Raw genomic sequence first — 72,089 nt, 5'->3', positions numbered from 1 at the left:
TTTGCAATGTTCGGCGATGCAATGAATACATCATTGCTAACACCAGACTCGGTGACATATTTGTCGACATCCTGCCTGATTTCTGAATACAACAATAAACGTTAATTCCGAGTGCTTCCGTCAGTATATTTATGCGTATGAACATGGTACTACTTGACGCGAGTATGGCTATTACACAAATGGAAGCAACATGGTTTGGTATGTTACACTTTATTGTTAAACACGAGTGTTATGTTTGGGACATGATTAGATGACTCTGTTCACATTCCTCATACATAATAACAGTTGGAATGAGTGAGTGAGTGAGTACGGTTTTACGCCGCTTTTAGCAATATTCCAGCAATATCACGGGGAACACAGGAAATGGGTTTCACACATTGTACCCATGAGGGGAATCGAACCCGGGTCTTCGGCTTGACGAGCGAACGCTTTAACCACTTTGCTACCCCATCGCCCAGTTGGAATTGAACTCGTTTCTTTTTTTTTGTAAATTAAAAAATCAACAAGTACATATAAAACAGTATATATGGTCTTTGATGAGGATATGGAAACATTCTCATATCACCGTCTCTGTTTACTGATTGGAGTAAACACAAACTCGACATCACAGATGATGATCACATATCTTTATCACAGGTAGACGTCCAGTTGTATCATCCTTATGCCGGGGTGATACCAAATCCTCCTTCCGTAATGCACTGGAAGCATTAAATACAAATAGTAAATATATAGCGTAAATAAACACATACCAAACTTGACATTCAAATCAAACAAGATCATGTATATACACCGAGCACGGTACTAGCTTTGAGAATACTACTGTGAAAATATTTGAAGTAACGCTAGGATCTGATGCGGCTTTGATCAATACTTGGTATTTCGTCCCCTGGAAACCTGTGATTATTGGTTCGAATCCCGGTTCGATCCGATAATGTTTCAAGGTTTGTCAGCACCATACCCGTTCTCATGGGCAAAAAATTAGTAAACGTTTGAGACTTGAATCACGTCGGGCTTTCCTCCCACATCAAGCGTAAACGCCGAGATATAACTGGAACTGTGTTCAAAATGGCGCTAAATCCAACTCACTCACTCACTCACTCAAACTCTCAGTATTTCCATAATATACGCACATGTACACTATGGTGTAATCAGATCCTGAACATAAACTTTTGTGGTTGAATATTTGTATGTTATTTATGTCGTTAATGATATGACAATACTTTATTGAATGAGTAGTTTGGCGTCCAAGTTATCATTGCTTACCAGAATGAACCACACGATGACCCAGGGGAAGAAGAGAATAGTTATGATGAGATGTAGGAAATGATTCACACGTGGTCTGAAATACGAGCAAAAATGTCATAATTAGATGAGCCTGTCATTCAATGTCAGCGTTATGTGCACCACAAATGGTATCTATTGTAGCCTCCGTGGTCTAGTGGTAGAGCGTCCGCCCGGAGAGCGGAAGGTCCGGGGTTCGATCCCCGGCCTCGTCATACCAAAAGACGTTAAAAGATGGTACTTGTTGTTACCCTGTCTGGCGCTCGGCATGAAGGGGATAAAACAAGGACTAGTCAGTATACTGTGTCTGAGCGGGATATTCATATTAAACTGCGGCATGGTATTTCAGTGTGCCAGCACTATAAAACGGCATCAGTCCGGACTAGTACAATCAGACACACACATACACACACACGCGCGCGCGCGCGCACGCACGTCGCTATATAATTGCAATAATCTTGGACGCTACGTTAAACCCCATTTCACCTCACCTATCTATTGTATAATTATAATCTGGAAAAAACAACATGTAGACCATATTGCACACCTTCTTACCTTTCATGTTTAATGTATTCATCTTCTGTTTAAATGTAACGCCCTCGAGAATGAACGATCAAATTACTTTGATAAATATTATTATGTATGGCCAACTTTATGTAAATATAAACGACGTTTATGTTCACAGAAATTAAATGTGTTGAAAAAATGTCAAAATTGATGCAATTGATATTGAATACTGTAAAGACGAAATAATTCCACAGATTTACTTTTATACCATGTCGTCATAAAAAACAGTCAAGTACTCCTTTCAGCCAGACCCCATCCCCAGCTCGTATTGTGATTATATATGCTTACGCGAAGCGATTATAAGCAGCCGGCCCTTATAAGAGGTTCGACGCTTTATGGAAAACACGTCCTTGGGATATTTTAAGAATTTTTTGGAAGTCCTAAAAGAACATTTTGCCAAACTGCTTGATTACTTGCTGAATGGGGAAGGTTGCGGTTCTGTCATACAACTGTTGATAACAGTTTCTTCTCAAACAATTTTTCTTTGACGAATATCTGATATATCGACGACATGCCTCTGCATTCAATCTTCAGGCATACTTGATTAATATGTAAGTAGTTATATTTAGTAGATTTGATCATCTGACCATGAGCCAAATTATTTGACGAGCTGGAATGGAAGTTTCATATGTACTGCTTTTTATCACTTGATAACGTTGATATATGGCAATATTCCAGCTGTATCAATGCAGTCTGTAAACACCCGAGTGTCGACCTGGCAACCTGTGGCAGCAGCATTAACAACGATCCAAGGCGTCGGAACGCAGCTTGCACCCGGCCAGGTCATACATTGTAACCACCTGATCGTGTTCAGCGTGGGATACTGGTGGCTTATCACGTCCCGGAATCCCCACAGTGCGATCATGTGTAAATGGGTACAACTCCTGGCATATGGCGCCGTGAAGGGCCGGGTGACCTTTGCCAAAATGGTACAAGTTTATTAATGCAGGATTATCCGACTTGACCTTACAGAGTTCTCGTCTTGTTGTCTTGATAACAAACACGCCCCTAATTGGTCGTCAATCATAAAAGATTATTTCATGTTCTAATATTGGTGTATATATGTAGATATATTTCTCTTGTCTTGAGTGACCCACCTCTCTACGACGACCGTCTGGGCAGGGACGGGAGCAGGGGCACTATTGTTGACCACGACAACCGACTGTTGTTGTTGCTGCTGTTGCTGGGGCATCATCTGTGGTTAAAGACAAAGGATTCACTATCAGATTTCCCTTATTTATCCATGGATGAAACGTCATGGTACAAATCATGAGTGAGTGAGTGAGTTGTGTTTAACGCCGCTTTTAACAGTATTCCAGTTATATCACGGCGTGCCAGCTTATTGTGGAAGGAAAGCCTGAAGTGATGCAGGTCTCAGACGTTTACTACTTCGGTGAAACCCACAAGCACGGGTATAGTGCTGACTAACCTAGAAAAATAATCGGGGCGAACCGGGATTCGAACCCACAATCATAGGTTTCTGGCAACTCTGCACAGTGAATCGCGGCGCCTTAGGCGACTGGGCCACCCGTGCCCCCTACAAATCATTAAAAAAGCGATAAAGTACCTTAAGTACGTGTACTTCCATCACGGTACATTGACATGGTGGATAGCGACAATGACGTCTTATGGTATGGTGTGCATTTAAACGGTATGAAATACAATAGTAGATAGTCGACCACCCTTACAAATAAACATAATCGAGATATCGGTACGTTCAAAGTTACCGACCATTCCAGGTCATGAGGTGCAAATTTAGGCAATGAGTCGCTGGCCATACTTCCGGTCGAATGACCTTGAAGATGTGACTGTGTCAAATAAGATCTTAACAAACTGTTTGCTAAGCTGATATTCTAGTTTCCTATGGTAACGATGCCACTCTAAGGATATGTGTATAACGTAAAATGATGATAAACAAAAATTCGCTTACGCGCTTCACATCACAAAGATATTTGCTATTTTCCATGAAATAAATCAGTAGTGAACTCAAGACCGTTGATGGCTGTTCTCGGGCTTTTCAAAATAAAATACATAATTTTTTACAACAACTTGTCTCAAGTGTGAATAATTGCGAGAGTATTGGTGGTATTTGTCATACCTATTTTACTTTACGTATTTAGATACCCCCTTTGTGTACTTCCCTGATTCAAAATAATGATATTAATAATAACCACTCACGTGCATGGGCTGTTGATACATCGGTTGTTGCACATACCCCGGGGGATACTGCTGCTGCTGCTGTGGCTGCAAGAAATGTACAAGTAGGTTTTCATATAACCACAAAGACAGAACATCAGCTATAGTTAACTGATGATCTGTGAACACAAATCATGAAATCAATATATGACTTAAACAGCACTTCGGGCTTTCCTACCACATAAAGCTGACACGCCGTGATATAACTGGAATACGGTTCAAGCAGCGTTGAACTCACTCACTCGGGATGTCTTATTGATTAATGCTGGCAGGATATATATCTCGCATGTGTTTGTGACGAGTATTGGGATACAGATTATTTTCAAAACGATGTATATAAGTTTGAGTTTCCGGTACTAGGCTTCATTTACTTGTGTGGAAGGTGATACGAACAATGGAAATCATATATCAATACAACAGACTGATACAATTCAATAGTTCGTTTAATGTTTATTTTACAGACTAGATCAGTTCAATGACAGGTAAGATCAACATCAGCAAGTTTAACTAAGTTCAATCGTCACCGCTGATTGTGTTGATTCGCGGCTGTTTGAGTACAGCCATTGTCAGTGACACAAATTGACACTGAGATTTCTCATTTCGCTCTACACGTCACTAATTCGCGGTGTTTGGGTTTGTAGGGGATCAGATATCAGTTCGCTGTATACTTTAAGTCGCTGCAAAGAGTTTGTTATGGATGCCCATTTAGGAGATAAATCGGAGATTCTGTAACAGTTCGTTATATCCGTTTTCTCCCTCTGTCTACGTTCGTTCTGTCCGCGTTCTACTGTACATGTGAACACGATTCTATCTTTTGATATGTGCTTATGGTGGAACAGGCATACAAAAACATTCCAAGTTTAAGAAATGAGTGAGTGAGTGAGTGAGTACGGTTTTACGCCGATTTTAGCAATATTCCAGCAATATCACGGCGGGGGACACCAGAAATTGGCTTCACACATTGTACCCATGTCGGGAATCGAACCCGGGTCTATGGCGTGACGAGCTAACGCTTTAACCACTAGGCTACCCGACCGCCCTTTAAGAAATGAACACAAGGCAATGTGTAAATATCCATATTGTGGGGCGATCGGGTAGCCTAGTGGTTAAAGTTTCGCCCGTCACGCCGAAGACCCGGGTTCGATTCTCAACACAGGTACAATGTGTGAAGCCCATTTCTGCTGTCCCCCGCCGTGATATTGCTGAAATATTGCTAAAAGCGGCGTAAAACCATACTCACTCACTATATAGTGGAGGAATCACTTACCGGCATGTACGGGGGCGGTTGCTGCTGCATTGTCTCTATAAATAGACAGTTGGACTAGTGCTTTCAGTATTTCTGAAAAGGACAACAATTATGTCTTACTTAAACATTACATCATCTCTAAAACTTAAATTGCAACTTACAAGCGAGTACTGAGTTGTGTTTACATTATTCACATACATACTTTAAAAAAAATATTGGTTTCGAATGAACTTTATAGGTAGTTCGCCAGTTCGCAATTTCACAACAATCGCACTGGAAACTAAACAAACGTATCAAGTCTTTGAATGGCACTTAGAAGTGATACACATATGGAAAAGAATTAATGGATGTCTTTGTTATGAGGAACACAACGTTTCAGAGTATATACGTATTCCTTCGGGTAATTCACCTGATGAAGGAGTAAGCATATACAGTAAACTACGGTTATAACGAACACGCTTATAACGAACTGACGGATATAACGAACTTCTTTTTTGGTCCCGACTATTTGCTGTAGTTATGCTGTATATATGCTTATAACGATCTACGGTTAAAACGAACTAAAATTAGTAGTCCCTTTGAGTTCGTTATAACCGTACTTTACTGTACTCCGAAACGTTGTGTTCATAAATTCCCTTCCTTATATGCATCACTTCTAAATGCCTTTCAAAGACTTATCACACTCAATGGGTATGCAGAAGCATCTACACGGGTGCCATGTAGAACCACTGAAAAAAACTAAATTACTATCCCCGTGCGATCTCCTTAAAATCAGATCTTAGTTCTCGCTACCGTTAATTCTCTTTTTTGTGTAATTAAATAATAAAAAATGACACTTACGTTCTTCGTTAGTTATATCTCAATTTAAGAAATGGAATTCGTCAGCACTGATCCCAGAGCGTCTGAGTATTCTATGCCGAGGTCAGGACAGGTCTGCACTTTATCAGGACACGGTTGCCAAAACAAGCCCCCAAAACAACCATCCGAGGTAACGGTGAATGTGGACCAACAATTGAGAATTACCCCATCCCTAATACCGCTGGTTAACCACGCGGTAAGCGTTAAACCGATTATGTAATATTTGGTACATCGTAAATAGTGTGTAGGTCCCAATGCTTCAGTGGTGTAATTAGCGTCAATACAAGTTCGGACAAAGGGTTTTCATTGTTGCCTTGATACCTTGTGCCTTACGATCTATACAATGTACAGCCGAACTGTTTCAGCATATACTCAATGTCCATTGACTAAAATGTTTGTTTGTTGCTTAATGCCACACTCAGCAATGTTCCAGCTATATGACGGCGGTCTGTAGATAAGCGAGTCTGGACCAGACAATCCAGTGACTGACATCATGAGTATCAATCCACGAAGTTATGATACCATGACATGCATCAGCCATGTCTGACCACCTGATCCCGTTAGTCGCCGCTTACGACAAGCATGGGTTGTTGAAGGCCAATTGTAACCCGGATGTTCATGGGTCTGGTAAACATGTATGTTTTGTAAGTGGATTATGTGAAAGACTCGCTACAATACTCTGATTTAGTATTGCCCTAATTTAACGCTATATAGTTGCTGTTTTGAGCACATTTTATAACACTATTATCTCTTGGGTGTCCACGACGCCATACAAACATGAAAATCACAAAGGAATATTGATTATTTATTTCTGAAAATTCGTTTGGAATTTCAGTGCGCCATCGTTGTGTTTTGGTATATATTATATGAAATAGAACCTGATTATAAATGGCCAACATTATCGATTCTGGCACTGAAAATGATGTATTATCATCTATGTATAAACAAAGAGACTTAACGAACACGGAATGTTTTCAAAGATACCATAGTGTTATTTTAAGTAGCTCAGTAACTTTGTTGCGTTTGTGGAATACCCGTCAAACTGTAACAAAAAGCAAGGCATTTATTTTGGAATGATGTAATGACACAACAACGCTGGTGTTTTATTAGTATGTATAGAGTCTGTATTCTGGGGAAAAATGTACCTGCCATATCTCATGAAAACTCAAAGGGAGACAACTCTTGCCGTCCTACATAAAAGTGGATATTGCTGGCCCGCTTCACATCAGGGGGTATATGTTTTCTATGTGAGAGAAGTGGATGTTATCAATGCAAACGTTTCTGTGTTCACAATCAGGCAATGGTTTTAACAAAGGAAGTGTTTATTTTTTTATTTTTTTTAAAAACAACATCTTGGGGTCACTTCAACTTTCAATGAATAATAATTCCAATTATACTTGTGAAATAAATATTTCAAATTTTCCCCGTTACTTCGATTATTTTCTTTTGTAATTTCGATTATATCTAAAAATTCGGAATTTCGAGAAAATTTCGTTGTGTTTTAGTATATATTATATGAAATAGAGCCTGATCATAAATGTCCAATATTATCGATTCTGGCACTGAAAATTTCAAATTTTTCCCGTTACTTCGATTATTTTCTTTTGTAATTTCGATTATATCTAAAAATTCGGAATTTCGAGAAAATTTCGAAGTAACGAGAAACACTTGAAATTTCGATTCTTTAAAATGAAATTAGAATAATGAGATATAATTAAAGTAACGAGAGAGAAAAAAGAAATGTCGAGAAAATAATCAAAGCAACGAGACAAAATTCGAAATTTCGATTTAAAAAAACCCATATTGATTTATTTGTAAAAACGAAACAACAATCGAAATAATTGAAGTAACGTGACAAAAATCGAAATTTCGAGAAAAATAGATATAATGATACTATCACCCATCAGACTATGGAGCGTTTATGATTGGGTTTTTCAGGTTCGAACCCCGAGGGTAATTGAAAAACACGAACGTAGTGTGTAAAGATGGAGTAAACGGTGTCTACTCTGCGACATAAAAGTAGAAAGTTCTATTTTCGCTTGGTGGGTTAAATGAAGAAGTAAAAAACGAATTCTGCGGGAATGTTTTATGGTTTATAAACTGTAGTGATACTTATTGCTACTTCCGTATTGCTGTCATCAATGATCAGTCAGTTATGCCCATCGCTTGAGACCTCGGTCCTGGGCCCCGTTCTTCAAAGCGATCTTAGCACTACGATGATCGTAAGCCTATGTTAAAGTATGGGACTTACGATCACCTTAGTGCTAAGATCGCTTTGAGGAACGGGGCCCTGGGCTGCCCTCTCTAGTTGTTTCCAGGTGTGTCCCATCTTCTTGCTGTCTGCCTCGAGGTCCCGTCGCCAGGTGTTTCTTGGACGTCCTCTTTTTCGTTTTCCCTGGGGGTTCCATGACAGCGCCTGTCTGGTGATGTTACTGACTGGCTTCCTCAGGTTGTGCCCAATCCATCCCCATCTTCTGCGCCGGATCTCATCTTCGGTTGGCAGTTGGTTGGTACGCTGCCACAGCGAAGTCATCAATGATACGGTCATGTAAACTTCTAATTGTACGAATAATTGGTTAGAGTTATCATCACTATCACTGAAATGATTCGTGTGTGGCAGCTTTTCAGCTTTAACGCCGTTAGTGAAAGATGACATGTACTCACCCAGTCACAATATAAGCTCTCTTGCCCCACCTCTACAACATGCCAATCTATTGGTCATGGGGTTCTTATAAAATTATTTGTTTATTCTTTTCGAAATTTCGAGTTTTTATTGTGACATGATTAAATTTTGCATTGTTTTCTCGTTTTTCAATTATAATTAAAAATTAAATTCCCGTTACACCGGTTATTTTTTGTGTGGTAATTTTGATTCCATTTAAAAATTCTCAATTTCGAGAAAATAATCGAAGTAACGAGAAACACTTGAAATGTTAGGATTTCGCCGTGAGGGATTTCGTCATTTAGTTAGTGAGTCACTGAGACCTTCCTTCCGTTATAACAATTGTTGATATCATCATCACTCAATTATCTAGGTTTGTCAGCACCATACCCGTGCTTGTGGGTTTCACCGAAGTGGTAAACGTCTGAGACCTGCATCCCTTCGGGCTTTCCTCCCACATGAAGCTGACACGCCGTGATATAACTAGAATACTGTTAAAATCGGAGTTAAACCCAACTCACTCACTCATCACTCAATGTAAACTTCGAGCTTTTCCCGACCTCGACGGTGTACATTTTCAACCACAACCGAGAAGTTGTGTTTCATCATCAACATCAAACTTTTTTGATACAGGCGCTAGTTATTGAGCCGAAATGTCGTACTAAAAGGGAAATAATATTTGAAACAGGATTCCAACCAACTGCCGGTGACAATGAATTCATGCAGGTTTTACGCCGACACGTGATAACCTTCATCTAATATTGTATATTTAAATATTACCATGGTGGTAAATGTTTAGCCCAGTGGTTAAACGTACTGTGTGTGAAGCCCATTTCTGGATTCCTCCGCCGTGATATTGCTGGAACATTGCTAAAAGCGGCGTAAAACCACACTCACTCACTTGTCGAAACAGCCGACGAATGTGGACGAAGATGGTTGCAACGTATAATCTGATGGATTGTATGTCATCGTAGATACACTCTCCCCACCCCCACCCCCACCCCCACCCCCCAGCATTGGGTTTAAAAAAAGTGACAAACATCTAAGACCTGCATTATCATAAGTTGTTTCCCTCCACAAGAACATGACACTGTTCAAAGTAGTATAAGACCCAAATGACTCAATCAAACGTCTTTCACGAAAAGTGAGTGAAGCGGACGTGCAATCTACATCCGGGGTTAGATCCCCGCCAGCGTCAATCCAAAACAGTTACCTGGTTCAGCAGGTTTGTGAAAATTAACTCAAATGTAGCAACGCCGTCGACTAATTTTCTTTTCTAATTTTCTATTTTGGAATTCAGAAATAGAGACTGATCCCCTTCTTGAATGGATTTTAAACAGACTTCAAAACGAACGAGTTATTATTACAGTTTTAATAACAAATAATGTACCTTGTAAAAAAATAACAAATTAAATGGTTCTTTATTTGTTTAAAAGTTATTGAAATTCTTTCCAAACTAGACATTCGGGTACCTATATTTCAGGAATATAAATATACATACCAGCATGGGATTTGTCAACAATGAACATAAAGCACACGTTTGATCTGCTTTTTGCGAATAAAATCGGATCACCATTGAAAAATAAATAATCATGAAGGAAATCCTGCAACGTCTTGTAGCGCCTGTGCAATCCACGTCCCCATCTAACTGTCTGCAATGCACTGAAAATATTATTGTTTTATTGTTATGATAACTATTGCTATTAATGTTAATGAAACGTCAACTTCTTATGATTATTATCATCATTATTATTACGACTACTACTACTACTACTATTACTACTACTACTTTGTTGTTTAACGCCTCACTCAGCAATATTACAGCCATATGACGGCACTACTACTACTAATACTACTACTACTACCGCCGCACTAAGTAATATTCCAGCTATATGACGGCACTACTACTACTACTACTACTACTACTACTACTACTACGACTACTACTACAAAGAACAACACTAAGAATACTACTGAGAAAAGCATGTTTTAAATAGTTTACTAACTTTGTGGTTTTGAAAATGCGCTCATATTTTATAACATGAATATGAATTTCCTGATAAGTGTAAATCTGGAGGAAGTCTCGTGAATTTATATAAATGGAAAACTGTTTCAGCATGACATTTGATGGGTGACTTTAGTGATGTCAAAACACAACAGACAATGCAATTTCAACCCTCTACACCGTGTGCCGTACACTGACTTGGTTGATGCATGTCATCGTATCCCAATTGCTTGGATCGATGCTCATGATGTCAACCACTGGATTTTCTGGTCCAGACTCGAGTATTTACAGCCCTCCGTCACATAGCTGGAATGTTGCTGAGTGTGGCGTTAAACAACAAACAAACAAACCGTTTCGCGACCACGTTTGGTATTAATGCATGGACATCACTCACTATTCCCCATTGCTTACCAGGATAATCCACACAATGACCCACGGGAAAAAGAAAAACGTGATGATGCAGTGCAGGACATGATTCACATGGCTTCTGAAAAGGGATCATCATCATCATCATCATTTCCATCATCATCATCATCATCATCATCATCATCATCATCATCATCATCATTACCACCATCATCATCATTACCATCATCATCATCATCATCATCATCATCGTCATCATCATTTCCATCATCATCATCATCATTACCATCATCATCATCATCATCATCATCATCATCGTCATCGTCAACGTCGTTATCGTCATCTCATAAGACCATATTTCTTATCATCAATATTTGTGTGAAATTACCTTAACTAGATGCACCTGCTTCCGTCGAACCTACATGTATTTCGAGTAACGCTAGTTCGACTCAACCAGAGTATTGATATCAGACGAAAGAACTGATACCGGCACGACAACGTAAAGGGGTAACGGGAGGCCCAGTCGTCTAAGGTGCTGCGGTTCGCTGTGCAGAGTTGCGTTCCTTGGACACACCAGGCACCTATGATCGTGGGTTGGAATCCCTGTTCGCCCCTATTGTTTCTACGTTTGTAAAGCACCATACCTGTGCTCGTGGTTTTAACCGAAGTGGTCAACGTCTGAGAACTCCATGACTTCGGGTTCTCCTCCCACTTTGAGCTGAAACGCCGTGATATAACTAGAATACTATAACAAGCGGCGTTAAACCAAGTCACCCACTCACAGCGTAAAGTCGATTTATGCAATATAGCGAGTAGGCGGCGGTAACGAGGATTCGCTGTACAAACTTTTTGTAGAAAAGATTGAGATAGTGCCAAGGCATAAAGTGTTTCACTTACTCACTCACTCACTCATTCAAACCTAGATACCGACCCAATAACTCACTGGTCATGTGTGTTTCCTACCTCTCTCTGATGACGGTCACTCACTCACTCACTCACTCACTGCTGTGTATCCTACTTCTCTCTGATGACGGTCACTCACTCACTCACTGCTGTGTATCCTACCTCTCTCTGATGACGGTCACTCACTCACTGCTGTGTATCCTACTTCTCTCTGATGACGGTCACTCACTCACTCACTGTTGTGTATCCTACTTCTCTCTGATGACGGTCACTCACTCACTCACTCACTCACTCACTGCTGTGTATCCTACTTCTCTCTGATGACGGTCACTCACTCACTCACTCACTCACTGCTGTGTATCCTACTTCTCTCTGATGACGGTCACTCACTCACTCACTCACTCACTCACTGCTGTGTATCCTACCTCTCTCTGATGACGGTCACTCACTCACTCACTCACTGCTGTGTATCCTACTTCTCTCTGATGACGGTCACTCACTCACTGCTGTGTATCCTACCTCTCTCTGATGACGGTCACGTCACTCACTCACTCACTCACTGCTGTGTATCCTACCTCTCTCTGATGACGGTCACTCACTCACTCACTCACTCACTCACTCACTGCTGTGTATCCTACCTCTCTCTGATGATGGTCGTGGTAGGGGCGGGGGCCCCAGCGTTGACGACAAACACTGACGTCTGTTGTTGTTGTTGCAGCTGCTGCATCTGCAACCATCACATGTAACACGTTGACAGTTGAAGTGAGAAAATCGTCATACATGGAAGAGAAACTTGTTAGTCGTCTCAGTCGAAAACATAATTTCAATGATGTCACTTCCACTTTACTTAATCTTCGCATGCGCGGAAATGGTTACACTCCTTTTCAAACTCCACTGGTCATTTGTTAGTTCCAATGGTTCTAAAACCAAAGTAGCAAAGGCAATGTGGTTTGCTTTTCTCAAAATGAAAACAAATCGTTCATCGTTGTTTTAAAATTAGTTCATATGTCGTTATTGTCTGTGTCGGTTTTCATAAACCAAACGTTTTTTCACAAAAAACAAAAACTTTGTATTTCTTTTTTCAAATGACACTGGGTGTCGTTTTAGACGACGAAGTTCGCTGTGCGTCTCCTAGACGTACCAGAAAAAAACTAAGATCGCGTGTTCAAATCGCAGCATCACACACATGCAACAAATGGACTATTATTATTATTATTATTAAAAATGTTTTATACCCTCAATGCTCAGAGGCTCTGCCGGGTAGCCTAGTGGTTAAAGTGTTCGCTCGTCACGCCGAAAACCCGGGTTCGATTCCCGACATAGGTTCAATATGTGAAGCCCATTTCTGGTGTCCCCGGCCCGCTGTGCTATTGCTGAAATATTGCTAAAAGCGGCGTAAAACCATACTCACTCACTCACTCAATTCTCAGCGCCAGGAAGGGAAACAAGAAGTGCAATCTTTTAACCATTTTCAATATCGCGCGGCCAGGGGAGCGATCAACAGCTCCCTCGATTGTTGATTATATAATTATTATACTCGCCGAAGGTCGATCTCACATGCTACATCGGTTATGATCATTAATGTTCCAAGGTGCACACCTTCCGTATATCCACTATCCGGGTTAAGACAGTGTGCACGCCTGATTTTACGTTTATACTGGTACCTTCATGAACGCAAAGCATAATAAATTTCAATTTTCAAATATACTACTAAAAAGAAGTTAAGAACACCTTATTCTTTCATATCAGGGGCGGTCGGGTAGCCTGGTGGTTAAAGCGTTCGCTCGTCACGCCGAAGACCCGGGTTCGATTCCCGACATGGGTACAATGTGTGAAGCCCATTTCTGGTGTCCCCCGCCGTGATATTGCTGGAATATTGCTAAAAGCGGCGTAAAACCATACTCACTCACCCACTCTTTCATATCAATCCTGCCTTGAAATATTTACAATATTACTATGAAAAAATTCTTTTGAGAAGTATATAAACTAGTGTCCAAAAGAAACAATACCAACTTATTTTCAAAATTGTTTTTTACTAAGTGAATTGTCAAGTATGAAAACATGCCAATTCGTATTGCACATCCCAAACACAGCATAGTCGATAAAAAATACCGGGAACACGTGATCACTTCCGGGAAAAAACGTAAATTTCGTGAAAGTGACATTTCCCTCTCTAGCATGTTCTGCACGTGCAGAAAAAACTGTAGAAAACGGCTGATCAGACACGTTGATATCACAGCAACAAAAAGAACACAAGATATGCCACGTTTGACAGCCATCGAGAGAGAGAGAGCCGTTGGAATGGTCCAACAAGGAGCGTCACACGTCTACGTCGCCAGAAGGTTGGGCCGCGCACGCATCACTATCACCAGGTTGATGCAGCGGTTACGTCAGACAGGTCAGACGTCAGACAGGCCCAGGAGTGGAAGACCACGAGTAACCACGCCCCGTGAAGATCGTTACATCCGGGTATTACACCTGAGGAACCGCACCGTAACAGCGACGTCCACGGCGGCTACAGCACTGGGACACAGGATCAGTCGACAGACCGTCTACAGGAGACTACGGCAGTATGGTATCCGGCCACGTCATCCCTACCGCGGACCGCTCCTGACGCCTCGACACCGGAACAACAGACTGATCTGGGCCAGGCGAGTTCGACGTTGGCAACGGCGGGACTGGGCACGTGTTATGTTCTCTGATGAGAGCAGATTCCTCATCTTCAGAAACGATGGACGGCAGCTTGTATACCGACGATTTGGTGAACGTTTGGCGCCTAACTGTATCCAACAGGTCCGGCCGTTTGGAGGTGGAGGGTTAATGGTTTGGGGTGGCATATGTGGTGACGTCAAAACGATGCTTGTCGTAATTCGTGGAAACCTGAATGCACAGCGTTATCTTGATGACATCCTACGGCCTGTTGTGGTGCCCTTTATTCAGCAACAGCCTCGTGGACTCCTTTTCCAACATGACAATGCAAGGCCACACACAGCAAGATTAACACAGAACTTCCTTGCCAACGCCAACGTACAGGTTTTGCCATGGCCCGCATGTTCACCGGACATGAATCCCATCGAGCACTTATGGGACCACCTCGATCGGCAAATCCGACGTCGCCGTGTGCCTCCAGTCAACGTCCAGGACTTGGAACGATGTCTCCTCGAGGAATGGCAACGCATCACTCCCAACGTCATCAGACGTTTGACGTCATCAGTCCGTAGGCGTGTTCTGGCATGTATTGATGCTCACGGTGGACATACCAGCTACTGACTTGACTTTGAGACGTGTTGTGTGACATTTCCCGTTGTTTCTGTGATCAGTGCTCTAACGAAATGTTCATTTTTCGACCCCACCCATCTTTAAAGGCTTGTCATATTGGTTGTACAGTTTTTATTGAAATGAAATTTTTGTACAGATGTTGTGAAAGGATTTCTCAAAAGCATAACACCAATCCTAAACTTCTGCATTGTTTAGTTTTTCTTTTATGTCGTTGCAAACAGGTGGTATCGTTTCTTTTGGACACTAGTTTATATACTGGTTTACGGTTATAATTGATGACGTCATGCAACTCACCGGTGGTGCATACATCGGATGGGGCTGTACATAACCCGGCGGGTAGTGCTGTGGTAGTGGCGGGTAGGGCTGTGGGGGCGGCATCTGCAAGTATCATCATATTGGGAATATTCCAGATAATGATTTGACTTTGTTAGTCTTTCGCACATAACGTCAAAGCTGTTTCAGTGACATGCCGAAATCAACATACGAGTGTAGTGAATACAGACAAATCTAATTCTGATATATGAAGATGCGTTGTTTTGGAGTAGTAAATTAAAAACGCACTGTGTTGAAAAGTCACAGTAACAAAACGCAATTTACATTGAAATTCATAAAATTCACCGTCCACAAACAACGTTAACAAGTCCTAAAAGAATATATGATGATAATTAGAAAATAGTTAAATAATATTTTAACATAAAATAACCAAAATGAATCAAAATAGAACCAAATAATTTCAGATTGTGAAGTTCCTCTATTCAGACATTTTGAACCCCGTGGAGATTCGGCATTGTTCAGCATTGTCGTAGGCTCCCTCGATGGTTGATTATATAATTATTATACTCGCCGAAGGTCGATCTCACATGCTACATCGGTTATGATCATTAATGTTCCAAGGTGCACACCTTCCGTATATCCACTATCCGGGTTAAGACAGTGTGCACGCCTGATTTTACGTTTATACTGGTACCTTCATGAACGCAAAGCATAATAAATTTCAATTTTCAAATATACTACTAAAAAGAAGTTAAGAACACCTTATTCTTTCATATCAGGGGCGGTCGGGTAGCCTGGTGGTTAAAGCGTTCGCTCGTCACGCCGAAGACCCGGGTTCGATTCCCGACATGGGTACAATGTGTGAAGCCAAATTCTGGTGTCCCCCGCCGTGATATTGCTGGAATATTGCTAAAAGCGGCGTAAAACCATACTCACTCACTCACTCTTTCATATCAATCCTGCCTTGAAATATTTACTATATTACTATGAAAAAATTGGAAGTTCCTCTATTCAGACATTTTGAACCCCGTGGAGATTCGGCATTGTTCAGCATTGTCGTAGGTGTTCAGGATCGCTGACGCATGTTATCGTATCCCAGTTGTGTACATCGATGCTCATGTTAATCACTGGATTGTCTGGTCAAGACTGGATTATTTACAGACCGACGTCATATAGCTGGAATATTGCGGGGTTAAACATAAATATACAGTCAATTAAGCAAATAAACAATCATATTTTTTTTCAAAGAGCGGCTACTTACCGGCTGAGGGTTATAGGCATATGGGGGCGGTTGTTGTTGCATTGTGCCTGAAACATAGACAGGATAATTAATTGTTAATTCATTTCTACAAGTTCATTTCGTTATGTAGTGAGTGAATCAACAGATGTTGTTAACAATCAACACAGCCAAGCCATAGCACGACGGCTTGTAAGTACTCGCGTTTGGGCCATGCAGACCAGTTATTGAAAGCATGGGCCACTGTATACGCCGTCAGGGCACAATACACGCACAGCGCCGTCAGGACACAATACACGCACAGCGCCGTCAGAGCACAATACAAGTACAGCGCCGTCAGGGCACAATACAAGTACAGCGCCGTCAGGGCACAATACAAGTACAGCGCCGTCGGGGCACAATACACGCACAACGCCGTCAGGGCACAATACACGCACAGCGCCGTCGGGGAACAATACACGCACAGCGCCCTCGGGGCACAATACACGTACAGCGCTATCAGGGCACAATACACGCACAGCGCCGTCAGGGCACAATACACGTACAGCGCCCTCAGGGCACAATACACGTACAGCCAGGTTGCACATCGCCTTCACCAGATCGACAGGAGTCGAGGCGTCAGTACGACAAAACATGACTTGATGTAGCCATGTCTGTGCTAATCGACATGTTCTCATATAGACAAGCATTTTTTAATCCAAATTATACCTCTTTACGCAGCCTAAAGTATCACGATGCAAGACTTCTTCAGTTAGTCAGATATTACGTGAACCCCCACAGAGCGAAACTAGCTTTGAGGGCGGAGGAAGACGTTCACATTGCACTCATCTCACATCCTAATTGACCACTACAACTGTGCCTAATGCACTCAATCAAATCGTAAACGACAGCAGTCACAATAAGCACATGATTTGACTATAGATAGAGAATATACTAGGCAATTTCAAAATGTATGTAACCCACAAAAACTTTCAAAAGTCAAAATGTCTTGGCAAACAAACCTATGCTTTTTCAAGTATTTTTATGTACATCTTTAGTAGGTGTTGTTAAAAATATGTTTACGACGACGTGTTCAGCTTGAAAACATATATTTATCAAAGAATTCAATTCCCTGACTTCCATTCCGCTCAAGATATACAGGACTGTGCGAAGGATGGGTTAACCATGGAAACGATTTATTACTGTCAATCGTTTCCCTGCTGAGGCTTTCATTAAACTCACTGACCATTAAGGCGTACTTTGAACATTGTATAATTGCAGCAAACGTTCACGAGATATGGATTTATAAAACAGTTCCGCTCTTGTCTCGGATTAAATCATGGTTAATAAGCTCTTTGATTTACAAACGCAATTCATCTTTGAAAATGACAGAATGTCAAAACTGTTTTTTGCGGACATCTCCTATCGGCTTCACGCTTAATGCATTCACTAATTTCACCGGTATTGGGAATTTCAATCAATGAAACTAGTTTCCGGGCTTTTCAAATTAAATTTCTTTTAGCTGCCAAGACAACTCAAAGATATTCTGCTGATTCTATTGAATTTTGCTGTCAATGTACATTTATACCAGCGGATCTGAGTCATATATATGCACAATGTTCCCCTCTAGAATATGGAATCCTTTACAGGGATATCCCAAGGCTTTTTGACATATGCCTATACAAACAGTTACTGTATAGCATGTTTAAAAAAAATGTGGCGTCGCGTTTTTATTCCTAAATTCTCATTGCCAGACCGAATTTTTCAAAACTGTGTTTTTAACCTTTCTAATATGAGGCAGTCAGATTGACGCCACTTAGAACAATAATTCAGCAATATCAAGCCTGTCAGCCTAATGTTGGAGAGAGGAACAACGGTTACGAGCTTGTATATATACAGCCGACTGTGGTGTCATTCTAAGGATCATGATCGTGGGATCGAACTCACGACCAGCGGCATCTTAGACCACTCGGCCAACTATGCATTAATCAATCTCGTTTAATGTCTGATGTGATTAGTGTTCTATTGAGTACAATAAAACAGTTATTTACTCTAGTCGAGGTTTCCGCTTTTATTTATATCTATGAGTGAGTGGATATGGTTTTCGCCAGAATCAGCAATATTACAGCTATATCGATGACGCCGGTCAATAAGTCTGGTCCAGTCAAGTAAATATCTTGCCGCACGAGCACCTGTTCAAGCCGTTGACACAGAAGCAGGCAGGTCACCCATTGTAACCATCCGACTCACGAGGCGGCAATGACAAGAATGGGTTAGTGGGTGCCAATTTTGCCCAGAGCGTTTAGAGAAAATAAGCAATAAACTGCCAACCACTTACCGAAAAAACACTTACCCTCCATACCTGTTTAGGCATAATCTATGAACTTATCTATGTGCATAAAATGCCTGCCATCTGTGTATTAAGTAAGCTATCTGAAGTATGCTTGTCTGTGTCACAGTGACACTGACAACTTGTATGAGAAGGGATCTTCGAGGGCTTCGTTGAAGCGAGAATAATGTAGGGACATGCGGGATCTGGAGTTACACGGTTCACAATGAATTCATGCAATGTCACGATTACTGCCCATGGTGTCGAGGTGGGAAGCGGAATAAGCCGAGTGTACCCGAGTGCGAAGTGAGCGTGCTCCTCTGGGCCTTTTGGTGAGTGATTGTGTGAGCTGTGTTTAACCCCGCTTTTAACATTATTCCAGTTATATCACGACGTGTCAGGTTAATGTGGGGGGAAAGCCGGAAGTGATGCAGGTCTCAGACGTTTACCACTTCGGTGAAACCCACAAGCATGGGTATGGTGCTGACAAACCTAGAAACATAATCGGGACGAACTGGGATTCGAGCCCACAATAATAGGTTTCTGGCGTGCCCAAGGGACGCAACTTTGCACAGCAAATCGCGGGGCCTTAGACGACTGGGCCACCCTTGGGGTAAACTAGAAAGTCTTTTAAGGCCACACATTTTAATTTTATGATTCACGGATTTATGTCGGTCGAAATTTAAGTAAATAGCTACGTCAATCATTTATTTATTTATATGAAAGTCATTCTGTCGTGCAATTAAAACTGCAGCTGGCTTCTTGAATCACTGATAATGATGTTAACATTTTATATTGTATAAGATAGTCTATATTACTAGCGGGAGACAATTGTTATGTTTAATTAATTTATTTTACAGCTACTTTTCAGTAGGGGCGTCGGACTCGTGAAACGAACCAAAAACCCTTTTTTAGCCTAAATGAGACATGGAAACTGAACAATGCAATATAGCTGGCCGTTCCTTAAACTTGAAAAACATTTTTTAGCCTAAATGAGACATGGAAAATGAAAACTTTTTTTTAGCCTAAATGAGACATAGAAACTGAACAATGCAATATAGCTGGCCGTTCCTTAAACTTGAAATCACCTCCAGTGTACCTGAATGTGGCGAGTTTCATGAATAACGACGAACTTGAATGTGTTGAAACAATTTATAACAGCGTCCAGCGCTCATGATATAGGAAGATTATTGAGCCGTTTTTTTAAATATTCCAGCACGGTTGAGTTCAGCATCAGATCACTGGCGTTCAGCGTGATTAATCAACATATACTTGTATTTTTTATCACTCACCAGTTAAAGACACCTGTTTGTACCACATACGGCTGTATTAGATGGTGCTTCTATCAAGCGGGGCAACACTGACACATGCTTTCATCACAAATTGTAGTACCAAATTTATTGGTTTGGGCAAAGTTATCGTAACCGATGTTAATTGATATTTATAAAAAAAACTTTTCAGCGAAGTTTGCACAATGTGAAATTTAAAGGAAAATGTGAAGAACATAAGAAATCAACATCAAATCTTATGTCATTACCATAACATATCTAATTAATACCACAAATCTTAATCAGAATTAGAATCTCAGCATAATTTCTACTGTATGTTGCAGTCGGATTATTTGAAATTTGCTGAAAAAGAGCTCGATTATAAACTTAATATCAAAGGAAGTTGAGGTTAATAAGCCACAAGTTACATAATATACCGGTTTTTAAAGTGTTTTCTTTTATTTGAAATGAATAAAAAAAATAAATTTAAAATCAAAATGAACTTTGCAATAATAACATCCAAATAAGAAGCCGAATCCACGTCAACATGAAGTTGTACATAGGTGCATAAAGGTGCTGAAAGCAGAAGTATGTTGTGCATGGTAATTACAAAATCGTTCCGGCAATTACAACACTGTTGTGGTAATAAATTCTGTATTTGTAATAACTTTGCATACAAAATACCTTCAGGCAACTAAAAGTGGTTTGACAATGACATTAAAATACATATAAACATGGTGAGGGTATTGAAACAGAAGGGAAAGATATCCTCACAAAAACAAGAAGAGAATAACATGCCATTTTCTGAAGAATGCCCCATCACATTCTAATGTAATACCATCAGCTAGTCATTCGAGTGGGTGAGTCCTGAGGAGTGTGCTGCTGTAAACTAAGTCTACTTTGCACCCAGGCGGATGATCTACCCCGACAGACCCTTCCGATTGTCACGAAACACCAGAGACACACCGACCCACCATGGACGCAACCCAAAACACGCGCAGTACTTAGGCGTAGCATTTGATCTAGATCGCCGGACTCACGAACAAATACGGTTGAAAAGAGAGAGTGTACTGGCTCTCACTGATGTATTGCAGTAATGTAAGAATCGTGACATTATAAAGGCTCGGGGCATCACTAATAAACAAAACATTCCGTCGAAACATTCACATTACCAGAACATTCATCGCCGTGTCTTCTTACGACCTTGACCTTCGTGTTGCAGATTAGAGTAGCCTCCCTTGGCCCAAGTGGACACAAGCTCCTCACAGCGATAGCCCGTTCGCGGAGCTCTCTATACTATCGCTGCCACCAGTCAAAACTCCCCACTGTGAAAGGTGGCCCCAACCATGCTTGGAGTTGAACTCGCAACCGAATGACCGTTATGTTTACAAACAAGTGACGACTGTCGTGACGCCGAATACACTTATCGCTGCTAAATTACTTTCTTCGTTTGTCAATTTGAATTTCTGTTTCATTTAAACTATCGTGTTATTGATATAGTAAGAATGTAAGGGAGAAGTTGGTTGATTTTCCGTTAGTCTGGAATCTCGAACCAATCTGATTATCAAAACAACAAAATAAATTCATCTGGAAAACATGGTCAGTCGTAAAACTTTTCAAATTGAATTATGATGGCATTCCCAAAGACATAAACAAAAGTATAAACGTAACTACATATATGGGGTTGGAGGGCAAATTTCAAGATTCTTGTAATGGCCGCGCCCACACTGGTGGCAGCGATGTTACCGAGAGTGTAACGAAGGTGTCACGCGCTGGGCAGGAGCTTGAAGGGGACAGTCGTTAGAAATATACCTCATCGCGTCAGTCCAAGCAGTTCCGTGTCGTGAATGATTGGTGCTACTCACTCGAGGTTGATTGGCGGTTATTGCAATCAATTTCATAACACATATACCTACTGCTGGCTGGTATGGAATCATATAGCCAACATGACACGAGTCAATAGTTGGGCAAAACAATCTTATTAATTTTCAAAGGATCGACAATATGATGAGCAGTGGAATGTGTTTTCTATTATATTCAGATGGACATACGGTAGCATGTGAGGTTGATTGGAATATGCATGCGGATAGGCCTGTATATTAACACCACGTATACGGTATGTGCACGCCGTGGGAGGCCCGGGTTAAAATAGTTTAATACCAAAGCGCGTGCTGATGTACTGCGGGAACAAGTTTCACTTACATCCATGGCTGGGCCTTAATACGACATTGCGTGTAGAGATGATCGATCACTGAGAGGAGTTTATGCACACTCGATGACCCCAGCATCCCTGTTGCTAGGCCGACGTCACATGGCATTGTTTCGCAGGTAGATATCTTAGCAACAAGATTTCACAAACGGGTAATTAAGGTCAGAAAATACACTGCAGATACCACGCCAATGGAACTTTCTGGACCCAAATGGGTGATAATTGAAGCCAAGAAGTACCCAAGTCTAAAAGTCTATAATGTCTTTTATGGTGTGGTACAGAATGTGTTTTTAAGCAATTTCAGAAAAATGTCATTTTGCAATGCAATAATATTATAACATGCAAAGTTGTATGCTTGGGATTGCTTGAATTATATTTGCATCAATCTAAAACTCTTAACTCAAAATTTTAACAGACATGTTCAATATGTATTCTACCATGAATTTGGAATTTACTCGATTCTGATTGGTCTATCAGAGGCTATTTAATCACAATAAACCACCTCTGATTGAAACAGCTGGTTTGACGGCCGCATCCCGGCGGAAGCTAATATTTTGTGTTGCCGTGCTTATATGCTTTCAATGCCTGTCATATGTTCGAGTGAAGTATTAGGATGTAAACAAACTGCTTGAGTATATACAGCACCATATTTTGTTCGGTGATTCCGTAATTCAGATCGATAACCCACTCAAAACACTGGACTCAACTCATGCCGCTTCACTCTGTATATTTGCTAACACCAAAGAGTTCGCGTTTTATTTAGTCAGGGCAGAATGGAGATAAACAAAACATAACAAACATAACATTTGAAACCTCACGCTGCGCGTCGGGTTCCAAATTCAATTTAGCTCTACATTGAACACACAGTATGTTTATCTCCTAATTCAGAAGTTGTTAAAGCATCATTGTTATGATTTTCGGACACACAAGATTAAACTGAAGGTCAAAGTGATGTCAAGTTGAAAATACCAACTTCAATAACATAAAATGCAACTATCTGTTGCATAATGAATATTGATATTTGATAAGATCACACAATTAGACTGTCAAAAGCTAGCTTTATCACATCAGTGTCAGAAACTTAATTCCTGATAATTGTAGCAATCAGCAAGTTGAGGACGAGGTTGAAGCGAGTGATGATGATGGTTGAGATGATGAGTAATCAACGCTGTCCTATAGTGTGACCACTCTAGTGGTTTAGGTTTCGCTCGTCACTGTCAAAGACCCGGGTTCGATTCCCGACATGGGTACAATGTGTGAGGCCCATTTCTGGTGTCCCCCGCCGTGTATATTGTTGGAATATTGCTAAAAGCGGCGTAAAACCATACTCACTTACTCTCTACTTGGGCATGAGGATCCCTTAAACATTAGGGGATTAAACTATGGTCTGCTTCCTCGTAGGTTCACATTAGACTTCTAACACAGAAACAGAATCGGTAAATTGCATATATTGTAAGTATGCTTTCTTTCCTAAATTGTAGCTCAGTTATTGCGTCAATAAGGAACCATATATCCATCATTATAGTACATTATAAACATGGTACACTGATACATATCATTCCCGTGAAGATCCGGGGTAGAATAGGTCTTCAGCAGCCCATGCTTGCCGTAAAAAGCGATTATGCTTGTCGTAAGAGGCGACTAACGGGATCCGTTGGTCAGACTCAGGCTTGCGTGGATCGATGCTCATGATGTTAATCACTAGATTGTCTCGTCCAGACTCGATTATTTACAGACTGTCGTTATATAGCTGGAGTATTGTTGAGTGCGGCGTTAAAAAACAAACAACATATCATTCATTAAAGTGTTTCAGTATGTCTTATTGAATGGTATATTCATTATAACATAAATGTATGTTCAAAATTATCATGGTCACCCACCAGGTCCTGAGCGTCATCACCATACTGTTCAGGTGAGGTGAGGGGAAATTGGGTTTAACGTCGCGTCCAAGATTATTGCACTTATATAGCGACGTGCATGCACGTGTGTGTGTGTGGCTGCTTGTACTAGTCCGGACTGATGCCGATTTATAGTGCTAGCTCACTGAGATACCATGCCGCAGTTCAACATGAATACCCCACTCAGACACAGTATACTGACTCCGAGCCGACCAGTCCTTGTTTTAGCCCCTTAATGCCGAGCGCCAGACAGGGTAACAACAAGTACCATCTTTTAACGTCTTTTGGTATGACGCGGCCGGGGATCGAACCCCGGACATTCCGCTCTCCGGGCGGACGCTCTACCACAAGACCACGGAGGCGGCATTCCATACTGTTCAGGGGAAGAAGTGTTACCGAGGACGTTGGCTTTAAGCACAGCAAGGTGATTGTCAAGGGCTCTGTACTTCCTCTTTCTGGAGTTGGAAAATGGTTACTTCCGTGGTTGATTATTCTTTCTTGATAATGTCCATAAAGGTATTCTTGCTGAATAAGTGGCTACTTTTGAGTGACACCCTACGACGAGGTTGTGGTTCTTGGACTCTCTGTATTGAAGTGGTTCCACATCAGGCTCACCACTTTCATCCCACTGGTCTGACATGTAGTCTGCAAGGCGTACAACACTGGGGATCTCTAGATCTACCTGCTCCAAGGAATAGCACCAGAAGTCCTCACTATCACAACAGGGGATGAGCGCAGGCACGCGCCTCGTAGACCATGGTCCTTCACGTTTCCAAACGGTTGTCGGAAATGGAAAATGGAAAATTTCATCTGAAACTCGAAAACGGTACGGGCTGTAAAATCAGTGAAGATGGTTGTTGGCTGTAGATTGATGATGTGGGCAGCGGCACTCTGCTTCAGGGCACAGTAGAATTCTACACAGGTATACTTTTCTTATCTGACAATAGGGCATAGATAAGGGCAAACCCCTCTGCAAAAGAGTGGACTGTATATATCTGGTTGAATAGTGTTGAGCACATATTAAAGTTCCATCCCAAAAGTAGACGTCTGTGGCAGCAAGGTGGGAAGCTTTTCTACGGTGGTATTTAAATGTGTTGCGCCACTGTGAATTAATTACTAATCACGTCCATACGTCTCATTTATAAGCTTGAGATCAATGACGTCACACAATATTTTATTAAGACTTTTCAGTTCTTTAATTCCACCTACTTTAATACGAGTTCAGTGACGGATTATATATCAGACAGATAGCAAGATATGTAGACACAGCATCAGTCAAGTGCCTAGTCCGTGCATTTGTAACATCAAGACTTGACTATTGTAATAGTCTTCTGTATGGTATCCAGCAGCAGCATCTGGATAGACTACAGCGTGTGCAAAACACTGCTTCCAGACTAATCACACGGAAGTCAATGCGAGAACACATTAAACCCGTCCTGAAAGAGCTGCACTGGCTATCTGTGAGACTCGAGCTCAGGATCGTGTTCAAGCTGATCATGTTTGTCTACAAATCGATCCATGGGTTATCCCCAGTGTACCTCCAGGAACTCACTGCCCTTTACCAACCTGGACGAACACTGAGATCTGCACACCAACTACAGCTTGCTGTTCCACCAACCAGCAGAACAACATATGGCGACAGAACCTTCCGAAAAGCAGGTGCAACTCTATGGAATGCACTGCCCATTGATGTCAGGGGATCTGAAGATGTCAACACCTTCAGATCAAAACTTAAGACCATCCTCTTCAAAAGAGCATACGACTGAGCGCTCTTGAGCAAGGAGTATATCTGGATAAGGAGCGCTATATAAATGCTTAATTTAAGAATAAATTAATATCAATATGTGCAAACACAGTTATTAAGTCACGAGGATGACTAAAATTGAGTACTACTCACTAATACGGACTATCACCGGCAAATCATCACATTAGACGCCCGGCAAAGCGGGGCCACACCGGCCAGACCTGCATGTTTTGGACTATAACACTGTTAATTGAACGTTACATTAGTTTAGACGCTTGTAGAAAGTGGTACTGCTATTAATTTTTAATCAGGTGCATGATGGCTCTGTTTTGCCTAGCACGGCATGACCTAGATAGCCCTTTCAGATCGTTACAAACGGCGACATGCTTTAATGCCTATTCATGAAATGGTTGGATGTGTAAGTAATGTTAGAGCATACAAACCACTACTATAAATTGCGTGAAGTGACATGTTTTGTTCAATTCAGGACATAACTACCAACTACAGACAAATGGCCCGGCTTTTTGTTGTATATTGTATCATATTAAACACTCGAAAAGTTTGTAAGGAACTACGGTTATAAAGAACAAGAATTTGTGGCCCTCTTGAGTTCGTTTTAACCGTAGTTTACTGTACATGTATGTTGTATATTACATGCATTCACATATGTTCATTTCCATGGCTATATTTAGAACGTCTTAACAGGTGAATTAGGATGATTTAAGAACCCACCATTTGATATTCGGGAGGGGGTGGGGGCTGTGATTGTATCGAAACTTTCTTTTTTGTCACAGTTAATGCTTGAACAAGATAATCATGAATTATGATGATCAGAATGAAAAAATGAATTATCTGCCACCAAAAATACATTGATGCAAGATTTTAGTTATGTTCATGTATTTAGGCTCATAGAGACCTATTAAAAAAATATCAGGTTTCACAGCTGTAGCTGAAAAAATATCCAAAAATATACAAAAAGATCCGAGGTCACCACCCACAATATTAAATGTTCGGTCAAGAAAATGTACTCACTCACTCTTCGTTGGTTATATCTCGAAATACTGGGGTGTGGTATCCAGGAAGTATTTTATGCAAGTGCGTTTACGTCCAAGTCAGATAAAGATCGTTGTCATTCGCGGAAGCGGTCGTCATGACAAGTAATCAACACATTGACATTGAGCGTGTAATGGTTGGCTGCGTGTATGGGATAACAGAGGTAACTGAACACCCCTGGGCCGATCGATTACTGTTTAGTCATTGATAGTGTCTGTTATTAAGGACAATAATTTACATGCCTCCAATGTGTCATTTACTTTGAATACATTGCGCAACGGGTGCTTTAGTGTGAGGATAGGTGAGTGAGTGTGGATGGATGAATGAGTGAGTTGGTTCGTGGATTGATGAATGAGTGTTGGTTTGTGGGTGGATGAATGAGTGTTGGTTTGTGGGTGGATGAATGAGTGTTTGTTTGTGGGTGGATGAATAGTGTTGGTTTGTGGGTGGATGAGGTTGTGGGTGAAGGAGCAGTTGGGTTGATAAGTTCATAAGTGACTGAACGGGTGGATGAGTGAGTGTTGGTTTGTGGATGGTGAGTGAGTGTGAGTGTGTGTGTGTGTGTGTGTGTGTGTGTGTGTGTGTGTGTGTGTGTGTGTGTGTGTGTGACTGGATGAGTGAGTGTATGGATGGATGGGTTAGTCTTGGTTTGTGGATGGATGAGTGAGTGAACGTATGGATGGATGAGTTAGTCTTGGTTTGTGGATGGATGAGTGAGTGAACGTATGGATGGATGAGTAAGTCTTGGTTTGTGGATGGATGAGTGAACGTATGGATGGATGAGAAAGTCTTGGTTTGTGAATGGATGAGTGAACGTATGGATGGATGAGTAAGTCTTGGTTTGTGAATGGATGAGTGAACGTTTGGATAGAGGAGTTAGTCTTGGCTTGTGAGTGGATAAGTGAACGTATGGATGGATGAGTTAGTCTTGGTTTGTGAATGGATAAGTGAACGAATGGTTTGATGAGTTAGTCTTGGCTTGTGAGTGGATGAGTGAACGTATGGATGGATTAGTTAGTCTTGGTTTGTGAATGGATAAGTGAACGAATGGTTTGATGAGTTAGTCTTGGTTTGTGAATGGATAAGTGAACGAATGCTTTGATGAGTTAGTCTTGGCTTGTGAATGGACGAGTGAACGTATGGATGGATGAGTTAGTCTTGGTTTGTGAATGGATAAGTGAACGAATGGTTTGATGAGTTAGTCTTGGTTTGTGAATGGATAAGTGAACGAATGCTTTGATGAGTTAGTCTTGGCTTGTGAATGGACGAGTGAACGTTTGGATGGATGAGTTAGTCTTGGTTTGTGAATGGATAAGTGAACGAATGGTTTAATGAGTTAGTCTTGGCTTGTGAATGGATGAGTGAATGGATGGATGGATGAGTTAGTCTTGGTTTGTGAATGGATAAGTGAACGTTTGGATAGATGAGTTAGTCTTGGTTTGTGAATGGATAAGTGAACGTATGGATGGATGAGTTAGTCTTTGTTTATGAATGGATAAGTGAACGAATGCTTTGATGAGTTAGTCTTGGCTTGTGAGGGGATGAATGAACGTTTGGATGGATGAGTTAGTCTTGGTTTGTGGATGGATGAGTGAACGTTTGGATGGATGAGTTAGTCTTGGTTTGTGGATGGGTGAGTGAATGGTTGGGTGGATGAGTTAGTCTTGGTTTGTGGATGGATAAGTTAGTCTTGGTTTGTGGATGGATGAGTGAACGTTTGGATGGATGAGTTAGTCTTGGTTTGTGGATGGATGAAAGAATGGATGATGGATGAGTTAGTCTTAGTTTGTGGATGGATGAAAGAATGGTTGGGTGGATGAGTTAGTCTTGGTTTGTGGATGGGTGAGTGAACGTTTGGATGGATGAATTAGTCTTCGTTTGTGGATGGATGAGTGAACGTTTGGATAGATGAGTTAGTCTTGGTTTGTGGATGGATGAGTGAATGGTTGGGTGAATGAGTTAGTCTTGGTTTGTGGATGGATGAAAGAATGGATGGATGGATGAGTTAGACTTGGTTTATGGATGGGTGAGTGAACGTATGGATGGATGAGTTAGTCTTGGTTTGTGGATGGATGAGTGAACGTTTGGATGGATGAGTGAATGGATGGATGAGTTAGTCTTGGTTTGGGGATGGATGAGTGAACGTATGGATGGATGAGTAAGTCTTGGTTTGGGGATGGGTGAGTTAGTCTTGGTTTGTGGATGGATGAGTTAGTCTTGGTTTGTGGATGGATGAGTGAATGGATGGATGGATGAGTTAGTCGTGGTTTGTGGATGGATGAGTGAACGTTTGGATGGATGAGTTAGTCTTGGTTTGGGGATGGATGAGTGAATGGATGGATGGATGAGTTAGACGTGGTTTGTGGATGGATGAGTTAGTCTTGGTTTGTGGATGGATGAGTTAGTCTTGGTTTGTGGATGGATGAGTTAGTCGTGGTTTGTGGATGGGTGAGTGAACGTATGGATGGATGAGTTAGTCTTTGTTTGTGGATGGATGAGTGAATGGATGGATGGATGAGTTAGTCGTGGTTTGTGGATGGGTGAGTGAACGTATGGATGGATGAGTTAGTCTTGGTTTGTGGATGGGTGAGTGAGTTTGGTTATGGTTGGATGAGTGAGTGTTCGTTTGTTAATGAATGTTTGAGTGTGTGGATTCATCAGTGAGTTGGTGTGTAGATGAGGCGTGTGTAGATCGATGAAGAAGTGTGTTGATTGGTTTGTTGGTAGTGTGGATTGTCGAGTGAGTGGATGGATGAATGAATTGTTGAACGCCGCATTCATTCATAGAGTCGGATTGTGAATGGACCAGTGAGTGTATGGAATAGATAGTTAGTGTATATAGAGGGGGGCGTGTGAATGGATTTGTAAGTGACTGTGTGGATTGGTGAGTGAGTTTGGTTGTACAGTATTTCAGTAATATCACGGCGTATCAGCAATATGTGAGAGGTCGCCTGATGTCACTTTGACATTTCTCATGGACCCCGGCACGGTGTCGGCATTCGTAAAACATACGCAGGGTGTGTTTGGAGTTCAAACCTACAAAGAAAGGTTTGTGGCACGCTCCAGGAACGCGTCTCAACGAAGCGCTGCCTCAGACGACTGATATGCAAATGTTCCAAGAAATGAAAGGCTTTGCAATGTTTGTAATAAAGGTTTCGTTGAGGTTGAGTACCATTTCTTGATTGTATGCACGGTGTTTGCCGAATTGCGTGAACAGTACATTCAAAGAAACTACTATGTATTTCCCACATTTCATAAATTCAGTATCTTGATGTCAAAGTGATAAATGTAATATCATAAAATATTTGGCTATGTATATTCATAAGTCTATGCAATTAAGTATAAAACTGCTTATGTTAATTTAAATTACAATAATGGCGGATGTACATCTGCTGTGACATGGGCCGATGGCCTACGCAACGTTGCACAATAAACAACAAGTGACTGGGTCCCCCATTCCCCGTATTGAAAGTTGAGTGTGTGAACGTATGAGTGAAGGGCGACATCTAGCCCCCAGAGGTATGTAGAATCCCGAGCACCAGCTTGATTACCAACTGCACGACCCTGTCACATGTATACACAGTGTTCCGCCCCACGTGTTTAGTCAACTGATATGCGCATATGCATGTTCTTTATGTAGGACGCTGTCGACGAGATTCTACAAGCTGAGATTTTACCATCGATTTCAATGTTTATTGTTGCCATCACTGATGTAGTTAGGGTTTCCAATTTGTCAGCTAAAGAAAGCAAACCTGATTAGCTCATCGCCTGGACAAAATGTGGGAATCTAGAGAAGGTTAATTAAGGCCATCCATAGAATTATCGCGCTTCCAATCTCATGATCAGTTTTTAAGGGAGCGGTCGATCGGGAGGAATTAAAAATAAACAAAAAATAAACAAACTCTGCTTGCGGTTGAGAATCCAACTGATATGTTGCCTGTTGTTGAAGAAGTGTGGAAACAGAGTTCGAAGTGCAATTGTTCCTGTATCGGCGTTGGGAGCGTGAAGACGTAAAATGTTATAGGCAGAGTTATTGGCCCTCATCAAATTGCCTCACCACACAGTGCGGATGTTTTTAAGAAACAGGAAATCGTTAACACAAATCTTGGTCGGGATAGTCAATATTTAGCGAGCGAATGGACAGATATTAAACATGTTTCAACTGATGTGAAGGTAAGGGTAAGGGTAGGAAACAAAGGTAAGGGTAAGAGTAGGAAACAAAGGTAAGGGTAGGGGTAGGAAACAAAGGAAAGGGTAGGGGTAGGAAACAAAGGTAAGGGTAGGGGTAAGAAACAAAGGTAAGGGTAGGAAACAAAGGTAAGGGTAGGAAACAAAGGTAAGGGTAGGAAACAAAGGTAAGGGTAAGGGTAGGAAACAAAGGTAAGGGTAAGGGTAGGAAACAAAGGTAAGGGTAAGGGTAGGAAATAAAGGTAAGGGTAAGGGTAGGAAACAAAGGTAAGGTAAGATCAAACAATCAAACAATGTAACAATGTCAGCCAGGTGAGAGATGGTCGCTATTGATCACCAAACACCATCCTCGATTATCCAGAGTATTATATCTCCATTCCTTTCCTGTACGTTAGCCCCATGTTGTTATGGTTCCATATCCCCCGCAAATTGGGGCGCCGACCTAATTGCCGAGCCTGTGCACGTGTGAGTACATACGCTCAAACACAGAGTACACCAATTTCCCCGAGGGGTCAGTTGACATCGAATGTATCTTACCAACATTCATTCATACAGGTCCGGATCATTTGTCCGCAGTTTCACCGAGTCAGCAAACCTCGTAGTAGACGACGCAAACAAACTTAGTTATTTCCCTTTACCTAATGCATTCAGATAACCATCGGTTCATTTCAACTCAACGATACTTATTCGAAAAGTGAGTTACCTCTGATGTGCTCCGATTGATTTCTCCGCGGGGTACAAGAGCGGAGTACATGGAAAATTATTGCTCGCTCTTTAACCAATCAGAAGCTGGTGGGACGAAGCTGTTATTGTAACGTAAGGTCAGATAAACATGTTTGATGGTCGATAATAATGAAACAAACAAGAAATAGTTATTCGATGGCAATGCATTTGCAAACCTTAAGTTGGCGACTGGTAACATTTTGATAAAGTTTATATTGGATAAATCCAATTTGTCTACATTCTTTTGCCCCGGCAGTTTACTTATACAACAAACACGATGCACTTTATACAATAATGGAAAAGCCTGAACCAAGGTTGAATCCCCTCTCATCTAAATGGAATCGCCCAACCTCATGCAGGGTAGTTACAAAGAAACACGACCTGCTAAAATCATGAACATAACAACCCTATAGTGATGTAATCATAAATACCTGATCCATTCGTGTTGAGACAGATTGATTCGATTAGCATGACGCTAAAAGAGCCGTCCAATCAACATTCTCTCATGAGCGAGAGGCATTCTGTGCTACGTTAGTGACGTAATGTGGGAGAGAGGGAGATACTGAGGTCAGTCTTTAAACCAACCTATAATAGCGAATGTCATGGGTACATATCTTAATACAATGGAGAAGTAATGCACCAGATACTAGAGGGTATTCCCCCGTTTACCAATGTCTTCACCCATGAGTGAGTGAGTATGGTTTTACGCCGCTTTTAGCAATATTACAACAATACCAAGGTGGGGGACGACAGAAATGGGCCTCAGGTATTGTACTCATGGGGGGAATCGAACCCGGGTTTTCGGCGTGACGAGCAGAGGCTTTAACCACTAGGCTACCACACCGCCCCCTTCACCGATGAGTGTTACGACAAGAGGGAATATAATTATCACCACTTCGCGAATCAAGAGGACGATGCAGTAGTCTAGTGGTTCACTCGAAAAGCGTTCACTTGTCAGGTACCGGGTGATTGCCGACATGAGAACAATGTATGACGGTATCTCCAACCTTGATATTGCTGTGATATTTTTGTTTGTTTGTTGTTTAACGCCGCACGAAAAATTCCAGCTTTATGACGGCGGCTTGTAAATAATCGAATCTGGACCAGACAATGCAGTGATTGATACCATGAGCATCGGTCTGAGCAATTGGGATCGATGACATGTATCAACCAAGTCAGCGAGCCTGACCACCCGATCCCGTTAGTCGCCTCGTCCGACAAGCATAGTCGCCTGTTACGGCAAGCATGGGTTGCTGAAGACCTATTTTACCCCGGAATCTTCACGGGTCGATTACTAAGAGCGGCGTAAGGCCATACACATGAATGAAAGTGGACAACGCGTCTCTAATTTGCCATATTGTGACTTGTATATCAAGGTAGGAGAACGGAATGAATGTGCGAGTCATGTTTTTTAACGCCTCAGTTAGCCATTGTCCACCATTTCCGCGCAGCTGTGGTAATAACCGAGTCACGACACTGTGACTGGTCAACGCTCCGCGTCAACAGGATACGTTCAAACGTATCACTGTATCTCAAACCAAGCACTGTAAAAACCCAACCTACATGTAAGTCGGCTGATGCATCTGGTATAGTTATACGTATTCTAAACCAGAACCTCCAGTACAGTTTGTCAGACACAATTTAGTTTCTTTCGGTGTCACGATCTTGTGAGTTTTGCGCGAGGCAGAGTACTTCAGTTTAGCAAGTTTTAAGGGTCAGGTTGAGTGAATGCGTGAGTTGAGGGTCAGGCCTCTTTTAGCAATACTCCAGAACTATTATGGTGTGAGGCATTCATTTATGAGTGTGTAACAATGGTTTTATGTCGCTCTTAGTAATATTGCAACAATATCAAGACGGGAGATACCAGAAATAGGCTTCACACAATGTATCGGGTATCAAACCCGGGACGTAACACTTTAACTACTGCTACACAGTGGGTTTTGTTTGGTAATATCATCTCCGTTATATGTCTTCAAGATAAGCCATCCCCAGCCCTCTCTCATAAGGACCAGCACTGAGCCTGTTAATGGAATGTCATTTTGTAGCTTGAAAGTCCACAATCTCTGCTCAGATCCGAGCACATTCTGACCACTGGAGTATATAGTAAACTGGGCTGCCCCACCGCCCTCTTGAATGACGAAGCGTTTGTATATGTCCGCATGACCTAAAACTCGTGGTGAGGGCATTCGGAAACGGAGGACAAGGGTACTCAGCTTGACAAGCGAACACATTAACCGTTTGGCTCACACACACACACACACACACACACACACACAACCACACACACACACCTCACACACCACATACCCACACCCACACACATTCACACACACAACCACACACAAACACAACCACACACAAACACAACCACACACACACAACCACACAACCACATACACACACAACCACACACACACAACCACACACACACACACACACACACACACACACAACCACACACACACCATCACCATCAGCATTACATACCCCACCATCCATAGAAACGCATGCACACAAACATACGTAGGTACATGTGCACACCTACCATAGCGAATTACAATCACACACACTGACATTCCAATAAAATAACTGTGCGATATTTCTAATGAAATGCCCACTTGCCAATCATCGCACATTCTGAGTGACTGCGTGGGTGAGTCAAGTTTTATGCCTCAAGTGACACAGGTCGTTGAAAATCACTAGATTGATAAAAACCCTGAACATGAGCTGACAAACGTGATCTCTCAAGCAAACACACACACAAGATCACTAGCTTAAATGTCTGTTTGTTTGTGTTTTTTATAATAAATATTTAATTTGACTTAACTTCTCCCGTTTCCTTGCTTCCGGGTTGAAAGCGTCGCTCCTCTTGATTGAACTACACTCTACTGCATCCGTGAAGATCCGGGTTAGAATAGGTCTTCAGCAACCCCTGCTTGTCGTAAGGGGCGACTAACGGGATCGGGTGGTCAGGCTTCGTTGATGCATGTCATCGTATCCCAAAAACGTGGATGGATGCTCATGATGCCAATCACTGAACTGTCTAGACCAGACTCGATAATTTACAGACCTCCGTCATAAAGCTGGAATATTTCTGAGTGCGGCGTTGAACAACAAACAAACACAACACTGTACTTATAAGAGAAGTTTTAAATTCCAATCAAACATTGAGGCAATAATTAATCCTGGAAAATGCCACCAGTCATACATGTACAGGTGCATATTTAACACGACTGATATTTGACATATTGGTCAACCATAGTTAAAGATATGTGGTTCATGTCGACACGTGTGATTGATACAACAGGTGAACAATATAATATGCACATAACATAGACACGTTCACATAACAAAATATGAGGGTTGGAGAAAAGTGTACAATGTTTTAATTGTTCATTTCCGTGAAGAAAAAACATCTTATGATGGATTGCTTTTAAGTGACACTTGACTGAAATGTCAAGAATCACCAAGTCTTTAAAGTGATCCTTCATAAAATGGATTAAATACCAAGAGTCACTTTAAAATAATTTTTCATAAAATGGATTAAACAACAAGTGTCTCTTTAATGTAATCCTTCTCAAGATGTTTTCACGTAAATGAACAAACATAACATAACATGTTTATCCAACATCTACGGTATTTATCTTGGTACTTATAACCGAACAATTAAATACGTACATTTGCGAGTCATATAGCATTTATACTAAAGTCAATATTTGCTTGACTGCCGATCCAATTTTCAACAAACAAAATGCACATGATGGATATTTTGAACACAACAAACACATGTTAAATGTGGTATTCTCAGCTGTTCGGGCGATTTGGAATTTAACGGAAACATCTGAAACTCGCAGCCCTGGGGGCCATCGGGAATCCGTATAACTAGGTAAGGGTGATATAGTTATCTTTGAACCACAACGTGATTAAACTATCTCGATTAAAATGAGAGAGGGTTCACTGTAATTATGAGATCTATAAGTATTAATTATTACAATGCCATAATGGTATCACATCATCCTGGTCATATAAAAACAAACCTGTGATCATGAGCTCGTAATGATCCATTCCAACAAGAAGTCTTTCCGAGCGCAATCAGCATAACAAACGTCGATTACGTAGAATATGAACACATGAAGAATACGGGCATGTCCACACAAACTATGCAGCATCTTTGAAATCCGCGTTTGGGACAAACCGAAAAGAGAGTTCGATCGGAGCATTCATACAAGTTACCACATGGCCACTCTCTGTCGTTCATCATTTCTTCCCCGCATATTTCTTATAAATCTCCGAGTTCCGCTTCATGATATCCAGACAAGGCCCAAGGAGCCTCTCAAAGGATTCACGTTCTAAAAACGCGGCCTTCACCTTACCGTCGGCCACGACATTAGCTGACCTTGGTTTATTCTCAATCAAGGCCAGTTCTCCAAAATATTTCCCTTCAGTGAGACTTCCAACACGATCCACATGACCGGACTCTTTGCTGATGGAGATATGCACAGAACCCTCTTCAATGAAGTACATGCCATCTGCCTCATCTCCCTGGCGTATTATGACGTCACCGTCGGCAAAGATCTTAGTGAGCAGGGCGTCAGCAAGATTCATCCGCTCGTACTCGTCAATTGACTGCAGCATTGGAACGTGCTCAAGAAGCCGTTCGTAATGCTTACGTTTCTTAAACGCAGCTTTCAGAATGATACGCTGAAAAGACGAACGGTCCATGGCCCATAGTATGCCATCATCGGAGGAACGTATGGTAGCAGACCTTGGCATATTGTACATGAGGGCAAGTTCTCCAAAGCTTCCTTTGTTGTCGAATTCAAACACCTTCTTTTCGTCTCCGTTTACGTCCACAATGACGTCATACGTTCCTGAATCGATGACGTAAAAGTTGTCACCGTCGTCGCCCTGTTTGATAACTACCTCACCATCAGTAACGTTCTTCTCAAACATGGCGTCAATGACGTTGTTGATTTGATCGGAATCCAAGCTACGAAATATCAGGATTCCCTCGAGGTCTTCTTTAAGTCGATTTCTCTGTTCTGTGGATTTAGGGTAAACGACCTTTTCTTTCTCATCATCATCCGCTTCCGGGTCATACCTTTCAGCAGACACTGAATTCCGTCGGGCGTATTTGTTTTTATTAGTTTTCGGCTTCAGATCCGGTTCTCCTGCTTCGTCGTCGTCGACGATGATGTACATCGGAACCGTTTTCGGTTTGCTTATATCTCTCGCACGGGTGAAGTATTCCACAGCATATTCGTTCAGGTTGCTTGGCTTCTCACGGAGAACTGCTACAGTAAAGTCCTTCAACATGTCTCCCAACCCGGACGGAATCTCAAGGTTCATCATTGCCAATACTGATGCGTCGTGCAAGCAGGAAGAGTAACGTTGCGGAGAGTTATGTCCAAACAGTCATGTCGGTAGTTAACCTGATGAACAAACTGTCACAGCCTCATAATTCTGTATAATTAATGGAGGCTAATTGACAGCAGGTGCGCTTTCCGTTCACATTGAAATCATTTATTATGCACACACGAATCATCAATACTGCGGGAAATGCACTGTGTTCCTGATTTGCCCGCGAGGAACGTGGATTTGCTATTGGTTTTCTTTGCTTCACGTCTTGCTGTGGCAAGTAAACTGCTCCGTGTACGCTAATTACACGGAGAATCCCAACCGTAAGTGACGATCAATTAAAACGTCGCAGTTGGTTGTCAGATTCAGTTTAATCCGTCCGTAGTATATTTAGAAGATGAGTCAGTTTGCATGCGCTAGATCCTTGTAGAAACCAGCTCAGTCTCCATTAATCAATCGACGTCTTGTAATACATCGTAAAATCCAGTGCATCCAATGTACATTAATGAATGCTCCAGCTCAATGAAACCGCTTTGTGTACAGATTATATAACACAAATGTGTATAACGCTAAAGGCACTTGCAATTCGATTACACATTTCGTCTTAAAATCAGTTCAATATAAAAGGTATTAGGAACGATTCCTTCATGCCAAAATCACTTAACACGACAAAGAGTCACTGTTTGCTTCCTTATCAACGTTATGATGTGGAACTAAAATATACGACCCCCTGCAATCCTCTTAAAGTCGTATATCCCGGCATTCCATTGAGGTGTTCACAATACAGTTCGAATCTTGGAGAAATTTGGCTATACTACTACACATTCGTCACTGTAGTATCCCTTCGATCGTATAATATTTCAGCTCACTTACCAAATTATTGAATCCAGTTTGAAGTTGAGTAAAATCAAGAGTTCCGAGAAGTTCATCACTTTAGCCACATCATTCCTACTGCCATGACTTTTTCTCCATCTAGCTTTGGACACCATGCCTCTCCATACCACCTGTTCCACGTAATGACGAATTCCACCCTAAAGAAACGCAACTTGACAAGCATGTCTCCGCGCTACCGTTCTGCCCGACCATACGGTGACGTCGTTTAGTGAAGTGCTTATTGTGGCAACTTGGCGAATAACATCTGTTGGTTTCCATGAGTATTTGCACAACGCTGATTTCCTCCCACAAATCTATAGATGCCAAGCGAGCTATACATTCCGGTGATCAATATTGCGTCTTTGCAAACAATTACTCTGTGTGTCATTTTATGAACTTCCTGAATGGCAAAGCGGCCTTGCAGATGTAATTTACTGATGGCCTTGTTTAGAATATGTTTGAAGGGACGGAGTCCTTAACAGCAGGAAGGGATAGTCCGTTGTCTTCATATTGACCAGCACAGAACGTGGTTGAGGAGTTCTGTACATTATAATAGACGTTTAATTGCTTTGCTATCAGGACAGATATGGATCAGTATTAACTATGTGGCCTTTGTGAAACAACGCATTGTAAACTGGCTGTTCTATTTATCAAACTGTTTACTTTCTATTGGTTTTGAAACATTCATTATCTGTAAGGATATTTACTGTCTGTCATGATTGTTAGTGAGAATGCATTGTAACGGGTAGATTGTTCAAACTTGTGGGACGCTGTTCACGCTATGTTCATTTACATACGAGCGTATATTCCGGTTCGCCCCGATTGTTTCTAGGTTTGTCGGGGGCACGGGTGGCCCAGTCGTCTAAGGCGCCGCGATTCGCTGTGAAGAGTTGCGTCCCTTGGGCACGCCAGAAACCTATGATTGTGGGTTCGAATCCCGGTTCGCCCCGATTATGTTTCTAGGTTTATCAGCACCATACCCGTGCTCGTGGGTTTCACCGAAGTGGTAAACGTCCGAGACCTGCATCACTTCGGGCTTTCCTCCCACATTAAGCTGACACGCCGCGATATAACTGGAATATTGTTAAAAGCAGCGTTAAACCCAACTATCTCACTCACTCTAGGTTTGTCAGCACCTTACCCGTGCTCGTGGGTTTCACCGAAGTTGTAAACGTCGGATACTGGGTAAACGTCCGATATCACTTAGACTTTTTAAAGCAAATCTTCCTTGTCAGCAAATTCAGCACCATCAACACAACTTGACCTTTGGTGCTTCTCTGCCCCGTACGGTGACCGCTATAGCTTCCATGTCACAATGCTTGGAAGTCCTTAAATTGGGTGAGGTGAAATTGGGTTTAGCGTCGCGTCCAAGATTATTGCACTTATAAAGCGATGTGCATGCACGTGTGTGTGGCTGCTTGTACTAGTCCTGACTGATGTCGATTTATGGTGCTTGTCCACTGAGATACCATGACGCAGTTTAACATGAATGCCCCACTCAGACACGGTATACTGACATTGTTGTAGCCCCTAATGCCGAGCGCCAGACAGGGTAACAACAAGTACCATCTTTTTTCGTCTTTTAGTATGACGCAGACCTTTCGCTCTCTGGGCGAACGCTCTGCCACTAGACCACGTAGGCGGTCTGGAATTCCTGTTTGTAGAACTGTATGGAGTATATAAGGGGTGTGTAGATTAGAACTAAAAAACGGGAAGGGTTGCTATGTTTTCTCATGGGATGACATTTAAGAGACTAAGTGCATACATGTGCATGTTACATGTACATACGCTAGATTTAAGTGTCTCTTTTGAATTCGTAGTATTCTGAATACATTTCTGATATAATTATGTTTTTGGAATATGGAAACAAATATAGGAGGCATAATACCGACCTTCAGTGGTCTCTGAATTCCTGAAATCAACCTACCTAAAATATCACTCCGCCACTACCAAATAGTTCGCATGTTGTTTTGTTATTTTTCAGAAGAATGGAAATAAACCAGCTTTATGCTACTCTTTAACTCCGATTTTATGTCTGATATGTTTCCAAATTACGTTCGGTTGAATGAAATTAGTAGGAATCGAATCCACGTTCAACAACTTTAAATTGAATTTCTGTCCCCAGAGTGAAGTGAAGTTAGGTTTCATGACATGTCAAGAAAGTCACGCACTTCCTATGTCATGATCTGGTGTGTTTGAGGGGGCACGGGTGGCCCAGTCGTCCAAGGCGCCGCGATTCGCTGTGAAGAGTTGCGTCCCTTGGGCACGCCAGAAACCTATGATTGTGGATTCGAATCCCGGTTCGCCCCGATTATGTTTCTAGTTTTGTCAGCACCATACCGTTGCTCGTGGGTTTCACCAAAGTGGTAAACGTCTGAGACCTGCATCACTTCGGGCTTTCCTCCCACATTAAGCTGACACGCCGTGATATAACTGGAATACTGTTAAAAGCGGCGTTAAACACAACTCACTCACTCACTCACTCACTGGTGCGTTTGTTGGTCCGTCTGAGTTCGTCCTGTGTGGTAGTTCAACAGTGTTGTCTGTACAGCATACATGTAGATTATTATACAAGTGTCAGAATTCTTGTATATTTTTTACCCGAGCGAGTGAAGGATGATACATGAATTGTTAGACGAGTTTCGTAAAATCAGAATGACACAAATGCAAGTATAAAAGCTTCTTTATTTACCATTATTTCTTAACCCTTTTGAACTCAGACAACTATGCACTGATTACGACCGACGTCTTATGACACCACAAATGTCAAATAACGTCAACACTTCAATCTTCAGCTATGACGTTGTAAGATTCGCATGAAGTCAACACTGCCGTCCCGTTGACATAAACAATAACTGGTGCGTCTGATGTGTTATTTGCATTGGTGCATGTGTAAATGTTCGATCTTTGTTGTTGGTGTTTGTTGTTTAACGCCGCAATATTCCAGCTATATGAAGGTGGTCTGTAAATCCAGACAATCCAGTGATTGACATCATGAGCATCGATCCATGCAGTTGGGATACGATGACATGCATCGACCAAGCCAGCGAGCCTGACCATCCCATCCCGTTAGTCGCCTCTTACGACAAGCATAGTCGCCTTTTACGGCATTCCGGATCTTCACGGGTCGTTGTCAAAATGTAAATAGCAAAATATAAAACAAATTAATTCAGGTTACTTTCATCAACGACAGATTGTGTACGCGTATGTACAAAGGGAAGCTCATGGGTCTGCTAATCAACGATCTTTTCCATCGCCAGAAAAAATATTCACAAGAGATTCAAAACCCACTTAGACATTTTTTCTTTAAATATCTCGGACTGCTGGGAAACCATTTCGAACCGCAAGTGAGTTAGCCAAAGGCACAGTTAAGGCACGAATAATCATAACAGGGGTGTTAATATAAAAAATCGGAATTTGTCGGGATTATACATTTACCAAACATGCTTTATAAATTATATAGCACTAAAACTATAGAAAGTATTTAGATTCAAACGAAGTTAGCACACTTGAAAGCGATCACAGGTGACTGCAGGTTGTCTGGTACATCTACGAGTCGTCAGTGATACACTGGAAAAGAAAATCAAATTCCATCAACACATTTGGTTTTTCAACTTTGTACACGACTATCCCACATGACAAACTTAAGGAAAAAACATCATTGATCCATGGGTCATTTTGTTACAAAACGTGGTGACCACAGATACAGTTACGTATCTATATTCAGAGGATCAGGACAATTTGTGAAAAAAGAAAGCAAATACCATCTGAAGTTTACTGAGAAAACAATATGGGTAATGCTGGACTTCCTCATTGATAACATCTACATAAAATTAGGGAGAAAGACATTTAGGCAGGAAGCAGGCATCCCAATGGGCATCCATTGTTCTACCCTTCTAGCGGATCTGTTTCTTTATGCATATGAATCGGAATTTCTGCTCGGATGGGCAAAGTCCAAACAAGGTAATCTGGCCAAGAAGTGTAACTTAAGGTTCAGGTATATCGATGATCTGATATCGTTCAATAACAATCAAATAGCCAATTCCCTTACACTGATTTACGCACCTGAACTAGAAATATAAGAGACCAGTGGTCTTCATACGCTCACCTTTTCATGAACACCTGGTTTCATCACTATTTGATAGTGATTCGTAAACACATGTTCATGATATACTCGGAACCGTACAATCGACTCTGCTTCAAGCAGAGATTGCTATTGAATATGGAAAGGGTTTTGTCGCTTTTATTCAAAATTTCTTTGCAGGTTTATTCCGCATGGTTTCCCCTAACGTTTTGTCCGGTTCTTATAATATGGCAAATGGCAGGAAACTCTAAACACACTTTTGCGTAATATTGTGAGAGGGTGAGGGTGTGGCGTTCATATAGGGACCTAACCCTGGTGGGGCCGGCAAGTGATCATGAAGAGTTGTTTGAATGTAAACTGGCTTATTCTCGTTATCTTACCCGATAATTTCGTAAAACGTCCGACTACTGTTTCGTGTTTTATGGATCTACCTAGCACCTGCTGTCGGTGAATTATAGAAGTAACTATGCGGAATAACGGCAGTATGGTTAAAGAACTTCCGATGTACTGCTACGGCACAGTGATGGAACCGCAGTGGTTTTGCAAGGATTCCACGGAAATTCCTCAAAAAACAGTAGAGTAAGGTGTGAGGGTGTATGACAATTTGACAATTTGTATGACTCTACTGGGAAGATACGCCAATGACCACACGCTACTCTAGCAGCTTGTAAAATTAATACGCCAGGGTACCTTGACGCCTCTGTGTTCATCACTACTTACCAAAGGGATCCACACTCTACCCTAGCAGCTAGTGAATACTTAAGGGTACCCGATGTGCTCATCACTACTTACCAAAGGGATCCACACTCTACCCTAGCAGCTAGTGAATACTCAAGGGTACCCGATGTGCTCATCACGACTTACCAAAGGGATCCACACTCTACCCTAGCAGCTAGTGAATACTCCAGGGTACCCGATGTGCTCATCACGACTTACCAGAACGATCCACACTCTACCCTAGCAGCTAATGAATACTCAAGGGTACCCGATGTGCTCATCACGACTTACCAGAATGATCCACACTCTACCCTAGCAGCTAGTGAATACTCAAGGGTACCCGATGTGCTCATGACGACTTACCAGAATGATCCACACGATCACCCACGGGAAGAAGAACAGCGTGATGCAAAAATGCAGGCAATGATTCACTCCTCTCCTAAAAACAACAATGTATATACTTGCAGTTTAATCGTCTTCTAAGAGATGGCGGATTTTGTGTGGGAACTGCAAGAACATCTATTACTTATAAATTAAAACTATGAGCCTAATTTCTGCTATCCAACATGCCTTACTGTTGATATAAATGCGATGTTTAATAATGCGAGAATGCATTTTTCGCATTTAATTCACGCTTGCGTTAATTTCGAGATTTACAGTTGTTTTATCGCCTTCTCAGAGATGGCGAATTTTATGTGGGAACTGCAAGAACATATATTTCGTATGAATTATAACTATGAGCCTAATTTTAAAAATACGAACCATCTTGTAACCATGTATTGTTTTAGAAAGAACAAGTATTTTTTTTCAACAGTCTGAAGCAAATTTATTTTGTTCAAGCTGGTGGGTGACTGACAAACCTAGAAACATAATCGGGGCCAACCGAGATTCGAACCTACAACCATAGGTTTCCGGCGTTTTCCTCCCACATTAAGCTGACACGGTGATATACCTGGAATACTGTTTAAAAAGCGGCGTTAAACCCAACTCACTCACTCACTCAAACTAAATAACTGTAGCCTGTAAATACTCGGGTCTGGAGCAGACACGGAGCAAGGGTAGCGATCCAAGCCATGAGAGCACGAAGAGACGCCAATTGGTCAATGAAATCAATCAGAGTGACCATCCGATCCTCTGAGGTCGGATAACGACAAACTTTGCACAATGAGGACCAAATACAACCATGAGTTGACATCTAAATAAGGGGCATGGGTGGCTCATGGGTATAAGAAGCCACAACGGGCTATGCGGAGTTGCGTTTCTTAGGCGTGCCAGAAATCTATGATCGTGGGTTCGAATCACAGTCTTCCTGTTTTAACACTATACCAGTGTTCTTCACTTTCACAGACCGCCTCCGTGGTCTTGTGGTAGAGCGTCCGCCCGGAGAGCGGAAGGTCCGGGGTTCGATCCCCGGCCGCGTCATACCAAAAGACGTTAAAAGATGGTACTTGTTGTTACCCTGTCTGGAGCTCGGCATTAAGGGGCTAAAACAAGGACTGGTCGGCTCGGAGTCAGTATACTGTGTCTGAGTGGGGTATTCATGTTAAACTGCGGCAATTTATCTCAGTGAGCTAGCACTATAAATCGGCATCAGTCCGGACTAGTACAAGCAGCCACACACACACATACACGTACATGCACGTCGCTATATAAGTGCAATAATCTTGGACGCGACGTTAAACCCAATTTCACCTCACCTCACCTTCACTTTCACAAAAGTGGTTGGCACTTAAGACCACATCAAGCTTAAAACAGGTCATAGGGGTGTGAAGCTATCTCACTAACTCACATCTACATACGAGTCGACTTTAGCGTAAACCTGTTTCTATTGGCGTGACGTTCAAGGCATCGTATACTAAATTCGGTACGCATATTTGTGAACTTTGTATATGTAGAAGGGCGTGGAGTCATCCCACAGATGACATCCTTACCTTGTCAGCTTGCTGACGGAGTTAACCTCTTTGGTCATATGGACAAGGCGTTCAGAATGTCCGTGGTTCATTTCCCATCACGGGACTTGGGAATTGTATGGCCGCTACATATACAGCGTAAGCTACTGAACTGACGTCCTCTCCTAATGACGTAGATTGTGAGTGAGTGAGTTGGGTTTAACGCCGCTGTTTTAACAGTATTCCAGTTATATCGCGTCGTGTCAGCTTAATGTGGGAGGAAAGCCCGAAGTGATGCAGGTCTCAGACGTTTACCACTTCGGTGAAACCCACAAGCACGGGTATGGTACTGAAAACCAAGAAACATAATCGGGGCGAACCGGGATTCGAACCCACAACCAGCGATTCGCGGCGCCTTAGACGACTGGGCCACCCGTGCCCCCTGACGTAGATTGAATTTCAAAGTTTATCCTGACGCTTATCTCTTTCCAAACATGAGATAAGCAATAGCGGTTCAGTCTATTTACCTATATTGCGATGAAAGCGAATTCCCGATATGCCTACAGTAATTTCTGTAGGCAAACTGGGATAGAGACACACTGGGATTGGACCATGAAACAATTACCGATTGAAACGTATAAGCGACCAATGATAAATATAGGGAAATAAGCCTTACTGTCAGTACATTTGAAATAGCGCGCATACAGATTCAACACATGTCAGAAACATTTGTTGAGATGTGTTTGTGTGCATTACTTACAACACGTATTTGGTAGACAGGCTGGAACCCATGATAGCATATCATGTTACTGTGTCTAAAACTAAGTGTTCCCTTATTTATTTCCGTCAGTATATGTGAGACGTCGATTGTTCGGATGTTACGATGTGACGCCCGGGGGAATTCCGGCTTAAAGTATATCCCCAGCACAATTTGCTTTTTTTGTAATTGGATCGGGTGGTTAGGATCTGTAACGTAGTTAATTGTTTCATGTCACTATGCTCTGACAGCATGGCACTTGATAACAATCACAGGTTTGTCTGATCCAGACTCGATGATTTACCAGCTGCCGTCAAATAGTTTGAATATTGCTGTACACGGCGTTCAACACGAAACAAGACATGGCCTTGTTGCAGCGAGGACATGCCTCTCACTTCATACAGAAGAATGGTTGTCAAGGAAGTACTTTTGTTTACAAATGGCGACCGTAGGTTGGAATTATCGCTAGGGATTTACAGGTTCTCTTTGTGTACTGATTTCATTTCTGCGTTCCTCCTTGATGGGTTTGACACGGACGAGTAGGGATTCATTACGCGGATTCCGTAGAATACCGGATCTGGATTGACAGGTGAACGTTTAAATCTCTTACACTTGAAATGTATTCCTCCGTGTGAACTCAAGAACACATAAACCTAAACTTTTCGTACGAGACGACTTAATCATTTTTTTGTTCTATTGCTTTATCGTTTTCTAACTCTATCGCTTTATTATTTTCCCTCTCTGTGGCTTTATTGTTTTCTCTCTCTATTGCTTTATTATTATCTCTCTCTATTGCTTTATTGTTTTCTCTCTCTATTGCTTAAAAAGCAATAGAGAGAGAAAACAATAAAGCAATAAAGAGAGATAATAATAAAGAGAGAAAATAATAATTTAAAAGCGATAGAGAGAGAAAACAATAAAGCAATAGAGAGAGAAAACAATAAAGTTATTATTTTCTCTCTTTTGCTTTATTGTTTTCTCTCTCTATTGCTTTAATATTTTCTCAGTCTATCGCTCTATCGTGTTTCTGGTTCTATGGCTTTATGGTTTTCTCGTTCTATCGTTTTATCATTTTCTCACTCTATCGCTTTTCCGCTTTCTCACTTTATCGCTTTATTGCTTTCGCTTTAATGATTTCTCACTTATTGCTTTCGCGTATGGTTCTGTTGCTTTATCATTCTATCGCCTTCTCGCAATCTCGCACCATCGCTTTCCCGCTTTCTTGTGTCATGCTATCGTTTTCTCGCTTTCTCGCTTTCTCGTATCGTGCTATCGCTTTCTCGTCTCGTGTTATCGCTTTCTCGTATTGTGTTATCGCTTTCTCGCCTCGTGGTATCGCTTTCTCGCCTCGTGTTATCGCTTTCTCGCCTCGTGGTATCGCTTTGTCACGGCCCTTTACTGACACTCGCATCATCCAAGTCCAAAAAGAAGGTTTTTATGGTGACGTCGCGAGAGCGAGATAATGGTGAAAGACTGTTTGAGGCTTAGTGAAAAGGTGCCGCTTGTACACAAGGTTAAGTGGCCGATATCAGGCTTCGTTTGAAGACTCTTACGATAAGCATAGGGTATTCGAGTTGTTTTCGGGGATATAGATAGAGATAGATAGATAGATAGATAAGATATTTTATTTGCGTGTCACGCAGTATAAAATACATACATTCAAAGTACAAGACAAAATATATAATATACCACCCGGCCGGTTGGCCTATGAGACACGAGAGATCAAAAATAGCTCAGTTTTATATAAAGAGATTATGCTTGTATCGTTTAGTGAGATACGTGTGGATCAGAAGTGCACTACTTACAATGCAAGTTGAAATTTTCTTCTTTTATACATAGCAGTAGCAACTGCGGCTAGGGGAATAGCTAGACTATCATTCTGCATAACATATATAAATTGGTCTTCTGGGGTTAAACTTCTTAGACAAGTATGTATTGGAGAAAACAAATGAGAATAGTCATATCGTAGATCAGAGTAGAATTCACATTCTGTGAGGAAATGTACTTCGTGTTCGACACACTGGCGGTCACATAACCTACATAAACGGAGGTGTAGTGGTGTCTTTGGACGGGAGTAGCGACCAACTTCAACCTCCAAAGGGAGAGAACTGCAGCGTAGTTTTTGCGAAGGGTACAGGTACGTTGCTGTCTGTCTAAAACAGAGCGGACATTGGTCGACGTATTTAGAGTATTCTTAAAGAGTCTGAAAGTCCTCAACTTATTCCCATGTTCATGACCAGTGTCATTCCATAAATCACATGACCAACAATCGGCGTCCTTGCATCTCAAAGTGCGTGTGATAAGATGGAATTCACTAACAGAGAAATTAAACAAATCCATAGATGGAAGTTGTAGTGATATAAACATTGCGTTAACTGTCTTATCCCATGATTTGCGGAAGGTAAGAGACCAATTTCGAATCTGTGAAACAAGTCTAGATGGCGGAACAGAGTTTATCTTTCTCCAAAATCGGAAAACTTCTATTTTCTGTTTAGTAAGCTGAGCAGGCCAACCCATCTCGCCCCGGACAGCTAAATTTGGAGTATATTTACCCACCCCGAGAAAGAAACGACAAGCTTTATTTTGAACTGCGTTTATACAACTGAATTCTCGATTGCCAAAAATAACTGAGCCATATGATTAAATTGGTTGAACAAGATTATTGAATAGGGTATTATATACGTCATATGGCATTCCTCCAAATAGTTTAAATTTACTTATAATTACACCGAGAGCTCTACTCGCGGATTTGGCGATTTCTTTGGCTTTAGAATTCAAATTTAAGTGATATAGTACTTTGCGACATTACGATTTTTTTGTGGGGAACGATATCTGCACAATGTTTTATTGAGTGGGCAGTATTTTTAAAGTGTAAGATCGATATCATATATTGACTTTGTGTTTTTATTTGAGTTTATTTGCTGTGGGAAAAATTCATGAATGCGAATCGACTTGTGTGGCCTTATGTTAAACGAAAAGGATAATGGGATAAAATGGAATAATTTGTTGATGTGAAGTTACACGATATACAGTTTTTTCCATTGGATGAGAGGTCGATCACATGACCGCGAAACTGAATAAGTGTATGAACGACACAATTTGACGTTCATAAGATTTTCACAAGACTATATCCTTGAAATGAGGTAACCTCTGACGGACTACTACCATATTCCCGGGGAAACCCCTAGGAATTCCATAGCACGAATAAATACAGAAGCGTTGTTACTGATCATTTACACACTTTAATCTCGAACAGTGGGGTAAGTCGCAGTGTTTGATTGCATCCCGTTCAAGAATATGCTCGCTATAGCTACGAGCCATCCTTGTTACCAAAACGAAGAAATGCAAATCCAAACTCTGGACTTGATCCGTGTCTAGACTGACTGACAGTCTACAGGAAACTATAAATTTACCTTAGAATCTATTTGACACATCTTTATAATCACTTTACTCACGTAGTTCTCAAGAGACAATTTTCATTATTATTGTTATTTGGATCTATTTCTTATAGCCAAACTACAAAAGATGTTCCCGTGGAACACGTTTAGCTTATGGAACCTCTCCTTTTGATGAACTTTTTTATGCCGCGTTACAGTTAGTATATGTATGGCTTTCAGTGTAAACATAAAGAATCACGAAATTGTGTACATTCTATCCTCGAGGTATAAGAGGTTCATACAAGCTCCGACGTTCATACAGTTTGGTCCTCACTCTTTGAAGGCTCATACTCCAATGAGTCAGTGAGTGAGTATGGTTTTACGCCACTTTTAGCAATATTCCAGCAATATCACGGTGGGGGAGACCAGAAATGGGCTTCACACATTGTACCCATGTCGGGAATCGAACCCGGGTCTTCGGCGTGGCGAGCGAACGCTTTAACCACTAGGCTACCCGACCGCCCCCATACTCCAATGAACTCACACAAAGTGAAAGTCGACCACTTCGTAAGTATATGCAATAAAAATGTTAGCTTAAGTTATTATTGGCTTATGCTTTTGGGCCGGTGAGGGATAAAATGAGGTTACGTTTGGTCGAGCTGGTAGGGCAGTGTTGTTTTTACGCCACAATCACAAATTGTGTTCTGGGAAGCCGAGCAACGGTCCACGCCGTCAACTTACGATAACACAATCAGTCAGGTCACATAGTGTTAACACAGCGACAACTATGACGTTGTCGTAACTAAAGATACGCACGGGGCTTAAGCGTTATGTGAACGGTTGGTAGTGGAAACGCATCAGACACGCATTCTACGCCTAGTTCCAGAATGTCTGTTCAGAATATTCTTAACGTGATAATGTAAATTCCATACTATACTCGTACCATATAATATTCGTATCAGATGTCATTATGGACCAGATACTTCGCGTGCGGGTCTGTGCAACGTCCTTAGTGAGTGAGTATGGTTTTACGCCGCTTTTAGCAATATTCCAGCAGTTTCACGACGGGGGACACCAGAATTGGGCTTGACATATGTACCCATGTGGGGAATCGAACCCGAGCCTTTGGCATAACAAGCGAAAGCTGTAACCACTAGGCTACCCCACCGCCCCTTGACAAAGTCCTGAATGTGCCAGACGTGCATACTACGTCCGGGGGTTCCCCGGACGGATTATTGAGTGAGTGAGTGAGTGAGTTAGTTGGGTTTAACGCCGCTTTTAACAGTATTCCAGTCATATCGCGGCGTGTCAGCTTAGTGTGGGAGGGAAGCCCGAAGTGATGCAGGTCTCAGACGTTTACCACTTCGGTGAAACCCACGAGCACGGGTATGGTGCTGACAAACCTAGAAACATAATCGGGGCGAACCGGGATTCGAACCCACAACCATAGGTGTCTTGCGTGCCCAAGGGACGCAACTCTGCACAGCGAATCGCGGCGCCTTAGACGACTGGGCCACTCGTGCCCCCAATAATCCTCTGTATCACACGACCTGCGGAAGAGTCCAATAAAGAGAATCAGGCTGTCGGGACCTGTGACTGGGCTTGTTTCGCGATTGAATGTCGTAAAATGCTGCTTACACTTGCAGTCCCTGGTTTCTCTGGTCCAGACCCGATTGTCATGGAACAGTGCTGACTGCGGCGTTGAACAACATTCATTCAGAGTAATTTATGAAGGATAACCGTTTTAGGTATAAGAATTTGTGAAAATATATTGCTTCAAGTATTACAAGAGAATATCATATTGGAGACCTGCCAAAACTATCGTATCCGGAAATACGGGAACAACATGGTCTTCTACAGAGTTGAAATATGCGCCTGCCCGTGGGCCGTGGCAGGTCGATCTCGCGTCGGGCCCGTAGTTTCAAATTTTGGTCCTTATGACCTGCGGTAAATTGACATGTCAATGTATTTGTCACCATAAGCTGCAGTTTCTTAGACGAGGGCCTGAAAAATTTAGTCGGCGTTTGTGGGGCCGGATGGCAGCGTGGATTTTTTTATTTCAAACAATGCTTCGACGCGATGTGTGTATCCTTTATTAGTGCAATCAAATGAAACTAAACCAAATCTTATCAACAGTTTGTATTGGTTAGTTTTATTTCTGCCGCACATCACACCGTTTAATCCAGAAATTGTAAAAAAGTATTGACACTCGCCAACTCACTTGTGAACCACGACGGTAGTTGCTGGGGCAGCTGCACCGGCATTGACGACAACGACGTTGGTCGATTGCTGCTGCTGCTGCATCTGTTGTAGTATATATAGTAATGACATTAGTAGCGGCAGTCAATCATATTTCCACTATAACATTGTAGTTCACTGACAAATCGTAATATAACTGAAATTCTGTTCGAAGCTGTGATAACCCAAACTCACTCACACACTCAATGATATTCGAGCAGTAGAGGAGTAAACCCAGCAATCCTATGATCGATGTCACACAGATCCACACATTAGGAGATCGATGACCAACGTGACCAGACCACTTATGAACACTTTAACGACATGCATGGAGTACTCGGGTTTCATTCGGCCCTGAAATCACCTCCGAAAAATCGTACTTTGTGATTATAAGATATTGTTATGGGGAAGGTAGCGACATAATGTTGTTTAGAGTGTGAAGTGTTTCTGAAGTGTATGATCGACATCATATTTTCATTGTTTATTTTATTGGAGTTTTCTTTGTTGAGGAAAAAGAATCCACGAATATGCCCCGACAATTATGGCCTAATGTTAAATGCATAGGGTAATGGGTTAAAATAGAATAATTGCAATAGATATAAACAAAATGTTGAGAACCTAATGTATTGTAATTTATTATTTGCTTATTTTGGGCTGAATACTGAATAAATCTGCCTATCTGTCAGATGTGTCTTAAGGTGTTGCAGCACAAGGGTAGACCTAAACCAGTACTAATGACCCATACTTTACATCTCAAAAAACGAACAATTGGAAATGGTGGCTCGCCTCCAAGGCTGATTCTGGTCTGATTAACGTAGAAAACTATAGACGTTTTGGTCAGAAACGGGTTTTATAAACTGATGTCCAAAGGTGGCAAATGCATTACCAACTAAAATGTTTTCCGACTTAATTTATTTTACAAATTAGGACTTAGATATGTCGCACGAATACAACCAAATGTCATCGGTGACAAAAAGCAGGAAGAATTGGTAAGTGTTTGTGAAAATCGGCATTTGGATTTGGTAGCGTCATGGTCTGGGGAGGAATCTGCGGTGATATCAAAACGAGGCTCGTTATTATACAGGGAAACCTGAATGCCCATGGATATCAGAAGGACGTTTTGAGACCCGCTGTACAACCATTCATTCAGCCACGTAGCATTGTCTTCCAGCAAGACAAGGCGAGACCGCGTACGACAAGGCTCACACAGAACTTTCTGAACAACGCGTACATTCACGTTTTACCCTGGCTGGCATGTCCCTTGACACACATGAGCCCCGTCGAACATTTATGGGATCACCTTGACCAGAGGTCAGCAGACGACCAACAACCCGCCAAGAACAGGAACAATGTCGCCTTGAGAAATGGTAGCCAATCACCCACAACCTCGTCCAATGTTTGACGTCGTCGGTGCGTGTTCAGGCGTGCATTAATCAACAAGGTGGACACGCTCGGTATTAAGTTGGTTTTGAATGTGCTTTCAGGGATTTTAAAGTCATGTTGAATAAGTGTTGTGATAGTGACATTGCGAAACTTGTCATTTTTTGTCACCCCTATGTGCCTTTGTGTCTAAGTCAGTCGTAAAGTTTTTGTTTGGATAACATGAACACATTTACACATTATCTTGAAACACAACTTTAATTATAAAAAGTCTTTCATAGTCTTTCAAAATCTTGGTGTACTTTTCTTCTGGATAGTAATTTATATGCATGCATGTTCGGCCAATATATTTTGTATCTAACTTGTACGTACATCTATATGTAGTTGAGGGGCGGGTGGGGAAGCCCAGTAGTTACAACGTTCGTTTATCATGCCGAAGAGCCGCGTTCGATTCCCGAAATGGGTACAATGTATGACGCCCTTTCCGCGTTTCCCCTGCCGTGATGACCGCCTCCGTGGTCTAGTGGTAGAGGGTCCGCCCGGAGAGCGGAAGGTCCGGGGTTCGATCCCCGGCCGCGTAATACCAAAAGACGTTAAAAGATGGTACTTGTTGTTACCCTGTCTGGCGCTCGGCATTAAGGGGCTAAAACAAGGACTGGTCGGCTCGGAGTCAGTATACTGTGTCTGAGTGGGGTATTCATGTTAAACTGCGGCATGGTATCTCAGTGAGCTAGCACTATAAATCGGCATCAGTCCGGACTAGTACAAGCAGCCACACAAACACACACACGTGCATGCACGTCGCTATATAAGTGCAATAATCTTGGACGCGACGTTAAACCCCATTTCAGCTCACCTCACCCTGCCGTGATATTGCTGGAATATTGCTAAGAGCGGCGTAAAGCCATATTCACTCACTATATATTGCTATCATGATTTTGTACCACTGACAGCGGTCTGAGTGTAAATGAATGTTCGGATGAGTGCAGTTAAAGACCTGATGACAAACACGTGGTGATATATATAAATGATTATAACATATGAGCTCACCGGCATCATGGGAGGGGGGTAATAAGGCTGCTGGGGGACCGCCCCCGGGCCTGGGTAGGGTTGCTGCTGGGGGACCGCCCCCGGGCCTTGGTAGGGCGGTGGCTGCTGCTGCATCGTGCCTGGAACAATGAACCAATCAGATGGCAGTACATCAATGGAGCCCCAATTCTTGGTGACAAAAAGTGCATTTATTGAAAACAGACTATTCTAAGAGGCGACAAACGGGATCGGGTGGTCAGACTCACTGAGTTGGTTGATGCATGTCATCGTATCCCAAATTGCGTGGATCGATGACCATGATTGGATTGTCTGGTCCAGACTCGATCATTAACAGACCGCCGTCATATAGCTGGAATATTGCTGAGTGTGGCGTCAAACAAAATATGTACACCTGAATGTTCAAACGGCCTAACGTACAAATAAAAGCTAATACTACGTATTAACAAAATTAAAATTGAATGAAACCGATGTGAACTGTCGTGTTGATATGTCTTTAACATATTTCTTTTAAATCAATATTTGTTATAATATAGACTATCAACGCCAGAGAATAACCTGTCTCGGTTTTTCTGCCGAAACAGATTTCATTGGGCGTAACAAGCAAGATAGCGGTGAAAGTTATGGGAATTGGTCACCGAAACTCAGTGATGACATCAGGTGTGTCAAAAAGGGTAAAGGTAGTCATTTATAACATACAACGTACAATGGACTTAGCTGTTATTTTCACAAGCCGGCATGCTTGAGAAGTAATTGTTTGGGTGGGTGGGGGTGGGGGGTGGAAAACAGCAACTTGGCGGTTAGCCGGTTTCAAGATGATGAACTATTTCTTATTGATGGTAATCCATTTTCAAGATGTTTAAAATACTGCTAGTCTTTAGTGGTAAATTAAACCAGTTCCAAGTTTCTGAATTACTTACTAATGGTTCTTAACCCCTTACAAGGAACTGATAATAATGAGTTTGATCGTGTTTTGGAGGTGTTTCTGCTCTCTCATACATGTGATAACTGGGATGATTTACCCTTTTCGGATGAACTCCTGTCAGGTGAGATCACTGAAAGAGAGGTCAAGGACACTATCTATAATCTGAGTACGGGCAAGTCTGCAGGTGAAGATGGGATACCCCCGGAATTCTTTGAACTTCCATTGGATCTCTTTGTACCATACTTGAAGACATTGTTCCATAAGATTTTGGACACGGGTGTGTTTCCAGAATATTGGAATATATGTATGATTGTTTCTTTGTTTAAATCTGGGTCAATTTGTGAACCAAGTAATTATAGCCTATTTTACTACTGAATGTTAAGGGATATTATGCCTCTTTATAATGCCTCTAAAAATAGTTATGTCTTTTTTTCACAGGATGTACCATTTTTTAGGGCAAAATTATGCCTATACTTTTGTATGGTTCTGACATATCGGGTGCTAAGTATAACGCTGTAATTGAACAATTTCTCACTTCATATTTTAAATGTTTTCTTGGTGTTGGTAAGCTTGCCTCAAACACGGCAATCCTAAGTGAAACGGGCCGTAGTAATATTTTCGTAGCCAGCCAACAAAGGGTAATTAAGTATTGGATTAAGTTACTTAGAAAGATGTCTGATAGATACCCATATCAGTGTTACAAAATGTTAAAGGCATTTGATGATAATGGTTAAAATAATTGGGTTTCAGATGTGAGATATCTATTATTTGTTTGTGGCTTGTCATATGTATGGATTTCCCAAGATGTGGGAGATCCACAGTTATTTTTATATATAATTAAGCAAAGACTAAAGAATATATTTTGTCAACAGTGGCACCAAAGTATTTCTGTATCATTTTAACTTAGCAACTACAGAAAGTACGACCATTGTTACAAACTGAAATATATCTAACTTTAAAACGTTTTGAACGTTAAAAAAATAATCAGAGCTTAATGTTATTTTTTTGCAAAATGTTAATGTACTTCGGCTTTATGGTGATAATCGCTTTCAAGATGGTGAAAAAAATATTCTCACAGGTAACTCCAATTTAAATCACATCAACAACCTCACACAACCACCTGAATATATGACAAACATCTTGTTTCATACTTAAACGTGCCAATGTCATTTATAACCGCGTCATTCCTCGGCGTAATGAGTATGTGTGACACATGCGTGGTCCGTTGTTGTTCTGGATATCTGACGAGCAACTGTTAGCAGTCTGACAGGAAAAGCTTTAAGTTTACATTTCTAACAATGACAAATCACCATGCGACGGCTTCTAAGTTACATTAACAGCAAATAGACCTGGTAGTCCTTCCATTCTTTGTTCAACACAGTGTCACATATCTACCGTTGCCGTGTTTGTGTTCACGCAGAGAACAGAAGCATGATCCAAGGGGGCACGGGTGGCCCAGTCATCTAAGGCGTCGATGTGCAGGGCACGCCAGAAACTTATGATTGTGGGTTCGAATCCCGGTTCGCCCCGATTATGTTTCTAGGTTCGTCAGCACCATACCCGTGGTTTTCACCGAACTGGTAAACATCTGAGACCTGCATCACTTCGGGCTTTTCTCCCACATTAAGCTGACACGCCGCTATATAACTGGAATACTGTCAAAAACGGCGTTAAACCCAACTCACTCACTCACTCACTCACTCACTCAATCACTCACTCACTCAAGGTTCGCAACTCTGCACAGCGAATCGCGGCGCCTTAGACGACTGGGCCACCCGTGCCCCCTGTCCGGGTAAGATTAATATAAGTGAGTAAGTGAGTATGGTTTTACGCCGCTTTTAGCAATATTCCAGCAATATCACGGCGGGGGACACCAGAAATGGGCTTCACACATTGTACCCATGTCGGGAATCGAACCCGGGTCTTCGGCGTGACGAACGAACGCTTTAACTAGGCTACCCGACCGGCCCAGATTAATATAAGACAGGATTAACAAGGTTGATCATGAATGGTCACCGCTGATTGCGTTGATTCGCCGGGATTGTTGTAATTCGCCGCTGAATACGTATAGCCAATTCTATGTGATGATATATAGGAGATAAATCGGGGATTTTGTAACAGTTTGTTGTATCCGTTTGTTCGCTCTATCCGCGTTCGCTATATCCGTATTGCTATTGCCCTCCACGATTCCGCAGATATTTTCAATTGTGTTCAGGATCGTAGATGGGCCATCCCAAGAGTGGAACATTTGGCTCGTTAAATCATTTCTGAGAATGCTTCGCTCTATGATTTGGATCATTGTCTTGCTGGAATACTTACCGGTCACCCTACAGAACTTATGCTGTTGCAAGAAGATGTCCTCGTAGAACATCACCCTGAGTGTACACGGCACTAGTCATGTTACCCTCAAATACACATAATGGTGTGGCACCCAACACAGACACACCACACATGAACTATAGGACTGCACTTTGGACGCTGGTAAATTGTTTTTTCTGTACTGAACAACAAAAGTTCCTGTGACATTGAATAAGATTTAGTGCAAAGTTATGTTTTTTACCAAATCTCAAACAATTTCGGTTTGCAACAGATAAAAGACTCCTGTAATTGTTCAAATGGTTTAATTTGCCATTCTGACTTCAGAAAAAAACATGAACATGCCAAAATGTCAATTAACAAATCTATAGCGTGTTGCAGCGCGTTGTTTTGTTGTAGGGAATCCTGAACAAGTCGAGCAATATGAGGCCGGGCGATGTCATGTTGAAAGGTAATGCCTGGGTCATGACGACGCAAAAACGGTAGAAAAACAGGGCCGATGATCTCGTCGCGGTAGCGCTGTCCATTGAGATTTCCCTCTACCAATTTCAAACGGGTCGCGCAAAGAAATCGAAATCCGGTTCGTAAATTGTCGGGCAGATGTCGGTCGTTGTCAACAGATATTTTCCAAATCTTTTCCCGTTTTTAATCAAGGTGCTCACGTGATTTGATGCATTTCGCGATGTAAGACCGTTTTATCATAATATAAATCTTAATTATCGATCAGATCGTCCTGACTGGGCGCCGCCATTTTGTTTGAAGCAAATGCAAGTAATGCAAGAGGTGAAATCTGATTGGTCCATAGAAAAGGTCTAGAAGGGACATGACTCGTAATAACCACTGGCGGCGCTACGATCGAAGAATTCAAGCCTGGTTCGGCAAGGCTGGGAACTGGACCTATAAAGTCAGTTAACTCTCTTGCCTCGGGAAGATGACGCATCTTGTAAAGACGATAAACTGAAGCAGACCAGGCCTAACCAGTATTAACGTGGACCCGAATAGCCTTGATCTGTCGTTTTAGAACTGGCTAGATGGTGAATTAATCAAATGGCTCCATTTGGTGAGTGAGTGAGTTGTGTTTAACACTGCTTTGAACAGTATTCCTGTTATATCACTGGGCGTCTGCATAATGTGGGACGAAATCTCGAAGTGATGCAGCTCTCAGATGTTTACCACTTTGGTGAAACCCACGGGCATGCGTTCGGGTATGGTGCTGACAAACCTAGAAACATAATAGGGGCGTACCGGGATTCAAACCCGCGATCATAGGTTTCTAGCGTGTCAAAGTGACGCAACTCTGCACATCGAATTGCGGCGCCTTAGACGACTTGCCCACTCGTACTCATTATCCTGATCATTATGTCAATCACTGGATTGTCTGGTCCAGACTCGATTATTTACAGACCGCTGTATACCACATACTGAGAAAAATGACTCAAAAGACTTTGTCTTAGTTCTGACACCCTCTACATTCGAAAATAACGTTTGCCGGTTAGCTCTAAACACTTATCACAGAATAGAATGTAAATATAAAACGTCAACGCCAGAGAGTAACCAGTCTCGATTATCCGCCGAAACAGATTCCATTGGGCGTAAAGGCAAAAAGCATGTCCTGCACTACTTGTACAACCCGCCACACACACAATCTGCATAGAAAACACGCAATGTGTCAAATGCTATAGGTGTTACAAGCCGCCAAGTCTTCGTTTGAGAACGTTCAGAAAATAGAAAGAGCGGTTGAGCTGCAGACGTAATTGTCTTGCTATTACCAGGAGATCCTTTGTTGCATAATGTGTCTCGACCTTCCTTTGTCCTGCGTTCCCTATCTCCAGCTCGGTCTGCCTACGTTATCGAGCTGTCTGATTGTAATAATCCGTAACTAGTGAAGCAAGCATGTGCATGTTAAAACAGTGTATCAGCCAGCGACTCTGAGCATCAAGGACAGTAATGTTTACTGGATGTCAGGGTGATTATCTCAAGCATTGGCACAAGCCGTGTGCGCCTGTTGTGCCTCCATTGAACCAGACCTACTCACTATTTGAGAAGTACATTTCTGTGTTTTCTTTTTTTGGGTATAATTTCTTTATTTTTCTAGAGAATTTACACGGTTTTGCATGATAATCCACAAATATCAAGCATGACATCTTGGCCAAAGCTTATTAAAGTAATCTCTACTAATTAATGACGGAAGTATACTTTGTTAACTTTAAGTTATAAAATTCAGTGAGTTCCTGTTTAAATTGGAATGTTGGTGGATATTTAGACAAAATAATGACAAGGATTAAAGGATTGTTATTTTTCGATAAATAACCAAAAAGAACATTTTCTTTGGATATTGTTACTGTCTTTTCTTGAGTGTGCCTCAGTGGACTGGGTTTGATCGATGATACAATAAGTTCTATTTACCTTTAAAATATTGAAAATGGCGACAGCACATATACTTAGTAATGAATGTTGCCCTTCAAGATCACAGATAACAGAGTTCACTGATGGAGCACATGTTGTATTGGCCCCATTGGTTCCTGTGAACTGTTTCCTTGTTTTGAGCTACCAACTTCCATGAAAATACCTGCACCAAAAATATTTTTTGTATGAAAGACTTTCAAAAATTGGGAAAGAATAAAGGCATTAAAACATCATGGAGATGAAAGGTTGGTGTTATTCCTGTAAAGTGGGTATCGGTAGGATAGTGGTTAAAGCGTTCGCTCGTCAAACCGAAGAGCCGGATTCGATTCCCCATATGGGTACCATGTGTGAAGTCAATTTCTGGTGCCCCTCCGTGATATTGCTGGAATTCAGCTTACAACGGCGTAAAACCACCTTCACTCACTCCTGTAAAATGGTGAAATGTGTTTTCAAGTGTGACTGACCATCTCACAAAATCGTGGTGGTTAAATCTAAAGTATCGTTCTCAATCTGATGAACTGTGGACTTTTGAGAGAGTCCCCGCGGGCATCGCCAATGATACGTTCTACTCAAGCTTTCGCCGTTCGTGATAAGAGTAAATTAGCGAAATTCGATATACATACACCTTGGGAAAAGAAATGTGGGAACAAACAAGATTTGAGGGTGTCTGCGGCGTAGGTAGGCCTCAAGCCGATTAAAGGTTTAAATCTGATATGACAGATTCTACTTGTTTGAGCTCATGTCTGAGAGAGCGAGAGAGAGAGGTGGGAGGGAAAGGGGGGGAGGGAGGGAGGGAGAGAATTGACAATTAAAGAGGAACACTTTGATATTCAAAAACTTCTTTTGAGTTATTAACATGAATAAACCATATTGTTGGATTTAGTCATTACCATAACAAAACATCAAAGGATAAATTTGATATTAAGTTCACTTCATTGGTTTTGAGCACATGTAAACCACAGGGTTTAAATACTTACAATGGTTTTATGATATTTTTATTATGATAATACGTTAATATATATACAGCACTTATCCAGACATCTCTGCTAACATGCGGTTTATATTTATGCCCCGATCAGTGGATCCATATGCATTCCAGCTATCATTCTCAACTCCCTGGGGAGTTTATAACACATGCTGCCTACAGACGCAAGGAAGTCTCACATATCGATTCCCTCCTGGCTGAACGGAGGCACATTTGAACTTAGTCAAGAACCCAGAGTAACACCACACGTTTAGATATTTTTTTCGGGAGTGTACACGTATTCACTATTTGTGAGCAGTTTGTCATTGTCATATGTGTCCTTCATAATATCACAAAACAGTTCAAAACACTACCCAACACACGCTGGGTACTTGGGTCATCCACTTGAAACGTGCTGTTAAAGTACAGAGAAGACCCTCAACACCACCCCGTTCTGTCCCTTCTCTCAACCAACAGGCGTTATCTATTAGTAATCCAGCAGATTGTAAACATAGTCAGACAAATGACTGAATGACTGAATTTCGTTGTCGCTAACAACGAGTATCAGTGTTCCGAATGGACTTGTTTGTTCATAGCAATTATTACTTTGACAGTTATGTTTTATTCAAAGTCATTCATTCGGGATTTCGAAAGTATGTTTTGAAGACATGTTTTCATTAAGAATGGGCTAACATGATATTGCAATCGTGCCAGTGTCATTGAAATCTAATTCTGCCGCAAAGAACAACAAATTTTAAGAATTAACAAACAATAGGAAGGGATAACAAATACTGCATAAACACTAATCTGCTTGTTTGTTTGTTGTTTAATGCCACACACAGAAATATTCCAGCTACATGACGGTCGATCAACGCTATTGGAATAGGATGACATGCATCAACGAAGTCAGCGAGCCTGACCACCCGAACCCGTTGGTCGCCTCTTAGAACAAGCATAGTCGCCTTTTACGGCAGGCATGGGTTGCTGAAGACCTATTCTACCCCAAATCTTCACGGGTCTACACTTATCTTATACTACTCATTGCACCAACCTGTTGTTCTAGACCACTTGCCTTTGTCAAACGTTTATCATCATGTAGTATGTTGCATAATGAGAGTATGTGAGTGCGTGCGTTGGGTGTAACGCCGCTTTTAACAGTATTCCAGTTATATCGTTACGTGTCAGCTTAATGTGGGAGGAAAGCCCGAAGTGATGCAGGTCTCAGACGTTTACCATTTTGGTGAAACCCACGAGCACGGGTATGGTGCTGACAAACCTAGAAACATAATCGGGGCGAACCGGAATTCGAAGCCATAATCAAAGATTTCTGGCGTGCCCAAGGGACGCACTCTGCGCAGCGAATCGCGGCGCCTTAGATGACTGGGCCACCCGTGCCCCCTAATAATGTCTTAATGAATATAACTTTTGTAACTATAACTGTATGAGGTATTGACATAAGCCTTCCTGGCTCGTTTACCAGTCGAGATTAAATGTGTCAAAGTATATTTTAATCATATATTAAGGAGGGTTAAATGGCAAAAAGGCATGGCGCCATTGATATACTCATTGCAATGATGGCTTTATATTACCCATATGGGTACAATATGTGATATATCTTGTGTCCTCTGCCGTGGTATAGCTGGAATGTTGCTGAAAGCGGCATTACACCATACTCACTCACTCCATTGGTATTCATTTGTGTTCATTTCGAAAATGAAGTGCCATGAATCTGGAGTGCTTTAACGACATGTATGATGTCAACAATAATGTCAACGTCCGACATTGAAGGAAATACGTAAATGCGCAAGTCCCCATCAACTTGCTCTTAATTAGCCCACTTAGCATTTTGAAATTATTATGGTTTCGTTTAAAAAGAAGAACGTTTTGTTCATTATAAAGTTAATAAAACCAATGATACTTTTATCATATATCATTTGGACAGGTTTAATCATCTCATTTTAGAATGTTTACACTCACAGATGAGCAGAGACCATTGTTGGCTTGTAGAACCACACCATTACTGTTTTAGTTTATATACAAAGGTGTACATACAGATTAATACTTTGTACTTTTTTACATTATGCCAAAAAACATCGCATCACTTAGAAGAAGTCAACATCATGACAATTTAACTTACCTGAAATTCGCTGTTTAAAACGGAGGAATAGCCACACAGGAGAAGAGATCAACTCTAGTTTATCAGTGTGTTTGTTGACTGTCGCCTTGACTACTATTTCCTCTCTGATGTCAAACATAATATATTAAAACTTCAGTTACTTCCCTTGGTCTAACTCGCATGTTGCATAACAGTACAAAGGCTTGTCAGATGTCTTTACAATTCATGCAGGACGTTGTCAGGTTTCAAAAGGAGTTTGTCGGTTTAGGTTTTTGTAATAACAGAACGAAGAGTAATTTGAAACGTAAATAGTGACACTTTGCCTATCTAGATTTTATGCAAAGTACGTTACACGGCCAGTTGTGGCCGAATCCAAGTAGTGTCAAAGTATAAAAATATCGACATTTTAAAACTTGAAATGGATGTTATTGAACCTATGATTAGAAAATTTTAGTAAAGGTCGATTCTTTGTTTGTTTTGTAACCAACTTTAAAAATTCGGCTTTACATTTGTCGAATTTACATTCTTCTTCTTATACATGACTTTCTTTTCTTTGATATGTCACATATACGGTTTATCGATCTCGTTCTAAGACTTCAGTGTGGCACGTGTGATCAAGTGCTCTAAGACATGCAGAGTTGCTCCCCTTGGTCGTGCCAGTATCCAATGAGCTTGGTTTTCGAATTTCAGATACGCCCCGATTATAATTGGTTTGTCTGCATAATCACCCTGCTCGTTGGTTTCACCGAAGTGTTTTAACTTTATGGTATGTGAATATTTTTTCCTAACTCTCCAAAGTGACATAAACTAGAATTGCAGGAAAAACATAAATATTACAAACATATATTCTTGTCAGCTAGCTGTTGTAACTTACATGGGTCAAGACTCTTCAACGGTTGCGCCGAACCTCAGACTCGAAACTTTATCTGTGTCATACGAATTCGACATAACCTTATTCGAATAATAATCTATCGCTCTGTGTCTTCGAGTCCAACATGTATGAAACGATAGTTTAACCCTTAGACTTGTCAACCATATACGTTTATATGTCATCGTAATGACAAGAAACCCGTTAAGACCCGGGGTAGAATAGGTCTTCAGCAACCCACGTTTGCCGTAAAAGGCGACTATGCTTGTGGCGTAAGAGGCGACTAACGGGGTCGGGTGGTCAGGCTCCCTGATTTGGTTGATGCATGTCATCGTATCCCAATTGCGTAGATCGAGGTTCATGATGTTAATCAATGGATTGTCTGGTCCAGACTCGATTATTTCTGTGTGCGGCGTTAAACAACAAACAAACAAAGCATTGACAAGAATTTGATATTTTGAGATTTGAGAATTTGATATTTTGTCTCGACATGGAACCTCAAAGCAGCTGTCGATCGAAGACGTGACCTTCTGTGTAAATAATATTCATGATAACATTCAGGTACATATTAAGTGGATTCTTACTGTCTCGAAATGATTTGGCAAAGTACTGGTGGTTCCCATTGATTTCTCTCTCTAAGAAACGTCCTACGTAACAAAGTCTGTATTGTTAACGAAAGCACCAAAAAATGCTCATTTGACACCACGAACAGACAGATCGAATGGTTCTCGTACAAATACATAATTTATCATGTACAGAGTGTCATACATAACTGAAATTCACCAATCGACGTATAACCTGCAAACACTGTGTATACGCTTAAAAGAACAAAAGCATTTAAGTGTGAAAATATGTTTTGTAAAATAATACTTTTAAAACATACAGGTAAATCAAACTGCTTTTTGGGACAAGTAGAGGCCACACTGGAAAATTACATATATAACGTATTTAACATGTCACCAGTCATTGTTATCTTTTAAATCAGATTGTAACATTGGAAAAAATGCTTGTGACAGGACGCCGAATCTATATCACCCGACGTCACTGTATATGACATTTGCTTTTCCACGAATCCGTTGTGTTGGCGAACGGCCAACATGTTTGATATTTTTTCTTCGCATGCTAGGTTTACTTCCTTGTCAAAATCTGAGGGTAGGTCAACGCGACACATTGAAGAGCATGTATAGTGCAACAAGCCTTTTATTACAATGGGTCTGTCTCTTCAGGGGGCGGTCGGGTAGCCTAGTGGTTAAAGCGTTCGCTCGTCACGTCGAAGACCCGGGTTCGATTCCCGACATGGGTACAATGTGCGAAGCCCATTTCTGGTGTCCCCCGCCGTGATATTGCTGGAATATTGCTAAAAGCGGCGTAAAACCATACTCACTCACTCACTCACTGTCGCTTCAGTTACCCTGCGTTCCTTCATGAATATGCGTGTACATTTCACAGTGTCTTTTCGCGACATTTTATGTCGGTTTATTCTGCCATGATATTGAAGAATGCTTGATTCTGATTGGTTAAAAAGAGGAAACCCTTATAAAATATATTAAGCCTCTTCACACAAAACACGTGCGTATGAATACACCGATAGACTACATCGATTCATAAAAAATGGCAGCCGATCGATCACCCAAATACACTGTATCAATATTTTCTCTATTACACGCTGGGTCTCTAATTCAAACCAGGTCTCTAATACACGACGGGTCAACGGCTCTTTGAACAGACGGCCTAGCGTCTGATAGAGAAAATACGGTAGCTTGATATATCGGGTGTGTTTGATAACGATATGATGTTCTAGGGGGTATAGCTAAAACGGCACAACAGCAAAACGGCACCGATTGACGAAAACGTCACCTCGCCTCAAGCGAAAACGGCTACTATTGCCTGGCCATAACGGCACCTTATTTTTTTAACATTGGTCAAATAAATGAAATTAAACTTACATGGTAACTTGAAAACACCAATAATTGTGAAATGTTAAAACAAGTTTACATTAGAAATTAGCCTCTACTCCAACTATATTCCTACTTAGCCTATACGCAACTCAACTTATTGTGAACACATAACATGCTTTGAAGTAAAATAAATGAAATTAAACTCACATCGTCTCTTACAAACACAAATAATTGTGAAATGTTAAAACAAGTTTACCTTAGAAATTAGCCCCCTACTCCAGTTTACTCCCCGACTTTGATTTAAGAGGCCTAACCTGGTGATGTCAGATCACAATTATTCACAATGGCCTTTCGATGTGTTGCATGCGAGAAGAATGTCAGAAAAAATCAACATGCTGTATCATGTGACAACTGTGACCAGTGGACCCATGTGGTATCAGACTTTCTGTGGCCCGTTATCGAGAAATTAGCTGAGTCAGCTACTATCACAATGTTCGGCGGTACATGGGCCGATATTGTTAACACGTGGCGACGATATAACAAACGACATAAATCAGATATACTACAACATAAATCGTTCTTATCGTTATTAAAAATAGAGGTGCCGTTTTCGGCCAACACATAGTTGCCGTTTTCGCCAAATGCTGTGCCGTTTTCGCCAGAGAAATCGGTGACGTTTTGCTGAGGTGCCGTTTTAGCCTGCACCCATGTTCTAGGCCGTAACACTGCTTTGAAGATGAGATTACAAGAGTTAACGAAGGCATATCTTTTGCAAACAATTGATAATGTTTATGAAACTGTTGGGGGCATGTTCGAAGTGAACAGACCCGGAACCGGCAATGTCCTCATTGAAACAACCGACATTGAATGTAAAATATAACATTATAAAAAGTGTTTCAAAAAACATTATTAATGACAACATGTTGTTTACAAACGATCGATATCCATTGCCATCTCCGTTGACCACGGTAAGGATTTGACACGAGGGGATTTTAAAGTCCATCAAACACTCCTCTCTTCGAAAGGCCATGAAAACAATGTCCCGACAGGCACTTGATCATATGGGGCGGTGGGGTAGCCCAGTGGTTAAAGCGTTCGCTCGTCACGGCGAGCAAGACCCGGGTTCGATTCCCCACATGGGTAAAATGTGTGAAGCCCATTTCTGGTGTCCTCCGCCGTGATATTGCTGGAATATTGCTAAAAGCGCCGTAAAACCATACTACTCACTCACTTGATCATATCAACTTATCCAACTTGATGAAATGCATTTCAGAAGACACAAAATTAAGCAAATCACACACGAACCACTGTTTCATGCCCACAAATGTTGCATGTCTTTTCTACGCTGGCGTCTAATCCGTGAAATCTTGAAATTGACAGGTCACAAACATGCAGTTTCTCGTGTCGTAAGCGACTGTTCAGTCGCACGCCTTCCCCAGTTCCGGTTCTCTTGGTATTCACGTTGTTCCATCTGTCTCATTCCCATTCACTTTACAGGTTAATGTTGAACCACGTGACAGATCGGGTTTATCATCGTTCTCCATGCAACTTGTCTGAGGTAAACAACAACACTGGCAGCCATATTAACAGTTGTGAGGTGTGAGTAACCGTGATGTTGGTCAAGTTCTGCCACATCGAAGTTCGGGGTGGAGAGGTTTTTATTTTTAATGTGCATTATTTACAGGGGGTAATTTCTATCCAACCAATAATACTTGCACAGTTAGAATATTTATTAGAATGTTAATTAATAAAGTTTGATGAAGAAATATATTCGTTTAGCATTTTTTCAAAACTATTTTAACAACCTCTCACCCCTGCAATGGGAGATGCATATTCGATTTCCAAGAAATAAAAGTGCGCAACAGGTTGCGATGAAATTAAAACATAAATCTTTGGACTCAGTTTGGAAAGTTATTTGTAAACCTCTTTTTGAAAGATTCTGTGTCTTGAACCCCTATTTAGAACTAGTCAAGACTATGTGTATTTTAACGTTGAAATTTTTGTTGCATTCATAAACCGGAATGTACTAAGATAGCGGGCCTTTGTACCCCGTGTAGGTTTGCATAGCAAGAGAGCGCTGCTGTCAAGGCGCCCGTGCCGTCATGGTGGAATGGAGATATCTGCTCTACTCTACTCTACTCTACAGTAGAACATCAAATATCAAAACACAGTAGTTTTATCTCCTAAATGACACATACTTGAAAGCATCATTATGTAGTTCAATATCTCCAATGTATAACCATGTACAGATATCCAATATTTATTCACACTGCCTTGACTTCTGTAGTTCACTGTGAGCAATAATGGGATATTGTTATAAAATATTATCAGAGCTGATAGCAGACAGGATGTTGTCTCGTTTTAAAAATTATCGTAATTTTAAAAAATCTGGTGCATTTTCTTTATATGTGCTAGTTCATACTGAGCTCATTGAAGCAGTTTATTTCGTTTGTTGTTGTTTTTGTTACATTCGTTGAGGTATTGTAATCATATGTAATTGAATAGAATCATACACATGACTTCATGTATGGACTGTATCTATAACAGGTCCCAGACGTGCTAGACGTGGACCAGACAATCCAGTGATTGACATCATGAGCATGGATCCACGCAATCGGGATCGATCACATGCATCAACCAAGTCAGAGATCCTAACCACCCGATCCCGTTAGTCGCCTCTTACGACAAGCATAGTCGCCTTTTTCGGCAAGTATGTCTCACGAAGTGATGGAAGCAAGTCAGACATTACTCCTATGAAAATAGTTTACTGCTCACGTGAATAGTGAACACAGAATATAATAAATCGATCTTTTAAAATATTTCAAGTTCTATCAAGTTCATGTTCCGTTGCCCAAACATTAATATTGTATTGTCTTGAACATATGAAGGTCATATACCTTCTACCAACGCCCTCCCACCAGCAGCCCACATTCACCCCAAACCAATCCCTTCCGCCTACCCCAACTCTAACCTTGACCCCGAACCCCAACCCAACCCAATCATTTAACAGAAAACGCCCTCTGCAGTACTCCGTACAATACAGCGAGAATGTAACTTTTACCATTAATTTTGTAACTCTCCTATGGAGGAATAAAGAATATATATACTGAACAACAAAAGTTCCTGTGACATTGAATAAGATTTAATGCAAAGTTATGTTTTTTACCAAAGCTGAAAAAAATTCGGTTTGCAACAGATAAGACTCCTGTAAGTGGTCAAATGGGTTAATTTGCCATACTGACTTCATAAAAAACATGAACATGCCAAAATGTCAATTTACAAATCAATAGCGTGTGTGTCCACCTCTGGTTGCTATGCAAGCAACACATCTTAGTCTCATTGAATGGACCAGGCGTCGCACAAAAGTCCTGTGGGATATCTGTCCATATCTGCTGGAGCATGTTTCGAAGTTCCTGGAGTGTCTGTGGAACACGTGGTTGACGTCGAAGGCGCCGATCCATCTCATCCCACATTTGCTCGATTGGTGAGAGATCAGGGGAGCGAGCCGACCAGGGGATGACATTCACGTTGTTTTGTTGAAGAGAATCCTGAACAAGTCGAGCAATATGAGGCCAGGCGTTGTCACGTTGAAAGGTAATGCCTGGGCCATGCCGACAAAAAAACGGTAGAACAACAGGGCCGATGATCTCGTCGCGGTACCGCTGTCCATTGAGATTTCCCTCTACCACTATCACACGGGTCCTCTGTCCTTAACCATTAAAAAGGACTCGTTGTTTTATTATGAGGTTGTAATATATATGACAAAAAGATATGTGGTCATGCTCCAACCAAATTATAAAATATATCCAACACAGTCATGAATCACAACCAGGCAGCTACAAACACGTGTACATTTATTGGCGGCGTGACAAGAACTAATTAGACAAGATCTAAGGTGATCCAGCCTTCATTAGAATTCAGTGGCCATTGGGTAGCCTAATGATTAACGCGTCTTGTCGTGACACGGAAGGCCCAGGTTCGATTCTCAACCTGGATAAAACGTGGAAAACCACTTTCTTGTCTGATATTGATAGAATTGCGCTTAAACAACAAAAATCATACTTTCACTCACTTTATTAGCAATTTCTGCTAATCAGTTAATATGAACTATCACTTTTATTGCACAAGTTAAAAAAGATATATTACTCTACTGAATCATGCAACATTTGTTTCCCGATCAGTCACGGACAAATATCAGTGCCATATTTGTAGCGTTGCACTTGTATAATCGCGACAATCCCGCGACAGCGCCCTAAATGTGGTAATATGTTCGCCATAAATCCGGAGAATGTCGCAATAGTTGTATAAGTTAATAGTAATTTGATCATATTGATTTAATTTAAGCGTTGGTGCCGGGGAGAGTTCTTGAACATTTAGTAACTAAGGCAAGTTAATTACACTATGAACCCTGTCGCCATTCCGAGACTGACACGATTTGATAACATAACGGGACAAATATTACTGCGACCTTGAAAAGATGGATCGTTGCATTATTCGATATGAATTTTAATAGTTATACATTTCTAGATTTGTTTTGCATAAAAGTCCATGGGTGAGAAACAAGTACATGTTTTTAAAATGTTCTGCTTCCTGACGACCGACAGCTAGCAATGGAATGGAGTGCAAGTGCCAATTTTGCTTTTAGCAATATTAATATACTTGTCATATGATGAGGGAGGACACCAAGGATGAGCTTCACACATTGAACCACATAACGAATCGAATCGGCATGGCGAATGAACGTTTTAACAACAGGCAACCGCGCCGCCCGAATGAGCTGAAGGTCCCGGGAACTCAAGGAGTTAACGGACAAGTCATATGCATCACGGTCACTCTGTCGGGGGAGGACACCCAACAATGGCACAATACCAGATCACTTCATACAAATTAGTCATCTGTCCTTTACTTGTCAGTCACACACACACACAGTCATCTGCTCGATTGATCAAATACGTTCAGCCTTTATGTTGACAATCATGTGAAACAGCCATTGATTTATTTATTATCCGTCGCTTCTAATACCATCCGGAAGTTGAGGACATTTCTTCGACAAAGATTATTTGTACCAATGAAATAATACATCCCAATCCATTTCCCAATCCTTTAAACCCTAGCAATCCACTGTGGACTCATAGTTGGATGGCTGATTGTGGCAACATGGTTATCAGTGAAACGTGTGAGTAGAATTATTCCAAACCAGAATCAATCTACTTAACGAGTCCCGATGACATCAAATAAGCACAAGTAAAAGGTTTTGACGAGAACTCTGTGTGTGAAGCACTTGTTCCACTGACGACGATAGTATGAAACCTCGCACCATTGGTACTACCCTTGTCATGGTAAAGATAGGTCCATCAAGAAGTCATTGGTACTACACTTGTCATGGTGAGTCCATCAAGAATTCACTTCACCAGACCCATCTGAATGATGTCACATCAACATCCAACAGTCGCCATTCGCCTTGTCAGGAGCAAGATGTCAAAGATTCACCCTTTGAAATCGGGGGATGAGGAGACCGACTCTCCCTCTGAAATGGAGTGTTTATTCAAACCTTTGATGACAGTCCTCAACATCGGTGGAATGCACACGCCAATTAAACGGAGAAGAGTTTCTAAAGTCATCAGCATCTTGTACTCTGTAGTCATCAATGTGTTGCTATGGCTTGCAACCTTGCGGTTCTTATTCCTGTTCGCAGATGAAATTCAAACAGTTGGTAAATTGATGACTGCGCTATCCTATTTTGGGTTTCATTTCAGCGTCACCTACTTATACACTGCAACGTGTTTTAGCGTTTACAAGCACCTGCCAAAATTCTTCCGAGAATATGATCTGTATCGCAACACGCATGGCTCTGGTCTTCAAAATGTCCAAATCAGACGTTACCTCACGGTGGTGATTGTGATTTGTGCTGCAGAAATAACCATTGATCTACCGTGTATATATCTGGCATCATTTCACAATGTGGACCACAAAGCTCTCTATCTAACGCCTATGAAGCACATCTCAGAAGGTTATCACCAATTACTGAAAGTAGTCTACGTTCTGTTGCTCTTGGTTAATGAAATACAGCTACATTTCTTCCTAATATTTTTCATATTCATTACCTACTGTCTCTTCAAAGAGTTTTCAATGGTGAATGCCCGGATTGCCAAACTGTGTGATAAGGGAAACGAAGACATACCATCGTCGTCAGAATTTGACAGAATGCGTCGACAGTTTGAAGACACGTGTTCTCTTGTCAGCAAGGCTAATGAAGTCTTCAAACACGTGATCGGTTCCTGCTACGTTGCGTCAGTCCCCGTCATCTGTCTCATGCTCTATGGCTTGATACACGTCAACATGAATGAGGGGGAATACTTTATGCTACCCATGGCCATGGTGCTACTCATTAGCATGGTTGTTATTTCAACCCTCACTTCTGTTGGTTTGAATATGAAGGTAAGTGAAACGCATTATAATGAATTATTTGAATGAACAGTTCATTGAACCAGCTACAATTACCTTTTGACATACAAATACTTGTACTATCAAATGTTGCTGCAATAACCATATGCCAGACTATATTTGAAGGAATACGTTTTCCGTTGCTTTGAACAGTATTTCACGGCAACA

General features: G+C 41.5%; 5 protein-coding genes across 8 annotated transcripts in view; 1 reads left to right on the top strand and 4 right to left on the bottom strand.

The window, feature by feature from the left end:
- Positions 1-200: 200 nt before the first annotated feature.
- On the bottom strand, positions 201-6,279 carry LOC124130966 (alpha/beta-gliadin clone PW1215-like). Its single transcript, XM_046494019.2, has 6 exons — positions 6,131-6,279; positions 5,312-5,383; positions 4,027-4,092; positions 2,946-3,043; positions 1,264-1,339; positions 201-698 (listed from the first exon to the last, which is right to left on the bottom strand). The coding sequence occupies exons 2-6, from the start codon at positions 5,339-5,341 to the stop codon at positions 660-662; spliced, it is 309 nt and encodes a 102-aa protein (XP_046349975.1). The 5' UTR covers positions 5,342-5,383; positions 6,131-6,279; the 3' UTR covers positions 201-659.
- A 3,888-nt stretch (positions 6,280-10,167) lies between these two features.
- On the bottom strand, positions 10,168-21,691 carry LOC124130964 (protein SPEC3-like). The gene is made up of 6 exons (XM_046494018.2): positions 21,622-21,691; positions 16,898-16,944; positions 15,658-15,741; positions 12,723-12,811; positions 11,227-11,302; positions 10,168-10,472 (listed from the first exon to the last, which is right to left on the bottom strand). Exons 2-6 carry the CDS (start codon positions 16,937-16,939, stop codon positions 10,455-10,457), a joined length of 309 nt encoding a protein of 102 aa, XP_046349974.1. The 5' UTR covers positions 16,940-16,944; positions 21,622-21,691; the 3' UTR covers positions 10,168-10,454.
- A 13,708-nt stretch (positions 21,692-35,399) lies between these two features.
- LOC124130720 (cAMP-dependent protein kinase type II regulatory subunit-like) lies at positions 35,400-38,793 on the bottom strand. Its single transcript, XM_046493760.2, has one exon. It carries the CDS (start codon positions 37,614-37,616, stop codon positions 36,522-36,524), a length of 1,095 nt encoding a protein of 364 aa, XP_046349716.1. The 5' UTR covers positions 37,617-38,793; the 3' UTR covers positions 35,400-36,521.
- A 2,369-nt stretch (positions 38,794-41,162) lies between these two features.
- On the bottom strand, positions 41,163-65,913 carry LOC124130683. Of its 4 annotated transcripts, XM_046493745.2 has the most exons (6): positions 65,734-65,752; positions 62,733-62,836; positions 53,988-54,106; positions 51,541-51,623; positions 43,660-43,735; positions 41,163-42,065 (listed from the first exon to the last, which is right to left on the bottom strand). In XM_046493745.2, the coding sequence occupies exons 3-6, from the start codon at positions 54,099-54,101 to the stop codon at positions 42,045-42,047; spliced, it is 294 nt and encodes a 97-aa protein (XP_046349701.1). In that variant the 5' UTR covers positions 54,102-54,106; positions 62,733-62,836; positions 65,734-65,752; the 3' UTR covers positions 41,163-42,044. The 4 variants fall into 4 exon arrangements, with proteins under 4 accessions (XP_046349701.1, XP_046349709.1, XP_046349704.1 ...); XM_046493753.2 differs by lacking the exons at positions 62,733-62,836; positions 65,734-65,752 and adding an exon at positions 65,792-65,913; XM_046493748.2 differs by lacking the exon at positions 62,733-62,836 and having other exon boundaries at positions 65,734-65,888.
- Positions 65,914-70,952: 5,039 nt separating this feature from the next.
- Positions 70,953-72,089, top strand: part of LOC125377348 — a 6,705-nt gene continuing 5,568 nt past the window's right edge. The window contains exons 1-2 of the mRNA XM_048390389.1: positions 70,953-71,190; positions 71,392-71,915. Coding sequence (XP_048246346.1) covers positions 70,953-71,190; positions 71,392-71,915 — 762 coding nt within the window. The remainder of the gene's footprint in view (positions 71,191-71,391; positions 71,916-72,089) is intronic.

The sequence above is a fragment of the Haliotis rufescens genome, unplaced genomic scaffold, assembly GCF_023055435.1.
Source record: "Haliotis rufescens isolate VD_foot unplaced genomic scaffold, xgHalRufe1.0.p SCAF_9, whole genome shotgun sequence".
Classification (NCBI taxonomy): Eukaryota; Metazoa; Mollusca; class Gastropoda; order Lepetellida; family Haliotidae; genus Haliotis; species Haliotis rufescens.
This window is presented reverse-complemented; position numbering and strand designations above follow the sequence as displayed.

Bases quoted from the DNA above. Each gene is read 5' to 3' on its own strand.
- LOC124130964 (XM_046494018.2), bottom strand. From the start codon at position 16,939: ATGCAACAACAACCGCCCCCATATGCCTATAACCCTCAGCCG. The intron at 12,812-15,657 runs GTGAGTTGCATG...TGATGGTTGCAG, and splicing joins ATCCGATGTATGCACCACCG to ATGCAGCAGCTGCAACAACA. The intron at 11,303-12,722 runs GTAGGATACACA...ATCCCTTTTCAG, and splicing joins ACGACCATCATCAGAGAGAG to AAGCCATGTGAATCATGTCC.
- LOC124130966 (XM_046494019.2), bottom strand. From the start codon at position 5,341: ATGCAGCAGCAACCGCCCCCGTACATGCCG. The intron at 4,093-5,311 runs GTAAGTGATTCC...CATTTCTTGCAG, and splicing joins AACCGCCCCCGTACATGCCG to CCACAGCAGCAGCAGCAGTA. The intron at 1,340-2,945 runs GTGGGTCACTCA...CTCGTATTTCAG, and splicing joins CAGACGGTCGTCGTAGAGAG to ACCACGTGTGAATCATTTCC.
- LOC124130683 (XM_046493740.2), bottom strand. From the start codon at position 59,014: ATGCAACAAAGGATCTCCTG. The intron at 51,624-53,987 runs GTGAGCTCATAT...ATACTACAACAG, and splicing joins ACCCCCCTCCCATGATGCCG to ATGCAGCAGCAGCAGCAATC. The intron at 43,736-51,540 runs GTGAGTTGGCGA...TGTTGTTTTTAG, and splicing joins ACTACCGTCGTGGTTCACAA to GAGAGGAGTGAATCATTGCC.
- LOC124130720 (XM_046493760.2), bottom strand. From the start codon at position 37,616: ATGATGAACCTTGAGATTCCGTCCGGGTTGGGAGACATGTTGAAGGAC.